This window comes from Hesperophylax consimilis, chromosome 4, assembly GCF_061612785.1.
Source record: "Hesperophylax consimilis isolate HC1 chromosome 4, BYU_Hcon_1.0, whole genome shotgun sequence".
Lineage (NCBI taxonomy): Eukaryota > Metazoa > Arthropoda > Insecta > Trichoptera > Limnephilidae > Hesperophylax > Hesperophylax consimilis.
In genome coordinates this window covers 26,460,440-26,532,195 of record NC_142839.1, presented here as the reverse complement: position 1 = coordinate 26,532,195, position 71,756 = coordinate 26,460,440, and the positions used below count along the sequence as shown (strand labels likewise).

The window sequence follows — 71,756 nt, the reverse complement described above, 5'->3', positions numbered from 1 at the left end:
AGGAATATTAATCCGACCATAAAATTAACGATTTTTTTCGCTGTCATCCGAGATAGCTAGAATCACAGTAAACGAAAAGTATTTAATTTTAAGGGTAAGTACAAATCTGCTGTAATCGGATAGAACTGCAATCGTAGTTAACGTAAAAGTCGTTAATAATTTTAAGGTTAAGGATAATTAATCTTATCCTTAAGTCGAACAGGAATTTCTCCACTGAAATCATAGTTAACCTAAAAGTTTTTATTAATTTTTATGTAGTAGATAATTATTCTTATCCTTAAGTAGAAAAGTAATCTCTCCCCTGAAATCATAGTTAACGTAAAAGATGTTATTAATTTTAATGTTGTAGATAAATATTCTTACCCTTACGTAGAACCGGAATATTTCCCCTGGATAAATGAAGGAAATCGTCAATTCGAACTCGAAGTCATTCAACGAATAAATTATTGTTATAATGAGGTCCCGTCTTATAGTTGGCGCCTGAAACTAGGCAATATACATTGCAGGTAAGCACCGCTATATGAATACCAATTTCTACAAAGGTGCTTTTTCTTAGGAAGACGAATCGTCATTTTATTAATCTTTCATCATATACACTGGTTACGCCATTTACATACTACACGTCTCATTTACACATACATGCAAGACCGCTGTACTTGGAGGTAATATTGTTGTATTTTTCCGTAATCCCAAAAACCTACTCTCGTCACATGTCTACTTCTCTCGCAAACCGCGCGCGCCTCAATTTAGTCAAACTACTGAACAACGCAGTTCGCCGCCTACTTCGGAGCTCCGAAGAATCAAACTACGGCTTACCCAGCGGCGTAGCTACCTAGGGGCTACGCGGGGCAGTGCCCCGGGGCCCTCAAGCTCAGGGGGCCCTCGAATCTTTACCAGAAATCTGATCGAACTGAACTTTTGGAAATTTCTCCCATTTTCAAAATAAATATGACAGGTTGCAACTAGCAATCCCACTTTAATCATGACAACTCAGTTGAGAGAAATTCAAAAGTTATGCATAGAGAATTCCCCTAAATTCTTTCTGTAGGTTGGCAGTGTTGTCAATTTGACATATGTGCGTCATTCCCCAACGACACTTGTAGCGTATTAAAATATGGATAAAAAGAAGAAACCAAGTGGTGCATTTAAACGCAAACAACGCCAAGAAAGAGAAGATAGTAAACAAAAATTGCCCGAAATTGACAAGTCTTTTAGTCAGCCTTCTGCAAGTACATCTGGCCAAAATATTTCTATTGATAGTGACTCAAATAATGTGGTAACTGCAGTGTTGGTTGAGAAGCCTACTGAAGAAGATTCGACAATTATTGCAGTTGGAGATACCTCCGCCGCCGATCATGTGAACGTTTATGATGTTTGCATGACACACATAAGAGCGGAGGGTTTGGAGGAACCACAGACCTCAAATCTTCTTATGACTTGGGAAACTTCACTAACAAAATATTAAGTGATAACGAAAAATGTCAAATTCTTGATATGGGGCCTTTACAGCCTTCAGGACCTTTTCCAACAGACATCAACCAGAACAATAGGTGTTTTTCAAAATCGTACTACTTTTCGTGTTCTAAATATGGGCCAATCGTTTTTGGTTGTGTTATTCCAAAATACTAGACGCTGCCTATTGTCAACCCTGCTGGTTATTTGCTTCACAAAGGAATAATGTTTGGTGTACGGTAATTCGAGATTGGAAGCATTTATCAGAATGTTGATAGTTGTTCGAGTGGCCATTCGGAAGCATGTGCTGTGTATGAATTTTGGAAAAAAAAAAAGATAATAATACTATCGACAAGGAACTTGAAAATGAAATTCGCAAAGAAGCATCATTTGTTCTTCAAAGGTTATGCGATATCATACTTACCCTAGCAAAGAGTTCTTTGGCTTTGAGAGGATATCTAGAAGACTTAAGTCAGAAAGGATACCACGGAAATTTTCTCTCCTTTGTAGAGCTTGTCGCCCGATATGATCACATTTTGCGGCAAGTTTTGGGCCCAAAGATAATAATTATTATTTCTAAGTTTTTTTATCGTTTTATTTTGTCTATTAACTGTTTAACTTGACTTGACTTTTTTGAAATTGTGTTTTTTTTATGTTATGTGCAACAATTCAAAATGAAATGATTGAGAGCTTGGGGACCAAACTCGAAACCCATCTATTCAATTCAATTCAATTCAATTAGTTTATTCCTTTAAAAACATTACAAAATTACATTTTATTTCGTTTTTAAGTACATTTGTAAAATGGTATTACATAATAAGTAAACGGTGTATAAACTATACCAGCATCAATAGAGCTTGCCTTTTAAAGGCAGCTTCACCGATGCTAAATATGTCGATATCCGAATTAATTCTGTTCAACAGCAAGACTGCTCTCCCCACCGGCATGACCTGCAGGCAAGTTGGTCCTGCAGGCCGGGAGATAAAACAGTCTATGCTGTCGGTGACGGAGATAACCATCAGGAACATAGAGACTAATACTCTCCATGATAGTCGGATTTACTAACCATCCACGAATCAGTTTGAAGAAGTGTGATACAATATGCACATCTCTTCTGACCCGTAGATGGTTCATACCGAGCATGCCCAAGAGAAAGTCAGTAGGATAGAGCCACGGGTAGTAGCCATACTCCCTCAGGTAGAGGAATCTCAGAAATTTCTTCTGCACTCTCTCCAACATAAGGGAATACTTCACCTGATGTGGGCTCCAAACCACCGACCCACTCTCAAGCCTACTCCTAACCAACGCAATGTATAGCACTTGGAGAACCCGGGTGTCTCTAAAATTCATCGCAGTGCGTAGGACGAAGCCCAGCATTTTCAGTGAAGCACTACACGTCATTTCGATATGAGTATGAAATGTCAGCCTACTATCAAACATGATGCCAAGATCTTTCATAGTGGAGACACGTTTTAAACTTCGGGCATTCATGGTATACCGGTAAAACCAAGTATGACGTGCCCTTGTGAAAGAAAGAATGAAACATTTAGAAACATTGAATTCGATCCGATTCCGTTTACTCCAGTCAACAATTCTATTAATGTCCGATTGGAGTCGAATGCAGTCTTCTAAAGTTTTAATTTCCAAGAATAGTTTTAGGTCATCAGCAAAAAGAAGTGACCTGGAATGCAGAATATTTTCTGTAATATCGTTAATAAAAATTAGAAAGAGGAGCGGTCCTAAATTAGAGCCCTGTGGAACGCCTGAGAGTACAAGGAATAATTTTGACATGAATATTCCATGAGATACAAATTGCTTTCTTCCAGTAAAATAGCTTGCAAAGAATATGAGAAACCGTAAAGAAAAACCTATAGTTGACAATTTATTCAATAATATGTCATGGTTTACGGTATCAAATGCCTTCGAGAAATCATTATATGAGCAATCTACTTGGTAGCCCTTATCTAAAGATTTGGAAACATAATCTGTGAGTACCAGTAGGTTAGTATCTGTTGATCGACCTTTTCTAAACCCATGCTGTTCCGATATTAAGAAAGGCTCTACTTGAAACAGCACATGTTTATGAATTATCGATTCGAATAACTTAGCCGGGGCGGAAAGTATTGCCACTGGCCTGAAATTTTCGACAGATGTCTTTGATCCACTTTTGAAAATGGGACAAATTTTTGAGACTTTCCAGGAATCAGGAAATACACCAGTATCTAAAGATAGGTTGAATATAAAACTTAGTGGCATTTTTAAAAATTCAACACATCCTTTAAAAAAAAATACTGGAAGAAAGTCTGGCCCAAGTGAATGTGTATGCTTCATGTTATTAATTGAAGATTTAACATCTGATTCGTCTATATGACTTATATCAATGTTTTGGGCTCCCTTCACATTCATCTTGGAAGCAGAAATGGGATTTAGTAATGGAAGCTCGTTACTGTACACTGATTGGAAATGAGTTGCAAATGCATTGGCTACATCCGCTCCTCTAACTTCCCGATCACCATGCATCATGATGTCTGTTATACCACCATCTTTGCGCAGTGATTTTACGTAGTCCCAAAATGCCTTGGGATCATGCTTGATATCACTCTCTATTGAGTCGACATACGTTCGGAATGCTATATGAACATTTCTTCTAACAACTGCTCTGAGGTTACTGAACATTTCATACTCATTTTGGTCACCAGTAGCTTTCCATTTTTTGTGGTGAGCATGTTTTATCTCAATGCTCCTGATGGTATCTCTAGTGAACCACTTCGGATATCTACGTCCACCTCTGTTGGGAGGTTTCCTAGGGAAGCAAGCGTCAAATACATTATAAATACATGAATAAAAATGGTGTAGCGCCTCATTAACGGTATCGAATTTAGAAAGTTCATGCCAATCCAATTGGCTCATCATCTGATAAAGTTTGACAAAATCACCCCTACCAAAAATCCATCCCCGCAAAGTGCCGTCTGTAGTTTTAGGTAATTTGGTAGTCTTCGGAGGCTTTTTACAAGAATACCGGAACTCTAATGCGGGGTGATATTTGTCCTCATATACGAGGGGAGAATCGCTATGTATGACATTTAATTCAATGTTACACAAAACTAGATCTAACATCCTTAACTCAGAATTGGGAATACCATTATTCTGGGTGAGCCCAAACACTTCGCATAAAAAATTGAGGTCATTTTCAACATCCTTGCCGCTACGCGCTGAATGGATGTTGAAATCTCCCAAAACAATAATATTCCTTCCTCCGAGAAGATCCACGTTTTCGTGAAACTTATCGAAGAATAGTTGATATGTTTCCAGAGTTGATACCGGTGGAAAATATATTACACATATAAAAGTAACAGACAAATCGATTGTAATTTTTATCCACAAGTCTTCGATGTCAGCTTCCAGATCAGGCATGTGTTCGGCCTTAAACTTAGTTTTGACAGCCAAAAGGCAGCCTCCGCCTTGTCTGTGGCCACTACCACTATCTCTGTCCTTTCTGTACACTTGAAAACTGTCATCGAATAACTCCTGGTTGCACACACTGGAGTTCAGCCAAGTCTCAGTGAGCCCTATTACATCGTAATTGTTTACCAAAACGTTAGAATAAAATAGAGAACATTTAGTTTTTAGTCCCCTCACGTTTTGGTAAAAGAAATGAAAACTATTGTACTGTCAACTATGTTTAATATTTGGTAGCCGTGGTGTAATTACCTTATTGACCTAGAACATCTATTAGATCTACTAGAACAAATTAGAGCGTCACCGTTTTTTGCCATCATAATGCATACGACACAGGACATATCGAAGGTAGATCAGCTAAGCATTGTTGTGAGGTATGCAGTAATAACCAGATCGGAAAATGGACAGCCAATTGATATAGAAGTAAAATAAGTGTTTCTAGGCTATGATGTGCCAGTGTGATGAGTGGTGTGTATAATGTGTGGGGCAAGGCTATGATGGAGCCAGTGTGATGAGTGGTGTGTATAATGTGTGGGGCAAGGTTATGATGAAGCCAGTGTGATGAGTGGTGTGTATAATGTGTGGGGCAAGGCTATGATGGAGCCAGTGTGATGAGTGGTGTGTATAATGTGTGGGGCAAGGATATGATGGAGCCAGTGTGATGAGTGGTGTGTATAATGTGTGGGGCAAGGATATGATGGAGCCAGTGTGATGAGTGGTGTGTATAATGGTGTACAAAAACATATTAAGGATATCCAGCCTAACGCAGAGTACGTGCCACTCATTATTTAAATTTGGTGATAAATTATGCCGTTAGCAGTTGTGTGGAAATACAGATTTTTTTTGCAACGTTGCAAGATTTGTATAACTTTTTCGGAAACAGCATCAAACGTTGGGATCTACTGTCAAAATGCACTGGCGAATGGGACACCACTCTAAAATAACTAAATCCGACTAGATGGTCCAGTAGTTTCAATACGATATCTGCAATAAAACTTCGTTATTTTGATATTATCAAAGCATTATCAGAAATAGTTCTAAAGAGTCCTAATAAAGATGAGCGTAGTGAAGCAGAAAGTATTAAAACAAAAATGCTAAATTTCGAGTTCGTGTTGCTTTGCGAATTCATGCACAGTGTATTGAACGACATCAATTATGCATCCAAAACTTTACAAAAATGCGACATCAATTTGGGCGAGGCGAGTAAAGTTTTAGCAGAGACCAAAGCAAAGTTACAAATTTATAGAAATGATTTCGAATTATTCAAGTGCAAAGCCAGTGAAACTGCAAAAAAATATGGTATTGATACCCATTTTCAAGAAAAAAGGCAATGAAAAGTTAAAAAACATTTTGATGAATTAGCTGCTGATCACCGATTTCCAAACCGAGAAAAAATATTTAAAATTGCGATTTTCAATAATGTACTAGACACAGTAATATCTCAATTAGATACACGTTTTATTGGTATGAGTGCGGTCTGTCATATATTCGATTTTCTAACACCAACATTGTTATTACATGTTGATGAAGCAACTTTATTACAAAAGTGTGACGAATTCATATTCAGATATAATAGGCCCTAGTTTTTTACTTCAATTTATTAATATTTACCATCTAGTTTTACCTCAACTAACTCAAGCATGGACTGTTCACCAATTATGTAAGGAAATAATGGGCAAATATGGAGTGCTAGAATGCGACCTAACGGAAGTATTTACAGCAATGTTATTATTCTTTACGATTCCTGTCACTTCTGCAGAAGCTGAAAGGTCATTTAGCAAATTAAAAATAATAAAAAAAATATTTAAGAAATAAGATGGGCCAAACACATTTATCGCTAATAGCAATTGAAAACAAAACCGCATCAAGCCTGGATTTAAACGAAGTCATTGATACTTTTGCGAAAACTAAAGCTAGGAAAAAATTGTAAATATAATTGTTATTAAGTCAGTTGGTAGGCCCGACCTTTATATAATAAACCCTTGAATCTTCTCTATTTCGTTTTACTAGCCACAAAGTATTTATTGTAATTTATGTTGTTACTGTTTAATATTTTTATAACCTGCCCTGCAGTCTGCAGTGCACAAAAAAGAGCTTAAGTAGCTTAGCATTTTTAAAGTGTTTGTATATTTCATATTTTTATTTGATAAAACTTAATCAGTTTCATTGCAGTGGGGCCCCATTTTTTAATTTGCCCCAGGGCCCTTGGTTACCTAGCTACGCCACTGGGCTTACCGCTCGAATTATTGAGACGCGATAAAACGTATGAAATTGTTGTGTTATTACACAAGTGAACCAATAATCCGCTATATATCATCAAAATCAATCCTCCGAGAAGAGAATTGTGCTACAGATACTTCTGATTGGTGCAGTAGTATTGTTCACACACAAACTTTCACTATGAAAAAGTCCTTCGATTTACAGATAATTATATCAAATTACACACCTCCATAACTAGTGATGGGTTGGGTTATTCGCTTTACATGATGTTTGACTGCTTTCAGGGCCTCGATTCTGGACGAAGTCATTCCGCTCGAACAACGAATGGTTCGAGTGGAATGACGTTTGGCACATATGTAAGTGTGTACCTTCGACTAACCTCGAGAATAAGAATGTCGAACAAAGGACGTAGTTTCGACGGCGATTGCGAGCGGCCTGAATTGGAGAATCGATTCTTTGGCCTGGTCGTCGTGGTTATGTTATAGTTGGTTATGTAATGAAAGATTAATTAAATCTTTTTAGTTTAACCTCGTTGGGTTTTAAGAACAAAATAAGCTTACCACTCTGCCATGGAGGTTAGAAAGGTTTTTTTAATGTATTAGCGTGATTATTCATTTAATTTATCTACATAGAATGTTATTTCTAAATTACAGTTTTCAGTGTATGAGGGTGTTGGTAGGTAACAATACAATACACAATAAAAAATAATTCTTGACAGGCCAAGATGCCACACAAAACGTATGTAACCAAGTGGGTCTTCCGACGACCCCATACATTACACTGTCTATCGTTACACTGTGTTATGGGCTTTTAAACTATAGAAATCCCAATTATTCAATTATTAATGGTAACTTTTGTATTTGCGCAGAAATACGTAAAATACTAAAATGATATGTCAAGTATTTAAGCTAATATAAGGAGGATAGTAATTTTTGGGTACTACCTACTCCCCCACTTGGCTGCGGGATAGTTGACAAAAGCTCTGATTTATTACCTACACAAATAGCGTGTTTTGCTCGTGGCTTGGCGTTTTTTTGATCTGTGATATTATTTATCATACAACAATCTACATAAATAATATAATCATTGGTACAGTTTGAATCGAGCAATGTTTTGAGCTTTTAAATAATAAACTTGAAAAACTATTTACTCACATATAATATTTCTATAAAGCAGAAGGAGGAGCAACTAGAAAGTTTTGGAAATGTTTCATATACCTACGTACCTAAGTAGTTTTATGTGTGATAACTCTGTATAAATACAAATCGTTAAGATGAACGGCTAAGCGACCTTTTTACAAAACTTAAATTTGGATTTGAGGCCAAAATACTTGACCAAACAGAATAACTATTTTTTAATCAAAAGTTATGGCAAATATTTGTACTGATATGTACTATTTAATTTGTTTGTGTTTTAAATTATAAAATTTTCTTTGCCACTAAAGAAATTTGACAATTATTTGTGATTTTATGATAATTATTAAAAAAAATAATCTTTCCCAACCTACCGTGAAAAATTAAAGATACATAAAAATTTAAAAAAAAAAACATCGTAAAGAAGCGTTTTTTGGGTACAAATTTGAAATTTATGTACCACAAATTTCTGTTCCAACGTAAAACGGTCGTTGTCAATTTAAATTTAAGCCCACCCAAATGCTTTTTAAAAATTTATATTCTTATTTATTTTATATTTCAATACATTTAAAATCGGTTTTTTTAATGGTCCATATTTCATAATTTGACACACAAATAAATGAAGTAGCGCATACCCGTGCCGGTGGCTGGATAATGCATCAAAATGACAATTCAAAACATATTTAAAAAGTGATTTATAGTCATTAAAAGTAATGAAAAAAACTAACATATAAACCTAACCTATCTTACTTATTTAATCTAGTTTTTGTTTCATCACTTTTCATGACTTTATATCACTTTTTAAAGGTGTGATGAGTTATCACGGAAGCATGTGTATTAATAATACAAATGTGTATTATTATTGTAACCATGAAAATGTAATGTTTTGGATTTCTAAACTTAGGATCCCTTTAGAATTTTTAATTTTTTTAAAACTATTATACATTTTTCAATACCAACATTTCAATTATATCTCTACATATTCAATTAATCTCTTCTATGTTTTCGAAATTCGACATATTCCATTATTATTGTTTACACATATGTTTGACCTATATGCTCCATTCAAATGCATGTTCTCGGTGAATTGAATATATATTATCAAAATGTTAGAGGTCTGCGAACCAAGACTCATGTATTTCTTTCCAGCGTTCTTAATGCCAATTATGACGTGATCTGCTTGACTGAGACTTGGCTTCTGCCAAGTATATTTGACTCGGAATTATTTGATAACCGTTATGTAGTGTATCTTTGTGATCGCGACTATGTGCGGTTGGGACAGGCGCTCGGCGGTGGATCACTGATTGCAGTGCGCCGCGAACTGCCAACGTGCCCCTCAACCTCGCTCCCTCCTGTCCAACGCCCAGAAATAGCGACAGCAACTCTTGCACTAGGCCCTAGTGGGCATGTTTCTAAACTACGTATATACTGTTCATACTTCGTGCAGGGCGCGGAGCAGATTAAATCTTTAAGTGACTTTTTTGAATTTATATCTGCGTTGTATACAAATTTCCCCAATGATGAATTCCTTCTATTAGGAGACTTAAATATATCACATGCCCCATGGCTTCTGCCTTTGACCGCAGACGGTGATCTATTACTTAACGGATCCTCAATCGATGCACTTACTTCAACTCTCTCTGATTTCTTAGACTTTACTGGCTTCCGTCAATTCAACAACCAGCTTTATATAAACGAACGTATTCTCGACCTGGTAATCTCGAGTAACGTGTGCACGGTAAGTGGGTGCAACACTCCACTAGTGCCAGAAGATGCACAACACCGCTCCTTAGAGTTGGCGCTGCGCATATCCCTCGAGCCTTCCCTCCAAGCCCCGCGCTCGCGCACGGTCCGCTCCTATCACCGCGCTGACTATGTACTGATTAATAGCGCCTTGGTAGCCGTTGACTGGACAACGACCTTAAACAGCAGTAATGTAGACTCACTCACAGCGCGTTTCTATTCCGAATTAAATAAGGTAATTGACGCACACGTACCATCCAGAACAGTTAACATAGACTTTAGATATCCTCCGTGGTACAGCTCTGCCTTAAAAAAAGTAATTGAAGAAAAACTTAAATTTCATAAAAAATACAAAATTTATAACCGTTACTCAGACTATCATACTTTCTCTCTTCTTCGAGAACGACAAAAGTGCATGCAGAAAGTATTCTATGACAATTTCATTAATATGGCCGAATCTAATATTAATACCGATCCCAAACATTTCTGGACATTTGTTAAATCTAAGCAAAAAAGCTCTGAACTACCTAACAATATGTATCTTAACTCTCAGCATGTATCGGGTGGGGAAGCTATAAGTAACTTATTCAATATACATTTCCAATCCTCCTTCGAATCCCCCACCCCGTGCACCTCGTCTACCACTCGAGTATATAATCCAAACACCTCAGTACTCAATCTTAGTAATGTTAATATGAACGCTGAATTAGTTTGTAAATATCTTAAATCATTAGACCCTACCAAAGGCAGTGGGCCTGATGGTATACACCCAGTGTTTTTAAAGAATTGCGCTAATGTTTTATGTTATCCGCTAAGTCAAATATTTAAAACCTCACTGTCTTCTGGCATTTTTCCGCAGCAATGGAAAAGCTCATATGTTGTACCTATATTAAAAAAGGAGACAAGCACAATATTGAAAATTACAGACCGATCTCTAAACTAAATGTAATGGGTAAGCTTTTTGAAAAAAATGTTTACGATAATATTTTTCCTTGTATACGGCCACACATTATTCCGAATCAACACGGCTTCATGACCAAAAAATCAACAGAAACTAACCTTTGTGAGTTTTTTGACACAGTCCTTGTTGCTATGGATAACGGATATCAAATAGATGTAGTGTACACAGACTATTCCGAAGCCTTTGATAAAATTAATTATTAATTATTTTCTCAATTAAAATGCTGTGGGAACACAGCATTTTAATTGAGAAAGTCGAAGCAATGGGGATACACGGTGACCTCCTTCGTTGGTTAGCCTCTTACCTCTACAATCGTACACAAGCTGTAACTGTTCAAGGGTTTTGCTCTAGTTTCGTGCCCGTAACCTCAGGAGTACCCCAGGGATCTCACCGTGGCCCCCTTTTATTTAATATTTTTATGAATGACGTTAGCAAAATTATTCGTAATTCTCAGCTATATTTATATGCTGATGACAAAAAGATAGTCAAAATCATAAAGTCTGAGATGGATTGCATAGAACTCCAGCATGACCTTGACTCTCTGATGAATGAATATTGTTTAAAAAATCACCTTCTTTTGAATGCAGACAAATGCAGCGTCATATCTTACTCTCAAAAGAAACACACAATATTATATCCCTACAAAATGAAAAACAAACTCTTAAACAGGGTAAATGTGATTAGAGATCTTGGAGTCCTAATGCACAGTAAGCTTCTTTTTCAATCTCATATCGAGCATATTACGTCGAAGGCTTTGAAAATGCTGGGATTTATACTTAGAGTATGTTCAATTTTCAAAAATCCACAAACATTTAAGATTCTCTACATATCTTACGTCCGAAGCCACCTAGAGTATGCATCAACAGTGTGGAACCCTCATAGTTCTACATATAAATCAAACATAGAAAGAGTTCAGAAAAAGTTTTTGAAATATGTCTCTTATCGCATGCAAAATGATGAAAACAATGTGTCCATGAACCTTAAAACTCTTGATCAACGCCGAGATATCAGAGACCTAGTAATGCTATATAAGATAATCCACTATTTTATTGATAGCACATACCTTTTACAAAATATTCATTTCAGATGTCCATTAAGAGTAACTCGATCTCCGGACACATTTTATATTCCCAAGAGCAATACTAATTATCTTGAAAATGTATTTATAAGAAGAAGCTGTAGCGCCTTTAATAGATTATGCACAAATATCGATGTGTTCAATACGAGCCTCGCAGGATTCATAGCATTCCTAAGAGAGTAGCGTTCGATCGTTGCGGGAAACTTAGTAGTGTTAATGTGTGTATTGTTTTTGTATGGGTTGAATCTGTAGTTTTTTATTTTTATTTTTTTGGAGATTTTCTTTTTCTACTAGTTAGTATTTATATTGTATTGTATTATTTATATTCATATGTTTTTCTACCTATATATAAAATGAATCTTCTGTGGAAACTTTACTGGTTTATGCAACTTGGTAAAAATGATTTGTATTAAAATATATTTGTATAACTGTTTGTTTCCCAAATAAAATAAAATAAAATAAATCAGTAGTTACTAGATATTTGCTATACCTTTTGTAACTGTGTTATTTTTCTGCCATAGAGTTAGTTTGAACCTTCGGTTCAAATAACTTGAACACATCCAAAAAAGACACAATTATATTTCAGCATTATGGGAAACTATGAATGATTAGTAGGTTCACTGCAATGGGCCGTTTTTCGTTGAATTTCTTTCCTCAACTTACACAACTAAGTAAAAAGGTTTAAAATTAACGAGCTACCGAATGAATCCTGAATCCCGCATTAATGAATTCCGATACCTACGCAGAACACCTCCCAACTGGGTGGCGATATGTATATTTACACCGTACAGACAGGGGGCTCTTGGGAGGTGTAACACAAAAAAAATAAAAAATAAATATTTTATTGAAAACGATGAATTAAACATTTGTTTGAATACTCAATTTTTAAAGTACATTTTATTATGAGTTTTTAATTGGCGGTGAACTTGGTTTAGAAATAATGACATCACTGATGGTTATCTGTCGACAACATGGAATACGGTCTATACCGTGCTGTTATGTTAGGTTAATCGATAATGTCATATAATTTAAGTGCAAAAGTGCACGCCATTACAGTTTTACCCAGTGGTATGAACAAATTTCCCTGACAAAGGGTTTCCAACAAAAAAACTTCCAATACGAATACATACTGTAAGTAAGGAAATCATTTTTTCCGTCAAGCAAATAATGCATCTACGAGGATATATTCCTAAATTTGCCATACATTTATACAGTAATATATATTATTGTATTTTACGGTGAATCGTACACGGAAAAAAATGAGTTCGGCTTTTTATCAAGATACTGTTAAAATAAAATGTTCATAATATATATAAAAACTTGTTCACGCAGGTGGCCTTGCAGATGCGAAAATATTACTACTTGTAAGGACACGTGTTCCGATTTCCTCATAACATATTCATGCTTTACTGGTAGTTTGTTATGAAAATTTTCAAATCAATCGTTATAGGCCTTCAGTCCCGTTTTTAATTGGAAAACTAATAAGTTGACCAGATTTTTAATAAATTAATAATATTTCATATCAGTAAGTTTTCTCCGTGATACGTACGTCAACGATTAAATTTCAGATTGCCTGCCAACAGGCGTCAGTACTAGAAGATGGTAAAGGTGTTGCGGAATTTGCCCACCAACAGGAGTTACCAAAAATATTTTTCCAACAACCAATTTAAACTCATGATGAAAGAGAAGGGGTCCTTATTGGCCCGGAGCTCTGTATGCCAGTTATATAAAAGACCAACAGGAGTTGTTCAACCATGGTTCGTTATGAACAGGATCTCAGGATCAACAAACTTGGCTGGACGACAGGCGGAATCCTTTGCCCTTTGCCACGGATTGGAACAAATGGTTCAGGAACCTAAAAGGATTCCTGATGTCTAGACTCACCGCTTCAACCTGTTAGACCACTGTGCCACACGGATATAGGATAGAGGTAACAGCGCCTTTGCGATCGTCCGACCATTGCCTGGTGACGACATCAATCCCTGTTAACTTCGAATCGCATAACGAGACGCTGAAGAGAAAAGTGTGGCACTACTGGTAAGCAGATTGGTTTGGTGTGCGGGCACATTTCAATTTTTCCCGTGGTCAGCTGTTTTTCAGACTTCGGATCCTTCCAGATGTCCCAAGGAAATTGGCTTCATACACTCCTCTGTTAAAGAAACTGGTGTGGGCTCAAAGCCGTGGTTCAGTCGACAATGCTCAAAAACAGTTCGACGATAAAAAGTCGGAAAACAGATCGGGGTATAACAAAAGAGCAAATCAAAGCGAGAGAATCATAAATGGTCAAAATTCGTGCACGACCTGCACAGATCAGCAAAAAGCTGGCTTCCTGCCCGCTTGGCAGCAATGCGTTCTGGTCGCTTGCAGGCTCAATAGATCGCAATTTCCGCAAATTCAGTCTACCATCTCTTACCTGACCTGACGGCTCACTAGCAAACACCGCAACTGGAAAGACCAATTTATTAGGTAAAAAAAAAAGTTGGTTTTTTCAATATTTTTACGACATATACGGTAATATATTTTCTTCCTAGATCTTAAAGAATTTCATCATATTCTAATCACTGCACTAAAGATTCTTTAATTCATTTTTAAGGTTTTTTTTATATGGAACGAAGGGTTTCCGGAAATCCTTAATAACTTGCTAGATGACAGCACTGCATAAAGCTAAGCTTTTTCGTGAAATCATGAATGCAATATTGATTTATTCAAGTTTAATAGAACCTTGTACTTCAGTATAACAACGCCTCTATTTGTGTTTGTACGTGTTTGCAATAACACAAAATTAAACAAAACATTAAAAGTGGACTATGAAAGTACAAGCTGTTTTTTTAGTTTTATTGATTAATGCTGTAAGGGTTTTCTTTCTGTGAAACATCAATAATAATTATTCATTTGAATATAAATGTTATTTATTAACCTTAGGTATTTTAAATCGTTCCCTATTTAAATTGTCTCTAGTTGTTCGTACCGTTATTTTTACAAATAAAAAATAGCTTACTTGAAATCGTTGTAGAAAGTTTATTCGTCAACATAATGAAAATGGCGTTATTATTGTAATTTTTTTTAATTCGCAAAAAAATCTGTGAAAATACCGCATAATGAGTTCGCCAAACGACTTTACAACGAATAGTGATGTGGACGAACTAGCTCTGACCAGTGGCGGAAGATTCAGGTCGCTGGAACAGTTCCACGTGGAGAAGAGAATAGGTCGCGGCCAGTTCTCCGAGGTGTACAGGGCCGTGTGCCTGGAGGACAACAGGCCAGTCGCCATCAAGAAGGTGCACTTCTATGACATGGTGGATGCAGCGGCAAGAATTGACTGTTTGAAGGAAATTAACTTATTACAGGTAATAACAAACATTCCTCTAACCATTTCAACACCAGAGCTCTTCCTCAGAAACATAAAAAAAATTTAATATCTCTTGAATTTGCTTCGTATTTTGCGTATCGCTTGTGGGGAATAATCCGCACGGCGCACGTATGTTTTTCTACTAGTATGCAATCCTTGTTCCATTAACACCGAAAACATAAGTTCCTCTCGTCCTTCAATGGGTTTTGTAACTTATCGGGATTGCTCTAGCAAGAAATAAAAATAAAATTCCAAATTTCGGCTTTTTTGCTATTGAGATCCATTACTATCTTTGTATGTTTATTAATAATATACTGACACCAAATACAGACTCAACTGAACAAAAAAAACAGTTATAATTATTTCAGAAAAAACACTATTCAATATATTTATAATTGCTTTATACTATCTATACTACTAAATTTTAATCTTATGTAAATAAAATCCTCAGCACGGGAGATCCCAGTGAGGATGATTATTAGTATTATCTTCATATTTATGCATGTTACAGTGTGATTTTTTTAAAATTGTTTAATTCTTTGTATGATAGTTTTTTTTTTCCTTTTTTTTTCAAAATAGGCCTTTTAGACCTGAAATTTTCTGAAATCTCACTTAATAAACAAATAAAAAAATCCACACACAAAAATTTTTAAAATATATATTTTTAGAGTGTTATCAGGCATAAAACATGGTCTATATATGGAAACAAAAATGCTGTGCTGAAAGGGTTAAATCCCGAACAGAGTTGCTCTACGGATGTTAAAATTAGCTACACCTACTACCGGCTTCGCCCGTGGTGGAAACGCAGTTGTGATCTGTAAGAATCTATAAGTATAAAGTTTAAATTTTTTTTTTTTTTTATAGTGAATACCTCACAAGAGTCCCAACTGCTCCCGTCTGGAGCCAGTGAGACTATGGCATCCCCAATTGGGGGATGTTGTGAGGCTGAAGGTAAGTGGGGAAGGGAAAGAGGAAGGTGGGGAAGTACCTGGCTATTCAGATCTAGTCACTAAACACGGCTAAAGCCATTTGGAGCAACGTTTCAATTCTGAATGGTGGTCTTACACCAGGGCGATACTGGTAGTATCTTCCACTCTGGAACGTGCCGCAAATATACTATATATTATTTTAATTAATTAATTGTGAAATAACACAAATTAATCAAATAAAATTTATTTGCGCACGTTGGGTTCGAACCCGCGACCTTCGGAATGGCAGTCCAATGCGTTACCACTGGACTATGCCGGCCGTCGATGATAGAAATAGATGATAGAGATAGAGATAAAATAGAAAAGGCAATGTGTTTCACTTGGGCTTATTTGCTTTTAATTAAAATTCAAAGTGTGATAAAAATAAATATCTCAACAGGTGTCGCACAGGGGTCAATTTTAGGGCCAACCCTTTATATTATATATGTTTCAATTATGAGTAGATTTTTTTCCTTCGTTAAACATTTCGTGTATGCAGACGATACGGCACTCATCACACGAAGACCTGATTACTGCAATGAACCTTATGCAGCTTGATTTCAATGCCCTACTGAAATGGTCTAATGACGCGGTCCTCATAGTAAATGCTAAAAAACCTAAACTTATGCACATAAGATCTCCAGACGCCAGATATAATGAAACGCATTCGCTACATATACACACATTTGACTGCATACATAAAAATGTTACACAGCCCTGTTGCTGTGGAAGAATTGAATTTGTCGAAAAATATGTATATCTAGGTGTAACCATTGACTGCTACATGAAATGGGATGTACACATTACTAATGTTTGTAAACATTTACGGGCTAAAGTAAGTAGGATTTATAAAATAAAATACCTCGTGCCTACAAGTACCTTAAAATTAATCTAATCATCTCTGGCCGAATCCACTATCCGATATGGAATTACGTCTTGGGGACATTCACGTAAAACAAATATAAGATATAATACAAACGTTAAAAAACTCCATTATTAAATTATTAATCCATAAATACACAAATGCAAACAGAAGTCACATCAAAATAATGTATAAGTCTTTGAATGTTTTACATATTAGAGGATTATTGTTTTATAATATAATAAGTAAACAAATTATATCGTCGGATTCCTTGTATAAGGAAAGAGTCTACCATAAACATAACACAAGATTCACTCAAAATGATGGATTAGTGGTTCCAAAATGTACCAATAAGTATAGAGAAATAACTCTAAACTACATTGTGCCCAAGATATCTAATAATCAACCAATGGCAATCAAAAATAATACCTTATGTACTACTAAAGTCAAATATAATCTAAGAAAATGGCTATTGGACATACAAGTATAGCTAATTGGAATTCACAATGGAACTTAAAAATATATAGTAAATTGTACCTGCCCATGTATTCTAAATATGGATATTTATTTATTTATTATTTATTAACGCCCTATCGGGCTTTTACATAGTAAGTTGACAGTATATGTATTTAAGTGTAACATGTACATAAATAAAATAGCTAAATATAATTTACTCATAAGGTATTTAGAAAATAATATGGTTTAGTAAATCAAAGTATGAAAACAAGATCTTTTTTTTAAGCTAATAAATATTACAAGTTAATAACTAGCAAAAAGGTCTAAAATTAGTTGCCTTTTGAAACTCTCAAAGTTATTAACACCAAATATGTCGATAAGTTTACAATATTTGTTTGCAAGGTGATGAATTCTTGGAATTGGTGAGTACAAAGAGTAGTTAGTATTGAGGTTATTGTTACATTTAAAAGTGTCTATGCTTCGAGTTTGTCTGGCAGGTACATTCATATAAATTAATTCCAATAATTCAGGGCTGTCAATGAGAGATTTGATAATTTTGAATAAAAATAATATATCAGTTAGAACTCTTCTATCCGATAGTTTGAGAAGTCTGGTTTCGGTACGTAAGTTATTATAATTTATAAATTCGATGGGAATATTCATTTTAAAATTGATGTACCGAAGAAATTTATTTTGTACCTTTTCTAAGGCTTGAGAATGGACTTTGTAGAACGGTGACCATACTGTTGAATTATATTCTATTTTACTTCGTACTAATGAGCAATATAAATGTTTTAAAGTTAACACATTTTTAAACTTTGCCCCCATTCTCAAAATAAAACCGAGCATTCTCATTGCATCGCTAGTAGTTTCATCGATGTGTAAGTTAAACTGTAGACTTTCGTGGAATAAGATACCGAGATCTAGAATCTGTGAAACTCGAAGAAGATTAGCGCCATTAATGAAATAAGAAAAATGAAGAGGATTTTTACCTTTGTAAAAACTAATAATCTGGCATTTACTAATATTTAGTTGCAAATCATTTTCTGAACACCAAGCAAATAGTTTATTCAGATTCGACTGCAAAATAGCGCGATCATTATCATCTTTAATTATTCTGTAGATCTTCAAATCATCGGCAAATAACAGAACTTTGACTTTGCTAAAAATATTTACTATGTCATTGATGAACAAACAAAATAATATTGGGCCCAGATGAGATCCCTGCGGTACTCCACTTGATGCCGCAAATTTGTAAGAAGTGAATGAATCAACCTTTACCGCTAAGTACCTTCCCAACAGATAACTCTTAAACCATTCAAACATGCTCCCTCTCACTCCCAACAATTTTAATTTACGTATTAAGATTCTGTGGTTTACTTTATCAAATGCTTTACTGAAGTCAGTATATATGGAGTCAGTTTGATATATATTCTTTGGATGTGACTGTTTCAATTGTACTTGTCTGATATATAACGTTTATACTACCACTATTTTTTTATTTTTCTATTCTGTTATATTAACTTACTCCCTTTTAGTTAAAATTTGAGAAATAAAACGAATGAGTCGTTATCTACTAAAGCAGGCCTATGACAATCGTCCTCTTCCTTCTTACATGTCTCCTATTTGAAAACGAAAATAAGAGAATATACTAGAACGATGAAGTCACCTACAACCTCTCTCTGGGACTAATCTGAAAATTGAATATTTTAAATTCAAAAATTCAATGAAATGGCTAAAATACGAAATGGAGAGTGAAAATAACTTTCTATTGGTATGGTTTTAATATCAATGGGTGAATACTTTATTTAACAACAATAAGAAACAATTTTAATCTCGGCGCACTTTTCTACAGCAACTGTCCCATGTAAACATCATCAGCTACCTCGGCTCCTTCGTGTCATCCTCCCGCCTGCACATAGTCCTGGAGCTGGCCGAGGCCGGGGACCTGGCCCGCCTGCTGCGGCACTCGCGCAAGCGGAGGCGGCTGCTACTGGAGCAGACCATCTGGAAGTACTTTGTGCAGGTCTGCTCGGCTATCGAGCACATGCACTCCAAAAGGATTTTGCATAGAGGTGAGAAAAAGAGGGCTACATAAATGGGGTATATTCATATAATATGAATACTGCTAAAAATGTGTGGAAGATTTAAGGTTTATTTTTCTCATTATGATTATCGTACTAAAAATATGTATTTTTAATATTTTCATTCATAACTATTGATTTAAAAAACGATCTGATCCGCACATTCCAAAATGGTTCCAACTGGCTACAACGTCATTATGACATAGAAAACGCCAATGGCTGTCACCGACGTTACCCCGCGTGACGTAACGCTGCCATATTCACGAATAAAAATAAGCAAGTCGTTTTCGCGGCAAATCCAAAAAATTGTCAATAGTAAATATTAGTCGTCAACATAAAAATAAAATTAAAATATCTTCTGTCTCGTAACTTTTTTCGAGAATTACAAAAAACTGTGAAAATTACACATACAAAATGTATGTTATGTAGACATCAAGCCAGCGAACGTGTTCATCACCGCCTCAGGGGTCGTCAAGTTGGGTGACCTGGGCCTTGGCCGTTTCTTCAGTCACAAGACCCTGGCAGCGCATTCGCTGGTGGGCACGCCCTACTACATGAGCCCCGAGCGCGTGCGCGAACAGGGGTACAACTTCCGCTCGGACATCTGGTCGTTGGGGTGCCTCCTCTACGAAGTAAGATTAAATACGCATTTCATTTCATTCATTCACACGCTAACATTGCACTTCACACCATTAATTATTGTAGCAGGGGTATAACTGCAGCTAGGACATCAGGTCGTTGGGGTGCCTCCTCTACAAAGTAAGATCAAATACGCATTTCAGTCATTCATTCACACGCTAACATTACACTCCAAACCATTAATTATTGTAGCAGAAGAAATTATTTTAGAACAGAAACCTCCGGTACGAAGAATGATCATATACGCATTTCACTAATTCATTCACTCAATAACATTACACTCCAAATCCATTAACTGTAGCAGGGATATAAATTGAGAAAAAGAGCAAGGCTGCAAAATATCAGACTATTCAGATCTCTTCACTAAACATTATAAATGGTGGCATCTCATCAGGACAGATTACTTAGGTACGGAGATGCCGGTATCTTCCACTAACGAAGGAGGTGCAAACTTATTTTGACCCCTGGGTTCAAAGCCAACGAGCAAACCGTTCCGCCACGAGGTCTTTGCTCGCGCATTGGGAAGAAAATAATCATAGGTACATTATACTGGAACATAGTGGAACTCTTCACTTAGTCCGTGAAGAATGTGGTGTATCATCTATCTATATAAATGTGCTATTCCACAGGCTTAATTATAAAAAAAATACAGCATCTAATTTGCCAATTAACCGAGCTCTTCATACTCTAAATAATATTTGTCTTAACTGTAACAACATTTTTTCGGATTCACTGTTGCCCAAATTCAAACGTGGCAACATGTCAATAATTTAAAGTGTTCAATGCGCATACATACAGACACACACACAAACACCCACACATACATTACACACATCACACACACACCTATATATTACACACGTCACATGGTAATTAAGGAATAAACATACCACTTAGCAGACATTACAAGGAAACATATCATAGGTACTCAAAATGAAGTATCTTATTCCTGTATATTGTTTCATCTCTGTAAATCATGTACTGTTTGTTTCTATAATATAAAATAAAATAAATAAAAATGCTAATTTTCATTTGTTCAAAATGTTAAATCTCTGAAAGTTTTTCACCGATTGCTTTGAAATTTTGAAGATACAACGTTGTATTTGAATACACATGTGACAGGTAAAAAAATGACAACGTAATGTGTTGGACATTGGACGTTGCTTTTTTTTAAAAAACAGCACCATCCAAGCTATTGTTTTTCTATCTGCACAGACAGACAGCAACGCGTGGCTGAGTACAGCTAGTATAATAATAAAGTATTGTTTTACTCAGATTTTGTATCCTCTTTTTTCCAGCTTGCTGCATTGCAGAATCCATTCTACGGAGACAAAATGAACTTGTTTACTCTGATTCAGAAAATTGAACGGTGTGAATATGAGCCGCTTCCAACGTACGCCTTCTCTGAAAAGGTAAAAAATTACCTTCCTTTTATTTAATCATTTTTTATTTTAAGCTACACTCAATTTCATTAACTAATTATACGAACCTTTTGACAAGTTATTTATGATCCTATGAACCGGATATGGTTCAACATTGAAAAATATGATTATATTGTCTTCATCATTTCCTGGTGTTTCTTTCAGTATCGCGATCTGGTGGATGTGTGCATCCGAGCGGAGCCGATGGAAAGGCCTAGCATCTCTTACGTGTGCTCCGTGGCGAGAAGAATGCACGCCTTTTGGTCTGGCACTGACTACTCTGTACCGTCAACAAGTAGTAGCAGCAACGATTCCAGACCAACCATATCTAAACCGTATTCTTTTTCCAAATAATGTTTTTCTACTGACACACAATCATAAAATCTATATGATACTACCGAACACATTCCGCTACCGACCGGGTTCCTCAGGGTTCCCAATGGGGACCAACACTATTAATAATATAAAAAATGTTCATAATTTCACTTACGTGATCATAGGTTATCACTAGGTTTTAAGATTTGCAAATGAGTTCATATCATTTAAGACAACATTTGGAGGGAATGATTTAAGATTACTTACAAGTGTAACACTGATAGTATATAAAATGAATAGCGTAATGTTGAAAAGCAATCAAAACACAAATACATATTGGAAAAAAGCACTTGTAAACTACTATTTATAACACCAAATCTTTAAAGCTCTCAATATAATCCTAGATTTTTGTGCCACCTAATTATTTTAAAAAAACACCCATATTTTGAGAAAAACTTGTAAATATTTTTCTAACAAATTTACAACAACAACAAAAAACATACGGGTTTTGGTTTAGGTACACATTATATTCAAATGCACTTTATTGATGTATTCTTGAAAATAACTATTAATAAATGTATTTTATAAAAATTAATATTTTTATAATTAATTTTTTCGTACTCATTTCATACAAATTGTTTTACTACACTAATATTTAAAAAATAAGTATTTACAAGAGAAATAAATCTTTCAAGTATCAAATTTTTTATGAATCTCCCCTTCCAGAATCTCCCCAACTTCCACATTTCCTAGATTCAAGGCATTACGATTAACTAATAGCTCTCTTAAAATATCATTTCTCTCTTTCTGAATCTCATTATTTTCTTGCATGCATTGTGCTATTTTATTCAGGGTGTCTGTTTTCTCTCTTTGCACTTCGAGCCATTGTTGGTTGAGATATAGCGGTTCAGTTTCATCCATCAAATATTCTTCTGAAGGATTGTTTGGTGTGTTTTCTTCCAGAAAGTCAGAATTTTCTAATCCCTCAGACCAATAGTCACCCGAGGTGTCTATGTCTATATCTTCAGCACTGAATTCTAGAGGCACTTGATTTCTTTTTGATTTTGATTCTGTTAGTGGCGGATTTTCAGAGTGTGAATTTTTTGGAAAAAGTAAATGTTTTCCGAAAATTTTTTCACATATATCAAAGAATTCCCATTTGACTGACGACCGACGTGAAGATTTATTTCTGTTATTTTGTAGTAGTATTGTTTTGTATCTTCTCTTTATGTTCCTTATTTTGCGGTCTAAGGTGCTTTCAGAAATAGATTCAAATCCTTGGGATTTGAATGCTTGTTTTATTTCCCGCCAGAGAGGTCTCTTCTTGACTCCAGGATTGTGAAAGTCCTTCTTAAGCTTCAGATACATTGTCAGCAATAATTTAGTTGTAGGAGATGTCCAGCGGAAGGAACAGTCATCGCTATCTGAAATTAAAACAACAATCATAAAATCTATCGTTCTCACTGATTTCAATGCACATTTCTGGAGATTTTTAAAAAACATTAACACCACCCGGGAGGTTCTGGGGAAAAGTCATTTCCCTCATGGCCCACGTATTCTTTGGTGATGATGTGTGGGGAGCTTTTTAGGGTAAAAGTTGTGATAAGGAAAGGGGTATGAAGGGTGGGTATTAATCCGGGGGTCAATGCGTCCAGAAGTAACGGATGTATGAATCCATCCCTCCCGCTGCGGTGCAAAACGATGGATTGAGAGAGACCAGTTGGAAAGGTCAAAGGGTCTCTATTAACCAGTCTCTCCCGATCCTGCCCGCCATACAGTTGGTGACTGTTGGTGTTGATGACCCGGACAGATCTCACCCCATAAACCCGGATATCCCTTCTAAGTCACCGAACTTAGCGAACCACTTAGGATGACCTATGGAGGATGTGTCGGTTATTCCCGGTTATTGGTTACCAGTTATACCCGGTTACCGGTTATACCCGGTAATCCCCGGGCGGCGGGACCCATACCTGCCTACCAAATTAGAGAAGTGTTACAAAAAGATTTTTGTTCATTTAATAGGTTAAATAGAGTGGGTCACAATCTATAAAAAATTCCCATATACACTATACATACATCAGCATACAAAAGCGTTACAGAAGACAACAGGTATCTATCTACCTCTGTAGTGGATCATATTTCATCTGTACATTAATAAATACGTTTTCAAGACCACTGGCTTTCTATAACAATGGTTATAGAGTTACTCTATAACCATTTTAACCAATGAATAAATATATGACAATTTTATGTCCGTTACAGAGCAGTAAGGTGAGGTTTTTCAAAGCCGAGGCAAAGGTGGAGGGTTCTAAATCCAGCGTAAGCCAATAATATATTTTTTTTAAGTTTGTAAATGATGCTTGCAAGTTTTTAAACAATATTGTTATTACCTTGATTTTGTGTCTTGTCCGCGGATCGCGAGTTAACATTTTTCCTAATATATTCTACGAAGTAGTCTAAATCTGTAAACAAAATATGAAATTAGCATGACCAATATGACACAACATACAACATGACAAAATAATAACAAATAAATTAGGTAGGTACGGTCGAAATGACAACTTACCAGACTGCAAAAACTCATGGACTTCTGATGTTTCTGTGATATTATAATAAATTCCACCATATTCATAAACATGCTTAAACACAACCTCGTCATTTTCTTCGGACTTCTTTGGCATTTTAACCCATAAAAACCACTTTCAAACACCGGCAACAAACAAATGACACATAAATAAATGACAGCTGACAGCAGTCGCTACTCGCTACCATAAATAAACTACTATCTCGCTACCTCGCTACTAGAGGAATTTAGCGGAGCACATGCGCAGCAGTCTGGAGCGATCGGAGCGATTTGCGGACGCTACTTGAAACAGTTCGACCATGAACGCAATGTTGAAATGGCGCGGGAAAAAATATTATTCTTTTGAAAGTAATTATAATATGGTAATATAAAAATATTTATTTACCAATATATTTTTTAAAGATATTTTGTAAAATGGAAACAGATGTGACAATTTTTTTATAATACTCGTTAAACATCATTATTAAAATAAAATCAATTTTATTGTTTAAAAAATAGAGTTACGAATTAAATAAAAGACAATACCTTTTAATGCATATTTCTTGTTCACAGAGATTGCGTCGTGTTGGGAATGAAACTTGCTCTGACGACATATTTATTTGTTATAAGTTATAACATTGCTTCCCCTAAAATATATATTTTTAATAAAACCTACAAATATGGGATAAACTATAAAATATGGGTGGATTCATTGGATTTGAACCACTGTATGCAGTTTTATCAATATTCAGATGTATTTTTTTTTGAATGAAGAGAGTTTTCAGGAAGAGAGAACAATACATCATGACACTGTCTTAGATAGTCATCAGAAATATAGGGCAAGCGCTCCAAAATAGCTCAATTCTCTATAGAGCCTCACAGCAATCTAAAAAAGTGGGTAGCGGCATACCAATCTCTCTTGAACTGCAAGAAGTGAAATACGAATACGTGCAGCAAAAGGTTTGTTGGACAGAGCCTCGGATAATAATGAGGGTAAGTACCAGTTTTATTTCTCACAATGTAGTGTTATCAAAACATATCTACAGTTAAAAAGACTTGACTATAGAATGATAAAGTAAAAAGCGAGCGTTACGAGATACAATCTGAGAACTGTTAATATTTTACATTTTTTAAGAGACATAATGTGACACATCAACACATAATCTGCATAGGCCACTCCCAAATAAGCGTTGATTTGTAACACGTGTCTGTGTCTGGGGAGACCTTCATTCGGCAGTGGATCGAGTATGGCTGATTATGCACTGATGACACAAGCATTACGTAAAATCCTTCCACGCAACTTGCAATCAAGACACGTAAATTTACAATAAAACGAAGAAGGTTTAATTAACTGTTATATAAAATTGTTATTCTCATTTAAATACAACTTACCATCTGATTATGTCCAACATTGTACAGAAGGTCGTGTACGTGTACCTTCTGGAAGTGTAAATTCGTGAATAATAATGTTACATAACTTTTTAATCAGGCATAATCAGCCAACGTTGAGTCCGGGGTTTGGAGGCTTGTATATAAAACGAAGAATTCCAGTATTTTACCAGAATTTCTTTAAAAAAGGCGAAACTAAGGAGGTAACTTAGTTCGTTTCATTCTATTCGTTTCTGACCTGTTTGATCTATAATCTGTTATTATTTCAGTTTTGAAGAACGACTTGCCCATAATGATATATTAACAGAACTTGAATAGAATCTTCATAGAACTTGAAAATCAACTTTGAAATTTGATGAATTGTTGAAATTCTGTGAAATAACCCGTCCTTAATATTTTTTTTCTATTTCTCTTATATTTGACTTTGAGAAAGTTAGGAAATTCTACAAGCCTAAGCCAGGTATACTGGAATTTGTTGTAGAAAAGGGTGATATTACATAGAACCCCTTACCTTACTAAACAACGCCAGATCCATTAGCAAAAGCTGCTAGTTCAAGCAGGTCAGAAACGAGTAGAATGGAACCAACGGGCGAAATGAATTCGGTATCTTTCTTGCTAGTTTTGTCGGGATAGTCAGTCAGCGAGTGTAATTTGAAAAGTTTTAGCGTCTCTCAGTGAACATTTTTTCTTGAAAATAAATCGTGGTTATTCAGAGAAAAATGAGTAATGCCGTTTTATTAAAAATCTCTTCAAATTGTTGGTAATCCTCATGGAGGAAAGACGGGATCCCTTCCTTTTTCCGCCATAATCCTGTTGAAAACGGGACTGCGAGTCGCTTCATCATAAAGTGTGCATAATAATAGCATAATAGCAAATTCATAATAATATCGGAATACGTGGTATGGACACAAAGGAAAGTTTTTCATGACGATCGAAGTAAATAAAAATAACTCTACAGTGAAAGGGAAGAAGTTAAATTCTGCTGCAGTGGTATGGTTAACCTACAGCCGTGCGATATATTATGGAAATTATTGTAATATTATAATCATTATCTGTTTTCAACATGTAAATCATGTTTATCAATCATATATTTATGATTCGTGCAAATCAGATACGTATTAGGTACATAACATAATGTTGCGTATAAACGGGACATAATTTCTGCGAGCTGAGCCGCGAATTATGGGAGAGGAACAAAGCAACCGCAAACAGTTGCTTTGTTCCGTTCCCGTCATTCGTGGCTCGGCTCGCGGAAATTTTGTCCTGTTTATACGCACTCTTACGTACAAGCAAACGCATGAAATTTGAAAAACCGTACATAGGTATAACCAGAACCTGGAACATGACGCGAAACCGTAACCTTTGAACTGTGTCGGGTTCTAAGGGTAGATTCTAGTTTGTTGCTGACATGATTGTAATGCTAATGGAAGGGTATGTAGGCGACACAATAACGACGTAAGTGAAGAAGGCGTCTACACAAATATATGGCGCACGGCCCGGCGTTTTCGACAGACCGACGATCGAATTTGCTCTGGTAAGCCTATAAAATCGATCTTTCCGCGGGTTTCAGATGAATTAAATCTGATATTTGTGTTACTAAATTCTCAGATGTTTCTAAATGATTACTTCGGGAAAAATAAAATCTGGGGCTTACCGCTAATTTTATACATGTAAAATGATTTATAAATTTTTCAAACCGCTGTACGGAAAATATTTTTAAGGTTGGGTACTGTTTTTATTCATCTTAAATATAAATAACTTACATCCGTGGGTATCGGTCTGAAAAGAGGATATTATGGTTACGAATTCGTCGTAATTAATTAGATGTGAACCGCCAAACGAAACTGATTGATCTCTGTTTCATCTGTTGGTGGTGGGCTTATTTCGTATGAGGGTTTTTTCTACAACAAACGGTCGCGTGTTCATTTAATATTTGAAGGTTGTTGAAGCGTTGCTGAAAAGTTTTTGACTTTGTGGCAAGTCTGAGTAGCAAGATTTCGCCAACTTTAATTTATAATTTTCCCTTCAATCGCCTAATATTGATGAAGGAAACTATACTGATTCAAGAAACTTTTTGCTCTTACTTCAGAGAATTTTTTTGCAAAAATACCACAGTGTTAATCTACAAATAAAGATGGGCAAGGTCCAAGATGGCCGACCACGCATCGAAGGGATGGTCCAAAATGGCCGCCCACGCACTGAAGGGATGGTCCGAAATGGCCGCCCACGCACTGAAGGGATGGTCCAAAATGGCCGCCCACGCACTGAAGGGATGATCCGAGATGGCCGCCCACGCACCGAAGGGATGGTTTAAGATGGCCGCCCACGCACCGAAGGGATGGTTTAAGATGGCCGCCCACGCACCGAAGGAATGGTCCAAAATGGCCGCCCACGCACCGAAGGGATGGTTTAAGATGGCCGCCCACGCACCGTAGGGATGGGGCACTCAGTCAATTGTGTGTTCATAATCGATAGGATTTTAGACTAAAAATGGGTTGATTCCCAAAATGTAAACAATTCATCAAATTTAAAAGTTCAAAGTAGAACTGAGAGACCGGTCGGTGGCCGAGTTGACATCGCGTTTGGGTCCCACCCAGGCGTAGTGTGTTCAATTCCTCGGCTGGCTAAGTCCTCCATCACAACACAAGCAACATTTACAGCTTACTGTGGTGGTAGTAGGAGATTTTGTCATGTTATTCGTAACCCGGGAATGTTTGTTTTTCTTTTACAATAAAAAAAAAAAAAAATTCACAGAACTTTAATTTTCTGTGAAAATTCGATTCAAGTTCTGTTATTATTTTATCATAGGCCGTTTGTTTTACAGTACTTGGATAATAACTTAATCAGTATCAAAAAACCCCTTCTAACATTGTATTTAGTTAGTAGATTTGAATAAAAATATACTTTCCAAACATACAATAAATAATAACACAAGAAGTGCCTTGTCGGCGGGTTTCTACGTATAATCTAGGCTAATATTTCCAATTGAGGCTTAAATTTCCAACGCAAAACCGTTTACCATATATATAGATAGATACCAATGATGTCAGGCGAGTCTAAGTGAGACGGAGCAACAAAAAATAATAATTAAAAAAAAAATAATTGAAAAATTCCACAATAAATAACCAATTAAAGTATATTATTATATAACATTATTACTACTTGTACCCGTACTTGTCTATAGCAGGGTCGGTGAACCCCCCCGACCTAGACGCAAAAGTCAAATATGTGCAAGTATTTATTAGATTCACACGTTTTCCAAGGTAAGTATATTTTTCCAATGAATTCGAATATTAACTCCGGTTATGAGAGCGTTTTGTCGTTTTTCCGGTTTAACTTCTTTTTTTCTTATTCTTTAATAAAATGGTAAGAAGAGCTTCACAGCAACTCACCTCGATAAGTTCAGCCATTATTTTGTTTTCTGTCAATATATATGTCAGTGGCGTATATACAGAGAAAAAATACTAGGGTAGACCAAGGCTATTCGGATAATTTTTTATGTTTTCTTGAAAAAAATAAAAACATTTGCATTTTCGAAAAAAAAATTATTTAATATTAAGCATTTGACATTTTTATATGTTTTAATTTTAATGATCATAACATAAAGTAACTTAAAAAAACATATGACTATTACTGTACACCTCTCCACCGATCCGAATCACCACATATATATGCGGTGATTCGGATCAGTGGTGGGGCTACTCGGATCAAACCCTAAAAAATAGTTAAGTATGAAAGAAAAACAAAAACCAAAAATAGGTTTAATAACCCATTACTTATATGAAAGTATCATGACACTTATTACACTCTTATTGGCTTACACACCGCACAAATAAAAACTTTATTAAACACTTTCTTGTCGTAACATTTTTTGTGGCACCATTCTTTGCAAGAAGGACATTGAATCCAATCTTCCTTTTGTAGGATGTTTGTACATCCTCTTCATTGCAATAAATGCAAAACCACTTTCTTAAAGCCCCAGCCGATGAAGAAGCTGTTATGGAAGATTTTTTAACTTTAAGTCCCGGGATACCTTTTCCTTTGAACTGTAATTTTGAGCGGTTTTTGGTGGCATTTCAATCATCAATTCATCCTTTTTACTTTTACCCTTATACAGGACAAATGGAGGTATGAATGATCCAACTGCATTCATATAAGCCAAAACAGTTATATTTTGACCTCGCTCGACAATTGTCATTGATACCACTTCACGACTTCTCTTTTCAGCAATAATATGCGGTGGACGATTATTTAGGGGCATGCCGGTTTCGTCCATATTATAAATGCATTCTGGCCTTCCTTGTAATTGACAGTCACCTTTTCCAGTGTGTCATAAAAATTTGAAATTTTGTCTGGATCCATTCAGTTAATCCTTGCTCGAGATAGTCCTTCTGGTCTTCTTATGGAGAGGTATGGATGACGCGTAAGAAAACGATGAAACCAATCATGACCTGCCATTCCAACATCTGAAATAAACCTTCGTCGAGCTTGATTACCAAGACGATTACAATAATCAAAAGCGTATTTCCTGACCATTTTTGGAGTAATGCCGAATCCACGTTTAAATAAATAAACCAACCTTTCCGCAAACTGTTTTTCAGATTCAATATCTATTGCAGGTCTTGCTCCTAGATTAGAGATGATCCCGGTGATTGAATTCGTATGTCTTGTAATGTCGTGTATGGGATTCCGTAGCTCACAGCAGCACTACGTAATCCCATTTCACCGGATTTTACTTTCCTAATGGCTTCACCCATTGCAATTTTCGACCATAATTGATTAGTTGTCTTTTTCACATAATTGCGCACCATCTGTTTCAAACAAAAATATAAAACAATTAACGCATCGAATTTTAAAAGCACTAAAATATGATCCAAATAGCCCCCCACCGTCGGTCCGTTTAACCTCACATTTATCAATATGATATTTACTCAAAATAAAGTACAAAAACATGTAAAATGCAATGTATTGCGCTTTAATTCTGTTTACTGTGCATTTGATTGATAAATATATAACATATGAACATGACTAAATAGCTTACCTTTTCAGAAAAAACATTAAGAACGCAGAGAACAATATTACATCAGGCATTTATTTGAGACGTAACTTGTACGATATTCACACATATCGATTTTTAGCAGTCAACCCACGCAATCTGTAATATCGGTAATTTTACTATTATGGCATCCGGTAGATGGGGAAGCTATGTCTAAATTCTTTCATTGTCATTTGGTTACAATAGACGAGATATATCCATATTGCTTAGCTTGATCCGAATAACTCACCTGATCCGAATAGCCTCGGTCTACCCTATTGCTAATTTATCAAGAATTTCTTCAAATTACTAGTAATCTGGTTAAAAACTGAATTGTGGGCCCTTATTGAATAAATTGATAGGTTTCCTAATAAAATTGTGGTCAAATACGAATGTATTATCAAGATGTCGGAACACGTGTTCATAAAAATCCTAACATTTCCGCATTTCAACATTGTATATTATCAAAGTAAATCCAGGTGTATTAACAAGTGTTCCGATAAATTGGTAATTTACAAGGTTAAGTTTATTAGGAAACAGCTTGCAATTATTAACTGGATTACCAATAATTTTAAGGGATTTTTAATAAATTAGCAATATTCATTTTTATCTGTGGAAAACCAGAAAGTATGCGTCTACTTTTCTTTTTTCCAGAATTCTGAAAAAAATATATCTATTTGCAGAAATTTCTTAATACCGAAATTTTCTCTTTTTGGAAAATGTCATATTTATAATATTCACCCGTGTTCTCATTCTAATGTTCGCTGATGATATGAAGATATTTAGAATTATTGACAATATCGAGGACTGTCTAACACTTCAATCTAATATTAATAGCTTTAACGATTGGTGTCTTAAAAACAAATTAACACTTAATGTAAAAAAATGTCAACTTATGAGATTCCACAGAAAAAAAACCTATTGTTGTTCACCTACTTTCTCAATAATCACACCTTATTATCTGTTGATGAAATAAGAGACCTTGGTATAACCTTTGACACTATTAAAATTCATTAAACATATTAATAATATAACCAGTAAAGCAATGCAAATGTTAGGATTTGTCTTACGGATTTCAAAGGATTTTAAAAATTTAAAAACTGTCAAATTACTTTACACTTTAAAATAATTATTAATACACATTAAAATAATTTTATCTACCTACAGACTTGACGTTTCATCCTTGCTCATACTAATTTAAAGAAATAAACGCAAATAAAGCTATATTTAAGCAGTAAAAAAGTGCAGAATACATTGATTTCACGATCGTGTGTTGTTTGTGTGTTTTCAAACTTTAAAAAAGTGAATCTGTGCTCTATTTCATTGTTTGTGAAAAAAGGACAATAAGACACAACAATTTAGTGAATTAAACAATTAACAAACAGTGAAACATAACGAAATTTAAAGTTTATCCTAAATATCTAGAACCTATTAAGGTTTTTATTAAAAAACGGTGTTTTTTACTTTAAAAAAAATATGAATCCACATCAATTCATGGATTCTGCGAAGAAGGCAATTGATGATTTATTGAATTGTGTTCAAGATAAAGTGAATAAATTTAATAAAGAACAAATTAACTTAATTACAACAAAAACAAGTGCTATATTTAACTGGATGGGACATCTAACTCTTCAGTTATCTGAAGCAAAGGGAAAAATAGTCGAATCAACATTTGGATACGGCAAAGTAGCTGAAAACCAAAATAAAACATTGGAAAGTGATTACAAATTAATAGTTTCATCGAACAATGCTGACGAATCTTCAGAAAATATACAAAATAAAATCAGGAAGAAAATTAACTTAAGTAAGATTGGTGCAAAAGTGATTGGTGTTAATGCGATATCTAAAAATAGAATACTTATAAAATGTTCGACAAAGTACGATGCGGAAAAAATGAGTAAAGCTATTGGAGACGAGTTCAAAGACATCAGCGCTACAGAAATTAAAAAGAAAAGACCAACTATAATACTTAAGGGCATTGCTAATGACTATAATAAGGATGATATTATACAAGATATAATCGAACAGAATGAAGATATCAAGGATGTGATGATAGATAAACCAGAAATTGAGATGACGTTAAAAAAGATCTTGAAAAACAAATATAATAACACATCTAATTACATAATAGAAGTTAGTACTGAAATAAGAAGAAGGCTAGTATATACCGGTAAAATCTATGTGGGATACCAGAGAATACAAGTAGAGGATGCCCATCCTCTAGTGCAATGCTATCACTGCCTGGGCTTTGGACATACTTCTGTCAGGTGTCTTCATAAAGAAAAGGACAAACCATTGTGTACACACTGCTGGTGATCATTCATACAAAGATTGTGCTAACAAAGATAAAGAACCTAAATGTAAAAATTGTGATAAAAAAAATAAAAAAATGAACTGGAATATTGACATCAGGCATTCTGCAAACGATAAAACGAAATGTATTGTGTATAAAAAAATGAGCTTTTTAGCAAAAGAAAAAATAGAATATTGACTAGATATAAGATTAAACCTGTCTCAAAATAGATTTAGTGTTATTACATTTTATTACATAAATATCGTTATAAAAATTATAAAAAATCACAAATTAACTAACAAAAATAACATTATTATATTACATTATTTTTTTAATAGTAATATCATAACGTCACCTTCAAAAACATTTTTTTGTTTACTTAAACATGCATTTTTTCACTGTGTACTATATTTCATATTCATAATTATAAAAACAGCTTTTAAATTTTTTTTTAAATATGAAAAATATTCTGAAATAACACTAGATGTGAACATACAGTTTATTTTATATTTTTTAAGCCTTTATCAAAAATTACTTGTACCAATTAGCTTCAAATACAATCACTTTTATTTTGTTAAATATTTAACATTAAATTCTTCAATTTATACTCATAATATGTCTGTTAAACAAAACAAGAAAACAATTAATTACCATCACGAATTAAATGGCGCAGAATAATTTTTCTTATATAGATAATGATAATGAAATAGAAAGTAGTACAGTAAATAATTTAGAAGATTGGATAAAAAAACAAAACATAAATTCGTCTGATAATCTTGTTTGTATTCAATTAAATATTAGATCTATACAAAAATATTGGGATGTATTGCATATATATTTAATTAATTGTTTGAAGCATATTGACATTCTGATGCTATGTGAAACATCTATTCAAACTGAAAGTATGTGTATTTACAATATTCCTGGATATAATGCATATAACTACTGCAGGACTGATAAGTCAGGAGGAGGAATTATATTGTATATAAGAAACAAATTTGAATTTAGACTAAAAACATTAAAATCAATACATTTTGAAAATATATCAGGAAAGCTCATACTCCAGGACAAAACTAAAGTCAATATAATAGCTATCTATAGACCTCCTAATTTCAGTAAATCTTCATTTCTGACGGAATTATCATCATATCTTGAGACAATTAATAGTAAGGAAAATATTATCTTACTTGGAGATATAAATCTTAATTTGCTTGATGAACAAGATAATATTGTAACTTCGTATGAAAACTTACTTACTAACCATTATTTAACTAAATGCATCAATGTAGTAACCAGAGAAGCTGTATCAAATGGACAAATTACTCGCACGTGTATTGACCATATATTTGCCAAATTTAGAGGCAAGAAAATAACAGCTTGCGTCTGTGAAAATAATATTGCCGATCATTTTATCACTGCTATTAATATAAAATGTCATAAACGTCAGGTAGACTTTGCAAATAAGTATATTCAAATCATCTCACAAAAGGATATTGATAGACATATCAGAGATTATAACTGGAGTAAACTTATAGAGGATAAGGATTGTATTTCACTATATGAAAAAATAAAATCTTTATTTAATAAATTTTACAAGAGTAGTTCTAAAACGATAGTGCAAAACCCGAAAACACGACCTTATGCAATAAATGAATGGGTAAGCAGTGAATTATTATGTCAAATAAATAAAAGGGATAAACAATATAAAAAATGGAAAAGTACACCAACAAACAAAACATATGAAACAGAATACAAAAAATCACGAAACCTTGTCAATAAAATTATAAATAAAGATAAAACTAACTACTATAATAATAAATTTAAAAACTGTTTTAATGATACAAAAAAAACCTGGGATGTGATAAATAATATTTTAGGACGTAAACCCAAAAACGATTGTGATGAAACAATAACACGATATATGTTAAAAGATAGAACTGAGGATTCTGTGTCAAATGATTTTGTGAATTACTTCTCGGATAGCATCAGCAACATGTTACATAAATGCAATCACAAAGCTACTAATATTGTACTGGAAGAACTGCCTCACAGTTTATTTATACCAAGAGCTACTATAACTGATATTGAAAACATTGTTAAAAAAATGAAAAACTCTAAAAGCACAGGTATTGACAATATAAGAATGTTTGATTTAAAAAGAAATATAAAAACTCTTGGGCCAATAATTACTCATTTAATCAATACGATAATAAAGCAAGCAAAAATTCCACAAGAATTTAAATGTAGCATTACTAGACCAATATTTAAAGGTGGAAAACACATTGAACTGGGAAATTATAGGCCTATTAGTATACTACCTGCGTTAGAAAAAATTCTCGAAAAATTTTTATCAAATAAATTAAATAATTACATTGAAAAATTCGCTATCATAGATCCAAATCAATATGGCTTTCAAAGAAAAAAAAATACTGAAAAATTACTGCAAGATTTTTCCAATTACATAAATAATCAATTAAATAATAAATTACATGTTATTGTGTTATTTATCGATAACTCTAAAGCTTTTGACACAATTAACTCTAAAAAACTGCTAGAAACCTTAGAAAAAATTGGAATAAGAGGAAATGTGTTAAATTTATTTAAAGATTATCTTAGAAATAGAAAAATATGTACCAAAATAAATAATACTTTTAGTAAAACAAAGAATGTATCTGCAGGAGTTCCACAAGGTTCCATATTGGGACCTACACTATATATAATTTATGTAACTATAATGAAAAAACTTTTCTCTTTTGTTAAACATTTTGTATTTGCAGATGATACGGCATTGGTCATATCACATAAAGATCTAAAAATTGCAATTGAACTCATGCAAATTGACTTTAATCAACTTTGTAAATGGTCACATGATGCAGGACTATTAATAAATGCTAAAAAAACCAAAGTTATGCATATAAGATTACCTAATGCCAGATTTCAATTTAATCCTAATATTATTTCTCATAGTTTTAATTGCATCCATAAAAATATCCCGACTAATTGTAAATGTGAAAGCTTAGAATTAGTTACAGAATATGTCTATCTTGGTGTTACAGTAGATTGCTTTTTCAAATGGGACAAACATATTAAAAAAAACCTGTAAAAGACTCAGATCAATTGCTGGCAGAATGTACACATTAAATTTTTTCCTATCAATTGAAACACTTAAAATAATTTATATGTCAATGGCAGAATCTATTATAAGATATGGATTAACCATATGGGGAAATACTAGTATAACCAATCTGAAACAAGTCCAAGTTGTACAAAACGCAATTGTAAAATTACTAGTCGTCCCTAATATTTTTAAACAGAGACATAATACACCGTTGCTGTTTCAGAGTGCCAAAATTTTACCTGTTAAGGCTATACTATGGCAAAAAATCATAATTCAGTATATATTTACCCCGCAGCATAAAGAAAAATTAGAACATAAATACAGTACTAGATTCACGCGCAATGACGGGTTAATAGTTCCGAAATTTAATAATAAATACGGACAGAGAACGTTTGAATACAACATACCGAAGATATTTAATTTATTACCTGACACTATAAAGCAATGTAAATCTATGAATAAGGTTAAATATATGGTGAAAAATTGGCTATCGGAAAAAAAATATTTATTTTAATATGTATGAAATATTGTATGAAAAAATTGTTAATTCTGTAGATATAAGATGTAAATTATAACTTTAAAAAATGTATTTGAAACTAACTTTAAGCACCTGTTGACAAGCCAATTCAATCGGCTTAGCAGGACTTGTTTTTTGATATTATGTATTAACTATTTATTCAATAAAAAAAAAAAAAAAAAAAATAAAAAAAAAATAAAAAAAAAATAAAAATAAAAAAAACTTCACTTGTTAGAAGCCAACTAGAATTTAACACCACCATTTGGAGTCCTTACTACAGTGTACATGAGAATTCCCTTGAGCGAGTCCAACATAAATTTTTACGTTAAGATATTAATTTTAAATTGGGAATATTCATCGAAAACATTAATTACCCCTCTCTTTTACTATTATTGGGACTCGATACATTAAAAGAAAGAAGAATTGGTTTTGACCTATTTTATTTATTTAAAATCGTTACCAACCTGTTGAACTCCTCTGAACTTCTTTCGTTAATATGTTTCCGTGTACCTAGTCGATCAGTTCGTTTCAAATTACCCTATCATTGCAACAATACAGGATCTAACGCTGAACTCAATTCTATAATGAATCGCCTACATGTACTTGGTAATAAATATGTTTTGGATGAATCTATAAACATTGCTAGTTTATCCTCATACAAACACCACATTAAAACTGTATGTCAGCGCTTCTCTGATTGACTATAACCAAATACAGTTTTAGGCTGGCCGCATACATACGTTTTTCGTATTCGATTTCCGAATTCGTTTTCCGTATTCGGACATCCGAATGCACGGAATCAGTAGAAAATACATTAACTGCCGCACACGTTCGTTTTAGTTCCGAACGGAACAAATTCCTTACGCACGTTCCGAATGCGAGCCGGCGGAGAAACCGAATGGAAAAAACCTAATGACGTCATGTGGAACGCAGCTATTGCATACAGTTTGTTTGTGCCGACGCAAACGTACGGAAATTTCCGTTCGTAATACAGTGTTGCCAACGGATCTTGACCTAATATCGCCGTTTCTCATACATAAGGTAGCGTAAAGTAGCCGAATTTGCTGTTGGGTGGGATATGTTTAAAATTGATGAATTTCGTGGGGGGGGGGTGGCTAGAGAATTTCGAGAAAATATAAAATTTGTCCCCAGAAAAATAAATTTCATGGGGGAGGGGGGGGGGGCTAGAGAATTTCGGGACATGTTTAAAATTGATGTTTTTGAAGTAGCTTAATTGGCGACCAGTCGCCTTTTTGATTTTTTCGGCGCCGATTCTCGCTCTGAGTAGCCTAAATGGCGATATATCGCCCTTGTAGCGCCCTCTAGCGGATAGAGTTGTTGATATTGCCACTATTTCACAGGAGTTGGACGTATTATTAATATTATATGGTATTTGCTTATGGCTTGTGGCCCAGTAAGTCGGTATTGCAGATTTATCTTTTGCATTTACTACCTTTACGTTGAATGTCATCTTCTTATCTGTCAAATGACTCACGAGTACTAATTATAGGGTAATTAATTTACAAATATAAACTGTAATTTGACATCTTAATGAAAAGACAGCCGAATGGCGCGTAAACTTACAAACAATAACAAACTACTGTGGGTCAAGTCAGTCATCAACTTTAGTGACGTCGGGGTTGCGGAATTTGTTGTGATATTATTAATGTGCCTTATGTTCCTTATTACGTAAGAATATTTTAAAAGCATTTTTAAACAAAGTAAATGTTATTGATAAAAATGATAATGGATAAAATATACAGAAAAGTGGGACACTGTTAAAATGCATTAATTTCCATTTCCGGAATCTAAAATAATTCTTATTACTATCTAACTGATACAAAGTGCTTTACCGTGTCCCACTTTTCTGTAAATTTACTATGATAATTTGTATAGTAGTTCAATGTGATATCGGCGGCGAAGCGATAAATATCGAGCGTCTGCTGAAACCATGTACCGCTAGCTGTATACGGGAAGTACCTGCAGTACTCAAATACAAATATACGGATCGGTGGACTCTCAGTATACCACATCGTTATAGCACTCGGTTTTGTGGATTCCTTACCAACCCGTGGGACGACGGCCTTTACGCTTTCATTGTTTGGATTAAGATAGGTACAAGTACTGACTGGCTGGGGAACATTGATAGATGTTGGGAAATATTTTAATTCTTACCTGTGGATACTCAGGTTAAACTTCTTAATGAGTACTTGATTAGATGGATGAGGTCTCAAAGCGTTGTTGATAATCACTTGCTGTTCATCTGTCAACTCCGGTAATGGAACTTCTTCAGGCTCTTCACTCTCATCCGTCAAATCCAAAATGTAGGAATTGATATCCTGTTGCTTATTCTTGAGCCAGAACTCACGGTTGAAATTCGATTGTGTTGTTGACACAATAATGCAATCTTTCTCTTTTTGTTTCTTTCCTATATAAATGTTTTGGTACTTCCTGTTCAAGTTGTCCACCCATTCGTAATTGATGTGCGGCATCTCTTGGAGAGACTGGCTTAAGGAATTGATTCGTTCAATACGGACAGAATATGAAGTGGAAGAATCATCAGCTGACACCACTTGGACACCACAGGATCGGAATCAGATAAAACCACGGTGGCAGACGGCTCATCCAGTGATTCTTTCTCCACAGTTCCATTCTTTAGTTTATGTTCGAGATCTTGCTTATTGCTTCCTAATCCAGAAGCTTTACTTAAATTAGTAATCAAATCTATTATTCTCTTGTGACTTTCCGACATATCAACCAAGGACTTAAATCTACCCTTTAAGAAGCTAGAATTAGAGAGCCTAATCAATAATAATATGTGTATATTTGCTATCTACAGGTCACCCTCTTTCCAAAATATTGACCCCTTCCTGAATTCATTACAATCAATCATAAATAATTGAAAAAAAAACTAGAAAGACAAATCATTATAGGAGATATTAACATTAATACCATCCCGGATTACCACCGTCAAACAAACGATTATCTTTGTCTGCTTGCGGAAAATGGTTTCACTCAGACAATTAACAGCATTACTCGTGAACAGGGCCTGAGTAAATCCTGTATAGATCATATCAATGTGAATGAAAATAATTTTATCGACTCTTTTGTTATGCACACTACTATTTCAGACCATTACACTACAGCGATTTGCCTCAAAGACAAGCCCCATACCTCTACTAAAATTAAATTCGTTTCTCAAACAAACTTCAATAATCTACTTGACGAATTGAGTTTAGACAAATGGAAAAAAAGTTCTTGACCAAACAGACACTGATGCAGCAATGAATGAATTTGTTACCAAACTAAATGAGTATATTTCAAAACACACAAGCAATAAACCCATATCAAATAAACTAATAAAACTAACGCCATGGATCTCCCGGGGACTAGTCAAATCGATTCACAAAAGAAACCAACTGCATGAAAAGGCGAAAACGTACCCAGGGAATTTGTTATTGCAAGTGTATTATAAAAAGTATAGGAATTTGTGTAACAATTTAATTAAGTCAGCGAAAGAAACTTTTTATAAAAAACTCATTTACGAAAACAACTGTTCTCCAAAACGTTTTTGGGAATCGTTTCGTCAAATAACCAAATCTAAAATTAACAAATCTTCAGAAATTAAATCTCTATACATCAACAACTCAAACTCTCAAGTCCCAAAAAATATGGCAAATTATGCCAATAATTATTTCACATCTGTGGGAGATACACTTGCGAAAAAAATTCTCGATAAATGTATGACAACAGAAACCGATCTAGCCAATTTATCTATCCCTAATCTCAGTCACAAAATAGAATTAATCCAAACATCACCAAATGAAGTCATGAAGATAATTGACGACCTTAAATCTTCAAAAGCGTGTGGTCCAGATAAGATTTCATCAAATCTGCTAAAAATCATTAAATCATGCATAGCCATACCCATTGCTTTCATTTCTAATCTAAACTTTAAAGCGGGTAAATTCCCTAAATCACCAAATCTGGTAAATAATTGGCTTCTGATCTTGGGGAGAGCTGAATGCGAAAATATGCTAATTAACAGTCATTAAACTTGCTTTTCTTAAATTTTGTTTTCGAACTACCCTGTATTTTATTTTATATATGTATTACATTAAATTTATTTGTTTACCATTGTAAATTCAAAATCTGCTTAAAACCTTTCTTTACATCTTTTTATTTTATTTTTCTTTGTTTTAGTTTCTCAACTCTCTTTTAGATTTTTTTTATATATATTGATTCTCTAGAGCATTAATTCAACAAAATCAAAACAAAATTTCATGGAATGGAGAAAAAGCAGACATGTTTTTAAATATTAATTTGTTTTTTAATCTTTTATCTATTTCTACACTTCCTTTCAATTTCTTTTCTTTTTTATATATTTTTGATTCTCTGGCGCATTAATTTCACCAAATCAAAAGTAAGATTTCACGGAATGGTTGAAAAGCTTACATGTTTCTGTTTTTTTATATTTATATATACATATACTTTTTTTCTTTTTTGCATATTTTTTAATTCCCTATTTTTATTTTTTTGCTTATTTTTATTCTCTATTTTCTTTTAATTTCCTTTCTTTCTTTTATCTATTTTTGATTCTCTAGCTTATTAATTTCATCTAAATAAAAAGTAAAATTTCAATTTGATAAACTCACATGTCAATAATTTTTTACTATATTGCTATTTTTGAATTATCATATTTGAATATTCTTGTCTATTCTCTACGTTTATATTATTTAAAATATATAGTTAGCAACTTCTTGTATCAACCAAGAAAACTTTTCAAATTATTTATAAAGTGCAATAATTAAGTAAAAGTCAATACACTAGACAAAACAAGAATCGCATTTAATAAATCTGCCTATTTCTGATGAATGACTGTCCTAAAACAGGTTAATCTCCTAGTTGGACAGCCAAAGATCACTGTAATATGTAATATGTAATGTTTTTTAAAAATTAATAAAATAAATAAAAATTCTTCATAACGCTTTTTATCATCAAGTCTATTGAACTTCTGAATGACCCTGGTGGTGCTCGGTAGGTTCAGAGATGACATCCTCTTGGTATTTGTCTTCCCATGGCTACTTCTTCCATTATTCTGAGATTTCCAAAAGGGAGTAAATAAGTTGAGTCTCATGGCTTTACTGAGAGAAAGGGGAGTTTTAAACCGACCAGTCTGTTTGCTTTCTTTTGCTTCCTGTCTGGAAGTCTGCAGATTGTTTTTATTTTAATATTTATTATTATGGTTTCGTTAAATCGAACGCATCTATTAAAAATGTGCGTCAAACTTTTACACAAAACAAAAAACATCAAAACAAAGGAAAAAAAAACTATTAACACGATGTAAAAATTCATTTTTACAATGATGAAATGGGCGGTTGGGGTAAGTACTGATAATATGTGACGTTGCAATGATAGTGCTATCTCATATTTATTTTACGTCAAATTAATAATATTCCTATTATCAATTAAACGGTGAAAAAATATTTATTGTTTAATTTTTTGATAAGAATGTCGAATTAAGCAAATTTAAAAAATATATGCAGAAAGATTGCGAGAAAATGTGTTTGTGCAAAATACATTGAAGTGTGTTGACGTCATCATCATTTTTAACAATGGGGTAGGTAGATTGATGCATGGCTTCACAAGGATTAGATACTGGCTTCGGTTACTGGGCAATCTACTCGTGTGGAGAGTCATTTAAGATGAGACAATACCCTAAAATAACGTCGCAACCTTAACGACGCGACGTAAGAGAAGAAGCCGTGCACGCACAATATGCAACGCCCAACCCTGTGTATTGGACTGACCTTGGGTTGAATTTGCCATAACAAATGTTTAAAATAAAGTAGGAATCTTAACGACATAAGAGATGAAGTCGTGTAAAAACAATATTTGACGCGCGGCCCGGTGTAATGGACGGATCTATGGTCGAATTTGCCTTAGAATTGTGATGTTTGGATACTCACATAAAATAAACGAGACAAACATACTCCAAAAATTTTTTTGTTTAGAATATGAGGAGATTTATGGACAGACAGGCCTGGAGTAAACAGATTCCCACGGGAAAGGAGAGACCGGAGCGACAGTCGAGTTTGGAACTTGGGTGGATTGACAGCCCCGAGAAAGGGATACAAATCAGAAGTGTTGTTTGAAATTGCAGTTAATTATTGAATTCAAATGGTATTAGAGAATATTGCGGAATATTGAATTAAAGTGAAAGATTATTGATCCGGTGTTTGTGTGAAGTGAAAGTGATTCGACTCAGTGGGAAAACAATTAATAATAATGACAATAATAATAATTGGATAATTTGTAGAGCGCCGTTTTGTAAAAACCCACCTCAGGGGCGCCAGGTGTTGTGCAATCGCGATTGTGTTATAAAGTTGTGTTGATTTAAATGTGTAGTTCAAACTAAATTACTTGTCTTAAAAACATGAAAATAATAATAATAATGATCGCGTTTTTAAAACAGAGTGACCGTATATAAAGGCAGCAAGTTTTAATCGGGCTAGGTTATTGATTTGGCGAGATGGCATTCTATCCACGGAGACCGAAAAACCAGAGAATCAAATAGATTATTAACTGTGGGTTCGAATCCTAACAGATTAGGGAGGTACAATTTTATTTACAGGAATATTTAATTACCCTTTTATAAGCGTAGGGAGGAGGTCGAAAATTAAAGTGATTTAGCTATATAGTGTAACCAGGTAAGCTTCACGCTGAGAATGAGAGGTGCCTAACTGGGTGAGTTTTTTATATTATTTATTAAATTCCATAGGACCCCCTTTAAAAGACGGATACAACTAAGTTTACGACACCTGCCGCCCAAATAATGTTATCATTAAAAGGAATACCCTAGACGGATTGTCAATCAGCTGTGAGTGAGAGACAGGCCAATGACTTTTCATATATAGGCCGAGAGGCGCGGAGTACAGTCAGTCAAAGGGGAAGTTTTGCTAGCGTATGCCGTCCCAAATTGAAAGCGTTCGGATGCAACCAGACGGAACAAAATGAAAACTTTTCTTCTGTTATTTGACTTTTCTAATTTAATACTTTTCATCTATTGTTTGACTTTCTAAGTTACGAATTGGGATGCACAAAAACAAATCTAAAGTCGGAAGAGGGAGATGGTAATCTCCGAAATAAAACTACCAACCGAACAACTTTTCTCAACAGGTACCTTTCGAGAGGTAGGCAGCCTCTTTAAATTAAATGCAAAAATCAAACCAATTATCCGTTTATACCTTACCTGAGAGGATAGGTATTCAGTAGGAGTTACCCATACCTAATACACGAGGATGCTAGTAACCTCATAAAATAAATACTGGAACCAAATATTAAAATACAGACAGTCCTCATCCCAAATTTGGCATATCGAGTAGACCTTACATATATCTCACATGATAATTGGCTGAATGGGTAGGCACACAACCTATCGTTAATAAGCGGGCAAAATGTCGACAAGATCGTCGTGTGTTATATATGTATTGACCTAGAAAGGGATGTAAATCCCCGACGACGTGGGAGTTACAATGTTTTCTAGAGGTGGCTCGTAACTTAGGACCTTACGTGTCACACTTTCGCGACTAGATTCGTGACAAGGGATGTCATGGCTTTCCCCTTCTACACTCAGTAAAGTAGGTTATCCTGGAGGTGTTTGAGATTGGGGCAATTCTGAAATTGGTGATGAGACCTGGTTTTCTTTATTCTGGCGTGAAGGTTGCCGATTTGGAACAAGGGGAGACCCGGCCGGTTGTGATATCCAGACACGCAGATATCGATCGCCTTGCTCAAATTATCATCCATCAGTTTTGTTTGGTAAGCGGAGGAGCCAATCTTAACTTGAAAAAAATTCATTTCCTTTCCTCTCCTTCCCCTCCCAAAATATATACATGGATGGCGCCGACAACTAACACCATAAATTTATCGTATGTATATCACATATATAAAATCTAACACTTTATTATATTCACATTACCCTACGATAGGTAGAATCGAGTAGCTAGGGGGGGGTGAGCAGGCGACTTAGAAGATAAGGTTTATAAAATGGTTTTGAAAAACAGCGGTAATGGATTCAACTCACTCTATCTCAAAAGAACCAAGGGATACCACACAAAACATAAATAACTAGGTTTCTAAACCGAGAAACAAAAACCCAACACAACGTTCGGTGAAGCCTTTTTATACTGAACCGTCACGTGAAATGAGTACGTTCAAGGTCGTACGTCACGTAGACAAACTAGGATGTACACACTTGAAGGGGTGTGTAATAAAGAAAAGACGGCAGGGAGGACCTTCCTACCCCGGATATATATATAACCAAAGCCTTATGGAAAAGTTACCTACGGGACTTTGGGAAAATGTATAGTAGAAAGAAGAGAAGGAAAAGTTTGAAGTAGAAAGGGCAGATCATTACAGAATTAATGAAATCTGGTGCTTACCGCTAATTTTATAGTTGAAAAACTTTCAAACCGTTCCACATGAAATATTTTAATGGTAAGGTACTGTTTTTATTAATCTTGAATATAAATAACTTACATTTGTAGGGATCGCTCTAAAAAATTATGTATTATCGAATTCGGGCAAACCCCCCTTATTGGAGTCTTGTGTCCCCTTAATTGCGTAGTTTATAAGAGAGAAGGTCAAGGTTTTTATATGAATACTTCACATAGTTTTTTATTTACATATATTTGTTAAAATGTAATTGTTGGGTTTTGTAATAGAATGTGTGTTTGTTGGGTTAGCTGGAAGAAATAGGATGTAACCTATAAGCTATACCCTTTGTACTCTGTATTTTTGTGCAATAAATGTTTTTGAATTTTGAATCATTGCGCGTCGTTCGCATTCAGCTATTTCCAAAATCGTAAATAGCTACGTTCATTCTTATCTAGAACACAGTATAATGTATCAAGTTACTAAACAAATTGCATCATTTTAAACGTGACAGATGAATCGCGTAAATTACCGCCAGCTTTATCTATTTTATAAACAGTTACAGAAGTCAGATTATTATACCCGTGTTACAAAAATCCAAGTAAGGATTTAAACACTAGAAGAAGAAAATGAGTACCTTTAAATTGCGAAGGAACACCTAATTCTATAATAACTCGTCGAAGATAAATACACTCGTGGCTTGTTTATTGAGATTTCTTGCCCTTTCTTGGATCCTCTTGGCTTGAACAGTCAAGACGAGCCACGAAGAGCCAAGAAAAGCCAAGAAGAGCTAAGAAGAGCCAAGAAAAGCCAAGAAGAGCCAAGAATGGGCGAGAGAATGTAAGAAGATGCAAAAAAGTCAAGGCGAGCCAAGATGAACCAGGAAGAACCATGAAAAACCAAGAAGAGCTAATAGGAGATAAGAAGAAAAAAGACATAAACAAAAAAAAACAGCGCTAAATCAAATCCTTTCTTACTTCCCTTCCTAAATTCCAATATTGACTTATTTGGTTGCCTGTATACGAGTCGATTGAACTTCAACCTCCTTCCCATCCATAGAGCATGTGTTCCAAGTCCTAACAAATCAATGCCCCCTAGTTTATACAAGGACAGGAGTGCTCCTGACTGTGGTGGTACAATCGTCTCGTGTCGTACTATTTATTTATTGTTCTTCAAAAGTACTAGCCGGTTAAACTGAAATTAGTAATTTACTTATGCATACTAAAACGCTAATTATAAACACAAATAATTATTATATAAATAATCTTAAATAATACTATATCTACATGCTAAATTAATATTATAACAACTATTGATTGATATAATCACCCAGTACAAAGTATCTCTGCTTAGAAGCTACGTAGCCACAAAGCTGTTGCTGGTACAGGTAAATTTATACATGTATTAGTGGGTTTAACCAAAACATCCTAGATCACATAACAGTGGGTAGGTATGTGTTCATCCGATTATATAACTGCATAAATTTATAAATCAAGAAATATCTCAGCATTTTCTGATTGTAGTATAATTTAATTTAATTAAATAATCAATATCTCATTGGTAAAATTGTTTCGATACTCTTATCTGTTAACCTGTCCTTAGCTGCATAAACATTTGAAGATAAGCGTAAACTAGGGTTATTGTGAACTATTTTTAAATATTTCTTTATTTATTTTATAAATAATAAAAAATTACATTTTTGGTGACTTATTTGGTGTATTATGATAGTCGCACATGATTCAAGTAAGAATAACAACTATACAACATAACGGAATAGGAAAATGTTAAAGTAAAAAAAAAATCACATAGACGCCATATTAGAAATAAAGATACAACTAAATAAATGATAGAATTAAAACTTATTTTTAAAAACAGCGTTAGGAACTCATGCATTCCTTAAAGACGGCTCACCCCCTTTCAAATAGCCAATGTTGAACATTAAGGACGGGTGGTTTCGGAGAATTTGAACAATTCATCAAATTTCAACGTTTCTTTTTAAGTTCTGTGAAAGATTTTTTCAAGTTCTGTTTTTATTTCAGTTTTCTCAAGCAACTAGCCTACAATGATATAATAACAGAAATTGAATAGGACTTTCACAGAACCCAAAAATGAACGTTGAAATTTGATGAATTGTTCAAATTCTCCGAAACAACCCGTCCTTATTGTTCGTGTTTAAAGCTTTGAATATTTAGGAGCAGTGAACCAGAATTGTCGTGGAGCGAATGTGGTTCTAGTTTAAGGGAACACCATCCCAGATTTGATGAAAAGCGGGTGTGCTCTTGATGTTGTGGAGACACCGGCAGGTTATTTTTTCCGTATGTAGCACAAGCTTGTCTTAGTAAATAACTGGCGAATATCTAAGACCCTAATTTTAGCAAATAGTTCGTTTGAGGGGTGAGTAGGTTGACATTTAAATAGAATTATCAAAATTAGTTTTTGTACTGTAATAAAATAAAATAACTGGATTGAAAATAGATTCAGCACAGCCACCCCATTCCACAATGCCATATGTTGCTAAGGGTTGAAAAAGGGCAAAATAGACGCTTCTTAGAGTCTCCAAGTCTAAATTGGACCTAAGAGAGCAGAATATATGGCAGAGCTTATAGAGTCTTATTATTGTTTCATTTATATAAGCTTCCTGGCGTAGTTGGTCTTATATGATTATTTCCACATATTTAACTTCCTTCGATGAGTTTAGGGTGGAACATGCGCAATGGATATTAGGTGAGATTTCATGAGTGTTTAGATTGAGTGAACACGAGTGAGTGATTGGCTTAGGACAGTTAGGACAGCTGGACAACTATTGGAAGCATTATATTTGCGCATAGAAAATCTCATGTATTGAGTTTTGTCGATATTAAGTGTGAGGAGGTTTGTGTCTAGCCAATTCTTTACTTTTATTAGGCCATTATTAGTTTTATGAGTTATTTATTGGCATGATTCATTTTCAAATAATATTAATACTGTATCATCTGCTAATGATAATATCTTACCTCCAATATCCATAGTACACAGTGTGTTGATGTATATAATAAATAAAAGTGGGCCTAGTACACTACCTTGAGGTACCCCGTAGGACATAGATTATGTTTCGCTCATATGTCTTTTATCAGAGTGGATGAGAGTTTGTTGCTGTTCGTAAGATAGTTTTCAAACCATTAATAGGCTACTCCTGTTATTCCGATCTGTTGGAGCTTTTTAAGCAATAAGGGATGGGAGACTGCATCAAATGCTTTTGCTAGATCGAGAAAAAATAGTAAGTGGTTTGCGACCAATGTCAAGATTATGAGAGACGAATTTAGTGAGAGTGGCTATTGCATCTGAAGTACTCCTACCTTTTCGGAAGCCGTATTGATTTTCCGATAATATCTTGTTATCCTCAAGAAACTTATATAGTCTATGCTTCACCGCCTTTACTATAATTTTAAATATTGTGCTAAGTAGGGATATCGGTCGGTAGTTTTTTACAGATAATTTGTCATCTGCTTTGAAGATTGGGATTATTGTGGCCTGTTTTACAGAACTAGGAAATAAACCAGTTTTGAAGCTTAGTTCAATTATATGTTTAAGAGGAGAAGCAATACATTTTTGGATGTTTTTGAATTTTTTTGCTGAAATATGATCTTTCCTGGTAGAGTTACTGTTTTTAAGAGATGAGATTATTTCCATAATTTCTATTTCAGAGGTGGGAATGAAATGAAATGGATTATAGCTGGGAGTTGGCAGAATGGATTATAGTTGGTACGTCGTTTGCAAAGTCTTTCTTCTACACTTTGTTTATATCTAAAATATTATTTATATTTCCGATTATATATTAATATTAATATTTTACACACGCGCCCCAGCACTTCCGCCGGTGTCGGTTTCAACCAGGTTTCGCTTGTACACAAATGAGTATTGCTAATTTATTGAAAAGTTTTTACTAAAAGTTTATCGGGAACCGACTTCAAATTCGTTTTTAACCGGATTATGAATAATTTGAAGACATTCTTAATAAATTAGCATTATCCAATATTAGTAATTTTTCTCCGTGTAACGGCAAAATTTACGCTAATGAAGAATTTATACTTTTCACAAAAATTTTCCCAACAATTGCTTTTTTTATGTTTGCACAAAATATCCCCACGCTATCACAGCGACAAAAATAGGCTAGTAAGCAATAATTAATTTATGTATATATAGGCACACCGCCGCCATATAGCCATCTTCTCTCGAACAGTGCACACATCACTTCTGAGATGAATCTTGGCTGTCCTTCACAAACTCTATATAAGCTCATCAAACGTTTGATCCATTGGGCACTTTTGACTTACAATAAAAAGACAGTGTATTTAGAGAACAATTTAACGTAAAATTAACAAAAACAGTGACTTTGTGTTCATCTTTAGAGGTTTTTTGGAATAATCATTACCAAAATTGTAAGTATTTTTCCATAATTTTAATAAACATTTTTTTGTAAAAGTTACCTTATTATTAAATAATGCCTTAAAAAATATCAAACCGAAGTTAAATTCAGCACATGTGTGGTGTAGTTACCTTTAAAATAATGTTTATTTTTTAAGTTTTGCCAGTTTATTTGTTTTCCCTGTCAATGATAATAATAATGGTTGGTTAGTTTTTAATGCGTTTTTGAAAAATGTGACCTCATGGGTGCGTAATAAAGCTTGAAAATATCTTTACTAAAACAGATTTGAGCAACATTACATTTAAAAATACTAACGCTTTACACAGATAACAGATTATATTTAAATATTGATATAATTTAAAGTACCTAATTACGATATTAAAATTGTGATAAATATAATATACTATTACTAAAAAGATTAGGAATTGCTACATGTATTAAAAAATTCATAAATTTTATCATAGAACGATTTTTTTAAATTCGTTATAGGTTTAAAAAGTATGCTTCTGTACACGCGGGAAACTGGTTTATTTTAAAGGCGTATCGCTGATAGATCCGTTATAACCTCAGCATCTTTCACCTAAACAACGCGTGTAACAAAAAGAAAGGTTACTACTGCTACTTTCTATCCGTAAAACTATTAATGATATTCCTATACTTTTAAATTACTGAATAATTTTATAGACTGTTCTCAAATTTAAAAAATGGGTTGTTCACAGAATTTGAAAAATTCATCAAATTTCAACGTTGAAAAACTTGAAAATTAACTTTGAAATTTTAAGAATTGTTCAAATTCTCTGAAACAGCCCGTCCAAAGTGCCATGTCCCTGTTAAATCAACTCGATTTCATCATATTTTTCCACTGCGACAACCATAGCACTAACTATTCATATTACCCCTTACTCCCCATTAGCGCGATTTCACCGAACTGCCAATAAACCTATCTACTTATGACTGGGAGGAAAAAGCAAAAATAATTAGTTGTTTATATAATTGATATGTTTCTGTATTATTTTTGCAAAATATAGCTGACATATTGCGTCTATATTATGTTTGTAAAATGACAAGTATTTATTGTTTTATTTTGTATTTTCCGATTTTATGTCCGGGTTAAATCTTCCCCATAGGAAAAACTAAACCCTTCAACACACTTTTCCACAAATGATCATCTAGTCAATCAACACTATGCAAGTGCATTATATAAGCAAAATAAATACAAAACAATGCAAGAACTTAATAAAATAAATACAAAACAATAATATTATTATTAACTGTTTTTATAAATCTGATAATAATAATTATAATATCTCTTTCAGCGCGGGTGTAAACTGTGCACCCTAAAGTTTAAGTTTAGACTTACGGAATTCAATAATATTATTGATTAAAATTAAATTAAAATTAAAATGGAGTTCTACAAATTAAACTTGATAACAATAAATAAAAGTATCTATTGTACTGATGTGTATTATATGTGTGTACTGATATGTTATTTATGTGTGATTTTGTAAATTTTCGTCATGTATTATGTTTGTAAAATCCTTATGGGCGTGAAATAATTAAAATAATAAATAAGGGTCAATCTTTATCACGGAGCTCTCAGCGGCGGGACCATGGGTACTTCTGGTTTCTCATTTGTTTGGTCTATGAAGGGCCCCAAAAACATGCGACCAAAACCATTGCCTTGGATGCAATGTTGTTTATTGTCAATAACTGCAAACTACTAATATTTATACTACGACGAACTGACCTTTGCAAAATTGCATTTGATGGGTAGCCACTTAAATCAATTTTATAATATTATTGATTATTAATGAATATATATTTATAATTAAAATTATTTTAGCCTATGATTATGATGTATTAATTAGGATAACTATTTAAAAATTATTTAGATGGTGGGTCAGAGGATTCATGATCAATCTGAGGCTCCGATCAGCCAAGTGGTTTGCTCAGTAACGCAACATGAAATAGTAAAATAATTTGAACGGAGCTTTCACAGAACTTCATTTTTAACTTTGAAATTTTAATAACTGTTCAAATTCTATTAAACAACCCGTTCAAACAGAAAATAATTCTTTTTTTCAACTTTTTGGCGAAAATAACCTACTATGAACTAACAACTTGATTTTTAACGAGTCTTTTGCGTGATAATTTTATTTCGGTCCATCCATGTACAAATATTTTTTTAAACTTCTTAATCGTTTTTCACGGCCAAAAGTGTAATAATGATTTATTTTTGGGGTATTATGCCGTGTTGCGCTTCCTCCTTCTTTGGCCAACCTTTCTGACAGCTTTACAGTGTCCATCATCAGGGCAGATGTGTGATATGTGCAGAGATGTGCTTTATTTCAAATAAATCCATTTCAAATGGAATCCAATCCATTGCAAAATGCAAAATGGGTATTTTCCATTTTTCATTTTAAATGCTTTTCTAAAAACCATTTTGCATTTTGCATTTTAAATGCTTTTCTCAATGCATTTTCCATTTTAAATGCTTTTTTGCAACATTCTTCCTCTACTATCCCCACTCATCTTTTTTTCATAAGCCCCAAATATCAGTCGGTCCTCAACCTCGCTATGAGAGATAATTTACATTTGTCAAGTTGCTCCCTGGTAGGAGCCCTGGCAATTGAGTGTTACCATTACAAAAAATACTGATTCAAATAGGTACTGAACATGGGGCCATGACGCTGTAATATTAAATGTTAGATAGCAGTTTCTATGTTTTTACGTTGGCAACATTAGTCCCGCGCAAATTTTTCGTGGTTTCATAATCTGTAGTCGTGGTGTTTATGGATTTACCATCATGTAATATGTTTGTTTTACATTGATGTCCATTATTAAATGACAAAATTGTTTAAAAATTCTATAATTATTTTAATTGTTTGACCTGAGAAACCATTTTGCATTTTCAATGCATTTTGAAAATAGGTATTTTGCATTTGAAATGCTTTTCTAAAACCCATTTTGCATTTTGCATTTTCAAATGGAAAAGTTTTGACCCATTTCCATTTTGTATTTCAAATGGTTTTGGGTACCCATTTTGCACATCTCTGGATGTGTGGCACACATCTCAGATCTGCTCTGATGATGTATCCTGTAATGCTGTCCGAAACGTTGGCTAAAGAAGGAGTATTATTAAAATGGTGTTTATTTTCGTTTGCTCACTCATACTTCATACATATATTTTTTTCAATAGAGCCCACGTGGTCACAGCTGTCAGATATTTGTCAAAGGTACGTAACCGAAATTGAGTGTTTGTCGTTGATTTTTTTAATATAAATTTAATCAGTATTATCGGCACATTACAATAAATCATTGTTTACAATTTGGTTAAAAACGTGCGCTAGCTGAGAAGGACAATTGCATGGTCAGCATTAAAAAAAACACGTAACTCTTTTTTATTTTTGTAGCATTTTCATATTCTCAGAAAAATCTTTCCACAACAATTTTTCTAAGCCAATTGATAACCTATGGGTAAGGCATTAAGAGGAAGCTAAAAGCCAAATATGTGTATATTCTTGGTATACTTTATATTGCAGGTAATAGGCATTAAAATCGCTAGATAAACGGAGTCTAGAAACGTTCGATTTCAAGCAAAAAACTGGTTTTTATTTATTATTTTATTTTTGTAAATAATTTTATAAGAAAACAAAAAAGTTAATCAAGTGAAACTGTCACAGATAATCTTAGCTATAATACTGTATTTTTTAAAATTTAATTCTTTTACGCTTCCCTACATTTATATTGAAAATATATTTATTTGTTTATTTGTATTCTACTCAGGCGAAACGATAGGAAAACCTTCAATTTATCTAAAGCATATTTTTGGTATTAATAATGTACACCAATTCGTTATAAAGATTAATCAAAATAGTGATTTAGCTTTAAGCTTCGCCTTAAGTGGTTTCAAAAACATGCACATTTATCTTCTTCCAGTTTTGTCATTTATTTCGAACGGGAGATAACTAAAGCGAGAAAACAGAGAGTAGATCATTGATGTATTATATTTAGATGAGAGATGAAACGAAAAAATTGGTTCCGCTTTTTTACCTCCAACTGACTTCCAACTGACCTCCAACTCTCCCAACGCTCTGACTAAAACTAACGAATCCTTTCAATGCACAACGCTTATCGCGTTCTAATAGCGAAGCAGGTTGCGACGAGATATTAATAAGAATTTTCACTTACTTCATTTTGAGTACAAATTTTCAATTTTTAACTCGTTAATTCTACTTGATTGCGAATACACACTGCTAATAGACCTGTTGATCATGTACTAATACTAATACTAACGTATGTTGACAAATTTTCGTCAAACAAATGTTTGAGTATTGGAGAGTTGAGCGCAGAAATAGAAAGATTTATGCTTGCCATTCGGGATAGAGTCATTAATACTAAAAATTATAGGAAGCATATAATCAAAGATACAAATCAAATTGATGATTTATGTAGAAAATGTTTGGCTTTTCCGGAAACTATAGAACATATTATATCGGGATGTTCTATATTAGCACCGTCCGAGTATACATTTAGGCACAATCAAGTTTTAAAAATAAGTCACCAAAGTTTGGTAATTAAACATAACTTGATTGACTGCCGTAATGTAGTACCATATTATGAATACGAACCAAATTCATTTTTAGAAAACGAATTTTATAAAATATATTATGATAAAACTATACTAAGGACGGGTTGTTTCGGAGAATTTGAACAATTCATCAAATTTCAACGTTCATTTTCAAGCTCTGTGAAAGATTTTTTTAAGTTCTGTTTTTATTTCAGTTCTTTCAAGCAACTAGCCTATAATGATATAATAACACAACTTGAATAGAACTTTCACAGAACCCGGAAATGAACGTTGAAATTTGATGAATTGTTCAAATTCTCCGAAGCAACCCGTCCTAACAGACCGAACGATTAGTCATAATAGACCCGATATAGTTTTACATGACAAAATTAAAAAAAAATAACTTATATCATTGATGTCGCTATTCCAAATTCCTGTAATATTCAAAAATCTGTTAATGAAAAAATACACAGATTTATGAAATGAGATAAAAAGAATTTGGCATTCTCAGACTATAAAAATATTACCATTCGTTATTTCTGCTACTGGCATTATACCTAGCTCTTTTATTCAAAATTTAGGCGTATTAGATCTATCAAAAAATTTATTTCTTAAGATGCAAAAATCAGTCATTTTAAATACATGTAGGATTACGAAAGATTTTTTAAATATTTATGCAAGGGATCTGTAGGATTTATAGGCCCTGTTAGGAGTTCTACCGAGCCGAACCCTCTGATATGAAAATATCTGGAGTCGGTGAATTATTTTCCCATTTGATCTCTGGTGAGTTGACGTGTTGTTCTTGTATTGTTTTGTATTTATTTTGCTTATATAATGCACTTGAATAATGTTGATTGATGATTGATTGATGATCATTTGTGGAAAAGTGTGTGGAAGGGTTTAGTTTTTCCTATGGGAAAGATTTAACCAGGATATAAAATCGGAAGTTATAAAAAAAAATCAATACTAATACTAATCGTGCAGTGGAATTAGTGGAATGGTAATCATTGTATTACTACCTAAAAGCGAATAAGGTTAGGTTAGGTTAGGTAAAATTACAATATTCAATTAACCTTCTTCTTCTTCTCGGCTTCTTCTAGCTTTGTCTATTATACGATATGACACGATGGATTACATTACACAATATAGTTAGCTAGTATGAGTGTTAACTGATTAATTATTCCAATGGCATTCATACCTGGAAGGATTGATTTGGTTACGTAAATACCGGTTATTCACTGCGTATCATGTTAATTTTAGTTTTTTTTAAAGAGGACAAACATTCCCGGGTTACGAATAACCTGAAATATTCTAAAATCTTCTACTACCACCAGAGTAAGCAAAAAATGTTGTGTCGTGTGGAGGTCTTAGCCAGCCGTGGAATTTAACGCACGACGCCTGGGTGGGACCCAAATGCGATGCCAACTCAGCTGCTGATCGGTCATTTATTATTCATTTTTACTACGCATAATAATTTTTTATGGTAAATAACTTATGGTTGACCCGCGCACAATATACAGGTTGTAACAATAGTTAAGAGGAAGCTACAAGCCAAAAATGTGTATATTCTTGGTACCTTATACTGAAGGTAATAGGCATTAAATCGTTTGATAAACGGAGTCTAGAAGCGTTCGATTTGAAGCAAAAAACTGTTTTTTTTATTTTTTTTCTAAATAATTTTCTAAGAAAGCAAAAAAGTTAATCAACTGAAACTGTCACAGATAAGCTTAGCTATAATAATGTATTGTTTTTAAGTTTTTTTCCTTTATGCCTTCATACATTTCTATTGAAAAAAAAAAACACTTTTAGTAGTTTACATTTATATTTTTTATTTAGTAATTTATTATTTTATTTGTGTTCTACTCAAGCGAAGCGATAGGAAAACCTTCAATTTATCTAAAGAATATTTTTTGGTATTCATAATATACACCAATTCATTATGAAGATTAATCAAAATAGTGATTTGGCATTAAGCTTCGCCTTAAGGATTTCAACCAACGATTCATGAGAATTTTTGGAGGGAAAAACTTAGATGTCATTTTCCGTCCGATGATATTTTTTTCAATTAAAAACAAATATATATTTATTCATCACACGTCACCACTGTGTAGTTGGATACAGCCTGGCGGGTCACGTGATAAATACTTCGTCTCGTTCCAGCAGCACGGTAACATATGAGACAGACCGCATATCACGTGATCCGTCACGGCGTGTAGTAGTGTGGTAGAAAAACATGTTTGGTTTGTGTCGCTGATCATCGAATTGATTGTCAATAAAATGTGACAGAATTCCCAACCTTTGTTTGCATTTAGATTAAGCTCGTCGTCTCATGGGTCAGAAAGGAATTGAAATAAACAGAAAGCTGTAATACCCTGCGCAGTAAAGACCCACAATGGACTCCACTGCAGACTTTTACTTAGTTGCATTTCAAGACATGGTATGTAAGAGTATTGACCTTTCAAGAATCTCATTTAGAAAAAGATTATTTATTTATTTATTACACGCCCTAGTGGGATTGCGATATATATTATTATGACACAGCAGAGATATGTTAATACGTATGCACAATTTAATATGCATTTGTTTTGTTTGCATACAATAAATTGATGTGTACAAGATACATAATACATTGAATACATTATATATAATGTAACAATAAATTTAATGTCATGTCGATATTTAATGACGTGAAATGTGGTTCCTGAAACAGAACACCAATTAATTAAATTAAACTAATACAAAATATTACAGGGTCGACTTAAAATAGCTCGGGTATCCACTGTTATTGAGAAACTAATTAAGTAGTTAAATAAAGAGAAACGGTTGGGATAATTTAATGTTCGAGTATAATTCCATACACACAAAGAGGGCGCTTGCAATAAGTAATTGACTCACAAGATACAAATATCTTGTTTTGAATGTAAACCCATACTGGGCCTCCTGTGTGGGTTTAATGTTTTAAAAATTGAATAAGCATACATTTTCATGCTTTAAAAAAATATCAAAAATGTAATAATTAGAGATGTTCCGACTAGTCGGCGACTAGTCGGTAAAGCCGACTATCCGGCCACTATTGTAGTCGTCGATTAGTCGGCGACTAATCGGCAAAGAGCGCCGACTATCCGGCTTCTTACTTTGTATGTATTTCTCAATAATATGAATGCGGGGAACTACATGAAATAAAAACCTTGATTATATATTATTTTTTTTATTTTATAATCAGTCTTATACATTAAAAAATGTAAAGCAATCTTTCCTTTGGTAATCAGTTTTTAAAATTACTTGCTTGTAAAGAAAACATAATTATGACATTTATTGAACAAAATTAGTACCTATCCTAATTAACATAAAATAACAACATAATATCTTCTTATCTTCAATGAACATTTATAAGTATTTCTTATTATTAAAATAAAAAGTAGATTTTTTAAATTAACAAACTCAGTTATATGTATTAAAGCAAGATTGTATGTACAATATGCACAGTAATATATGTATATAAAAATCCAAAAATTCTAAACATGAACTGTTTGATAAAAACAAAAAAAAAATGAAAAAAAACATATTTCTTATAACCATACCTACATAATCTAATCAAATCAAAGTCACAATTGTGACAACCAAAAATATCATAATCTCCTTATATTTTTTATAACTTACTTATATTTTTTAATTAAGGGTAAATTATGATGTAAGAAGACTAAAGCTTCTGCTTTAAACCGAAATCGGCTTAGCCGACTAGTCGGTCTTATTACAACCGACTAATCGGCTAGTCAACTAGTCGGCGAAAGTCATAATCGGCACATCTCTAGTAATAATATTTCTGGCTTAGCAGCAAAAGTTAACATTTTCCACTAGGCATGGTCGATAAGTCTATTAAACTAAAAATATGTTGACATGTATAGTGGAATGTGATATGTTACTGTGCTTATTGAAATAATGGATATAATAATAACAAGAATATAATGTATTCTATAATTACAACATTGAAATAAAATAAAAAACAATAATTTTGTGCATTGATTCACACAGAATAGTATATAATACATATGTAATATGTTATGTACAGTTATCCAAAAGGAGCACAATTGGATGCATCATTTATCCATAGTCCACGCTACTAAAAGATGTAAGCCTTTTATTTTTAATAACCTTTTTTGTAAGCCTTTTATTTATTAACGCAAAAGCAGCTTCCATGAAGTCAAAGGTCTCATCAAATGGTTGATCGCTGCGTTCAGACATTGGGTAGACATTGCTGGAGGATTTTTAAAATGTAAGATTATATTCTGTAATCAATGCGATTTAATCGTATTCTAGAACTTCATCAACAGGTTAATGTTTAGGATAACAAAATGACGTCGTTTTTTTGCGAAAACTTTGGGTACACTTTTAGGAAAGCATTTACAATTCAGCATCCTCCAATGCCATTATAATATAGTCCTTTTCAAACGTTCATTTCGTCGCCCGTGCAAACAATTCTAAACATTATTTTAAAAAGAATTAATAATAATATTATCGAATGTAAAAGAAATTCATAAAATTGAAATTCTAAACATCTCGATCCGGCATATAAAAATATTCAGAAATAATAACTCACTGTTTGTCACAGAGCTATTTGATCACAGACACATAATATATTATAAGGATTTATGAATGTCCGTGAATTTCACTAAAGCAACAACCGGTATTGTATTTTCTAGTTTTTGGTCAAATACTTAGAGATTTTTTTAAAGTTTCAACTGGGTTCAGTTGGGTACACTAAATTATTTAGTAGTCTTGATATATTATTAGTTCTAAACAATGGTTTGTATCGTTGGTAGATGTTAGAGTGGGATGCTGAGGTTATTCAGCCAATTTAAGTAATTGGTGACCAGATCTAAATAGATTTCTTGGGGAAATGAAACGAAAAATAAATTACAACCACGAGATACACGGACATGGGACGAAAAATCCAAAACGAATTAGATTACCCAAAAGGAAGAAATCGAGCACCCAGAAATTTGTATTATAAAATCCCATATGAAATTACTGAGATTAAAAATATTTCAGATTCATTTTATAACAAGAATTAAGAAAGTATGTTGAAAGTATATTGACCTCAAATGATATTTTTGTTTGTGATATATTAATAATTATTATCACACACGACGTTGTGAGGAGCTAACTTAGGATTTATGAATAAATTGCGGAATCCGTAGTCCCACTAGTGTCGGTCACTTGGGATGCTTGTGGGTATCCGGAGTCATATGAAGATATAAAGCATCAAGAGTCACTTGATTAAGCACAAATGTTTCTTTGGGAAACTTGTGAAGGGTAGGTATATACTCTTACCTACAATGTGTTATGCAGTTTAATCCAGTAGTTAATAGTTTTATGCAATTCCCTTGGGAAACAAGCCCCCGCATTTCCCCACTATCACTACTATACCTACCCATTAACGTTGAACACAATGTAAGTAAGTTGGCAGTTAGCAGTAGGAAGTATGTTCAGAAATATTATTTATTATTAGAAATATTATTTAAGAAATTTGTCATTTTTAAGTTGAATCAAAATTAATAGTTTACATTTTTGACTTGTATACCTAAATCATTTACTTATAGTACAGAGTGACACGTGGGTATAAGTCAAATGTATCAGTGCTGAAAACAGAAAACATAGGCCATGCATAAAACTTATGATACGTCCATTATAGCCGGCAGACCGCCGGCTACCACTGACAACCGCCCATCGTGGAACGGTGACCGAAATTCTTTATCCTTTCGCTCACTACCGTATCACTCGGCAAGTTAACAACGCACGCAGACATACGTATATTATATTAACGATTTTTTTCCCAGATTTATCTGCAATTTTTTTTCTGTTCCTTGGTTAAATAATACTTATTTTAATATGTTTTTTTAATTATTTTATCTGTTAAAAAAATCTGTAAAAATCGTCAATTGTTAAATTGCGTCGACTGCGTTTCCAAAGTGGTCATATTGGCTAACCTGTGCAGAGGAAGTAGATGCCTGTACTCGGACTTTAAAGCTCGATAAGGCGGCAGGCCCAGACGGAATACCCCCTAATACAATTGCTTATATCTCAAAAATCATAAGTCATCCACTGAGTTATATATATAATCTAAGCATTTCTACTGGTTGTTTCCCCCATTCCTGGAAACTCACGCGTGTGAGCCCAATTTTCAAAGCTGGAGACAAGGCTGATATTAAGAATTACAGACCTGTTGCCATTCTGTCAACTATACCCAAAATATTTGAAATGATTATTTATAAGAAATTACATCACCAAATTATGCCGTTTCTAGGAGAAAACCAACACGGTTTCATGCCAAGAAAATCCACGGTATCAAATTTGTTAACATTTTCGCGATTGGTGGCCGTCGGACTGGACTCGAGACACCAAACCGATGTAGTGTATACGGATTTTGCCAAGGCTTTTGATCGAGTTGATCATGATATTTTATTACTTACAATGTTTAAACTTGGCTTCGATCAACTGACACTTATCTTCTTCGCGTCATATCTAAAATCCAGAAGACAATATGTATCAATAAATGGACAGGAATCTAAACAATTCCCCGCCTTGTCAGGTATTCCCCAAGGGTCAAACCTTGGTCCTCTGTTGTTCCTAATACTTATAGACGACATCCAGGTCTGTGTAAAATATAGCAGATGTCTTTTATTTGCGGATGATCTCAAACTTTTGATGGAAATAATATTTTACGAAGACTGCTTAAAAATGTAATCTGACCTTGATGCTATAGCAGAATGGTCAGATAAAAACAAACTAGAATTTAATATTAAAAAATGCGTAACAATGACATATACCCGCTCTCAGAAGCCCGTAGTTTTTGATTACACCATTAAAGAGAAAAAATTATGCCGAGTCAATAGCTATAAAGATCTCGGTATCGTCTTTGATCCCAAACTAACATTCTCGGACCACATATCACGACTTACTACAGCATGCTACAAACTCCTGGGATTTATCACCAGAACATGTAAACAATTTCACGACCCAGATGCAATGATAGCCATGTTTGATGGCGTCATACGAAGTAAGCTGGAGTATGCTAGTGGTGTGTGGACTCCGCACCAAACTAAGTATATTAATATGCTGGAACAAATCCAGAAAAAATTCCTCAGGTATGTCTATATGCGGATGCGTGGAACTTATCCAAGGTTCATGCACCATGTGGACTTACTTGAGGCAACAAATAGATTTAGCTTGGAAACTAGACGTCATGCAAATCTTGCAATACTTAGTTTTAACATAATTCATAACTATATTGATAGCCCGTTCCTCTTGGAATGATATGGTTTATACGTGCCCGAAAACTTCAGCCGTAGTCGTCGACACGACTTATTCAAAATACCATATGGCATAAAAGATATTCTAGCACAACATAGCATGACAAGAGGAATGGTGCTATTGAATGAAATCTCAGAAGCACTAGATATATATAATTCTTCTTTAAATAGCCTAAAGTTTTTTTTGTATAATAATTATCTTCATAGGTGTTAAGATTGTCAAATTGAGAATTGTACAGTAATTGGATAATCTATCTGTTGTGCAATAAATAAAAAAAAAAAAAAAAATTAAAAATAAAATTATTACAAATAATGTACAATTTGATTAAACTGCAGTTAATTCAATAAGTCTATGTCTTACGATATTAATAACATTCTGGAGAAGATCTTATTACTCTGACAATATCTACCATTTATTAAATTGTAGACAACACATTATAAATATATCTAAAGAATGGCATTTAATAGAAGAATTTGAATTCCTTACTGTCTTCGGTGTTTGCGTGTGCTCAATTATGTTATCATAACAATATGGATTATAATTACTCGCACGAAACTGATGAAATTTCAAACAAATAAAATAACATTATCACTCATGACATTCAACATGCGCTGACTGATTGTAAATACGTAATTAATTTTATTTGAAAATTATCGGAAAGTTGCATATTTTTCTTGTTTATGGAAGCATTTTATTCAAATTATGGTTAGACTTATGAGAAGGTTATTTTGTGTCCCTTTTGAACGTAAATTGATTTTAGTTCCTCTAATACATTGAAGCTATTTTCAATAATAAACTAAATTAGATACAAATGGAATAGTAGAAAATCTATTTGGCCGCCCCGAACGCGTTGATTGCGCCTGCTATACTCGTACGAAAAGACTGAAACATTTCATAGCCCTCGACATTGAATTATTATTGGTAATTGGATATTTACACTACTTTAAGTTTATTTTGCTGATTATGATTATCGTACTAAAAATATATACCTAATTTTAATATTTTCATTCATAATTATTGATAAAACCATCTAAATCCGCACATTCGCACTGTTCACATTGTGAACATAGGACAAGAAAGCGCAGCCTTTTGGTTCTTGTTCAATTCTGTCTTCTGTTTGGGGCAGATACGGTTCTTATGATTTGCCTTATCTGTTTTGCGCTTACGGTTGCCCCCGTTAGCTTTATAAAGAAGGACATAGCGCAACACGGCATAATACCCCAAAATAAATCACTATAAAAAGAAATACACATTTCAAATACAGAATTATTAAACACCCACTGAAGGCACCTACTTTATCGCTTGTGTGAATCGTTCTCACATTTTTTAAAACTATTTTTTAAAATAAAAGAAAATCCCATTTCTAGTTGTCATGTTAATAAGAGTTACACAGAGACAAACTACCGAAACTATTATTTTTAATTTTTCTCGTAACTTAACGCGATTCTTACTTAACTTTAAGCATCTTAGAATATAATGCTGATTAGTGGAATCCTAAACATTATGCCATTGTAAGTACACCGGCTAATCAGCATTATTGCAAACATGTAATAATGCTGAAATATGTAATCCAGCAGTGTCATTTACCCCAGGAGTTAGCAGTTGGCAGTGCTATAAAACTTACACATTGCAACATTCCTTACATAAAGATACAAATACAACAAAAAAAGTCAAGAAGAAAGAAATATAACTGAACAAAGATTATAAATTTAAGAATATAATATTATAATTACTTCAGTAATCAAAATATATTATCATTATTATTATCGCGTGTCATACACACTTTAAATAATTATATATGTAGTATCGGACAAAATACGAGTACATACGAACTTCAGAGAGCACCTTCCTCTTACCCATCACCTTCAGCCTCACAAGATACCCCAAGTGGGGATGCCATAGTCTCACTAGCTCCTGACGGTTAGGAGCAGTTGGGAGTTGGGACTTCGTTGTGCGGCGTTCACATTAAAAAATAAAACAGATTTATTTTTAAATATTTTCTGTAATTTTAAAAAAGCTAAAATATGGTCAACTTCGTTAGATATTTTTTTATATAGTTTTTTTTTTAAATTTTGTTGTCATCTCTTCTTTAAGTTTTCCTATTCTATTTCCTTTTTACCTACCCAATGACCTTTAAAAGACGCCTCCAACTTAACTACTTATCTCTTGAATCGCGGTTCCAGTTCTCTCGTATAACATAAAAAAGGTGACAAATACTTATCGTTAATTAGAACCGAAATCTTCCCTAAAGTCGTTAATTTTAAGGTTGAGGACAATTACTTATCCTTTTAAGTAGAACCGAATTCGTCCCTAAAGTCGTTGATTTTAAGCTTGTGGACAATTACTTATCCTTAAGAACCGGAATCGTCCCAAAAGTCGTTAATTTTAAGGTTGATGATAATTCCGTATCCTTAAGTAGATCTTAAGTTAAGTATCCTCGTTTTTGTGTAAGTCGGCTCGTATGTGGAACGAGCTACCGGCATCTGTTTTTCCTCCCTCCTATAATCCGAGCCTCTTCAAGGCCCGCATTAACAAATCCCTTCCTACAGCCCCTACCTTATTCCGCCTCACAACGCCGCCCAACCGGGTGGTGACATAGTTCCCCTGTCACATAAAAAAAAAGAACCAGAATTGTCCCTAAAGTCGTTAATTTTAAGATTGATGATAATTCCTTATCCTTAAGTAGAACTAGAATTGTCGATAAAGTCGTCAATTTTAAGGTTGAGGACAATTCTTTATCCATAAGTAGAACCAGAAATGTTTCTAGAGTCGTTGATTTGAAAATTGAGGATAATTCCTTACCCTTAAATAGAACCAGAATAGTTCTTAATGTTAAGAATAAAAGCACAATTCCTTATCTTTAGAACCGTAATTGACCCTCAGGCGTCTCTGTCTTATTCTTTCATAAATAGGTTGTTAATTAGCTCTATTATACATTTTGATTTCTATTCCATAACTTTTGGGTTTTCGAATTTCGTGAATTCTCTGTTAATTAATCTCGTGCAGAGTTTATTCGTGCATAGGTTGAGCGTATTATGGTACGTGTACATTTACAAACTGAGCCACGAATTACGGGAAAGGAACGAAGCAACCGCGAGCGGCGTTTCGGGCCATTTGAGGTTACTTCTTTCCCATAAGTTGTGATTCAGTTCGGCAGTTCGGCTCGCATACGTAGCATTACCATTACCATAGTATACACAAGCCGAAAACAAGTTTAAATTTATACCTAAAAACTTTAAATTTAAAATTTAAATACCATTGGAGAATGTTTTTTTAATGCCACACGAAAAATCTCGCGCGAGTGAAAAAAACTCTATGACTGAGAGTAGTCATGTGATTATTACAGCTAGAAAAAGTTTTTATCAGGTGAGAATGCTGATTTGAATTCGTTACGCAACGTTTTATAGCATTTCGTTGGTTGGGATATCTTAAACAGGCTAATAGTATAATATCGTTGATAGAATTCCATTCAAAGTAAGAAATTATTCAAAAAATATTTATTCATCAGTTTGCCTTCTCTGTTTTGAAGTAAAAGTATCTACCCATACGACGTGTGTGTACTGTGTACATCGCTAAAATATAACTTATGGAGAATGCCAATCGGATCTTATTACCTGTCGCTAGAAAACCGCAGTTCATTGGCGTATAATAAATCAAATAAAATAGATTACTTTGACTTTAATTATTTGGTACCAAGAAGAATCGGTACCAAGAAGATTCGGTACCAGCTACGTGCACCAAATCTGTATGCCATTATTTAAATATATACTGGGTTTTCCAATAAGAGGTGTTATTTTGAATAGCCCGCTATTTCGGTAGATATTACTTTTGAAGCTGTCATTATTTGACATTTGACAAGTAGAAACTACGCCATTAATAAAAATGGAACGATACATGCTTCAACAACGCATTGAAATTATTAAAATTCACTTGAGTGAATCAAATGCAAATCATCTTGAGTGATGAGGCCCATTTCCACCTCGGTGGCTTCATCAACAAGCAAACTTGTCGCATCTGGGGCTCGGAAAACCCAAGATTTATTGTTGAAAAGCCTCTCTATCCTCAACGTGTGACTGTTTGGTGCGGTTTATGGTCCGGCGGAGTCATTGGACTTTACTTTTTCGAAAATGAGGCTGGAGCAACAGTTACGGTGAATGGATTGCGCTATCGAGAGATGATTAATGATTTTTTTATGGCCGGAATTGGATGGTATTGATCTGGAAAACGTTTGCTTTCAACGAGACGGCGCTGCATACCACACAAGCAACTAAACCATCGATCTTTTACGATTGAATATCAAAATAACACCTCTTATTGGAAAACCCTGTACTTGCACACGTTCCGCTCACGGTCTAAGCTTTTCAGTTGATAAATTAATATTTACGTCTGTAGGTACCTAAATTCCTAGGTAGGTACCAGGCTTTTAACACTTACTAAAGTCTATCCTCTCTAACTCTATTCTCCTAACCTACCCTGCGAGTAAACGGTTGATCGATGGTTAGTTATTAGTTAGAATTTAGAACTATTTAAATTTTAAAATGATATGGTCCAAATCATTAATGGTCATTTTGGATAAATGCGTACGGGAAAAATTCCGTAAATTTTTAACTTCTAAATAATACATTTAATTAATTCATTGTAAAAACTTCCTTCTAGTGAATGGGAGACGGAACTTCTCATCTAGTATAATGTGTATATCGGAAGATGAAAAATCTTTATTTCAATGAATTAATGAAGTAATTTGAATGCATGCCATATATTAATTTACTCCAACTGACTTATTTTAATTGGATGGATAGACAGGTAGGGGGTAGGACCTACTGACCTTCTTTTTTAATTACAATTTTCGTCATTTTATAAAAATCTTGTCGGTTGGCTATGGTAAGAAAAACCATTACAAACAGAAGAATGAGACTTACACAGTCTAGTTAGTAAAAAATATCTAGGCCTAAATATTAACAAACATCTGACCTTTAAATGTGCAGAGCACATACTGTCAACACCAAGGTTCTTAGAAAATATATTGCATAATATATTCTAGTAACATTGGGCCAACACCAGAGGCTACCCGCCAATTTCCCAACATCGCGCAAGGAAACGGATTGTTTCTCCCCTATCGCCGCATATGCCAGGACTTTAAACGTGGATAGGCATACGGTCAACACCAAGGTTTTTAGAAAATATATAGTATATTCTAGTAACATTGGGTCAACGAACGTAAGAAAAGAGATTGTTTTCCCCCTATCGCCGCACTCGTCAGTACCCAATTCTTTTCATTATACAAAGCTACTTTTTTTAATCAATCTAGAATCTAGACCTGTATTGTCCCTACAAAGCGTTAGGTATAAAGGCGTGTTACTAATTGCATTATCAGCTCATCTCTTGTTGTTATCCTTCTGTCTCCACGAGAGATACAATCTAACAGCCAATTTTGACTTGTTTGTATTAACTTTAAACAAAGTTCAATTTGAGTATTTATTTTAAAGATCCAATTAAACATCATTTCGCCGCCCTTGGTCTTGCCGGCAATTGACACTAATACGGTTTCATTTCACTATAGCCCAATGCGTCGAGTCTGACAAAGCCGACTGTAGAGTTGATGAGGGAGGGGGGGACATTTGAAACTACCAGAACCTTCTGTCTTCTGTATTAAGTATTAACAGTTATTCAGTATCCCTTCGACAGTTTCCAGCGGCGGATAGTGAGGCACCAGACCACTCAGGGCCCTCCAGTACTAGCCAACCAACCACCCTAAACCGTAGATACTCCAATAACACTAATAAAACTATCTGTGCTTCCGATACCCTAATATCCAAGCCGTAACTAGGATATGTTGGTAGCCATCTCGGAATTATAATATTACTCATTGGGTCAAGTATTTTAAGCACCTACTAAGTATTTTTGGTGTATCGATGTTCCTAAGTTGTTTTTTTAAATTAATGTAATTCAATATGTATTTTTAACTTTAAAAAGCTTATGTTTGAGTCATTCTAGTCCCTTATAATATTAATATTGTTTTCTTATTAATTTTGTAAGTTTCTTACGATTCTCTCGCTATTTTATTTGAATTTTTTTCAACTCCCTAATAATCGTCAGCGTTTACGAGTATTTACACATATTTTGTCATTGGTTCCCGTTTTTATCGTTAAAAAAGCTTTACCTCGATGTTTATGGTTTATTTTTAAAACGTAAAGTTTTCTTGTCTTTCAATTTTTTGCGCAAAACCTTGTAGCAATTTAAAAACGAACGTCCAGCATGCTTGATCAAGCAACTACCTACTTATCAAGCTTAATAATTTAACTTGTCGAAAGATCTCACAGTCCTATTCCATCCTATTTCCTCGTTTTTCTATTAATTTACGATACGTAATACCTAAGCCATCTATTCCGAAATTCAAGTACGCACTAGCTACCTACTACCTTTCCCCAAACTAAACACTATAACCTGCAACCAACCCCTCTATCAGGCACTATCTACTAACTACCAAACCCCAAATCATACAATATAACTTACTACCAATATCCAAATTAAAGTCTATATACCTACCACCAACTCTATATCTGGCACAATTTACCTACTGCCAAACTCTAACCAATATCAATTTAGGCACTAATATTTATCCACTTTATACTTACTACCAACCTCCAAACTGGTCACTTTCTACTTAACACCAATCTACTTCCTCTTCCTTGTTCCTCTATAAACCTTAACTAAAAATGGCGTCAGTACAGGCGGCGTCTCACGCGCCGGGAGGGCCTCAGATAGTCGGGGGCCCCGGGCTGCTGTCCCTCGCGGTGGCCGCGCTGAGGTTCAGTCCCTGGACCTCCGCGCCCCCGCCGCCGGTGCCCCAAGAGAGGACCATAGCCCTGGAGGAGGTGTCTTGGCACGACCACGCCGGAGACTGCTGGATCGTCCTTTACGACAGAGTCTACGACATTACTACACTGCTAGATAAGGTGAGAATTATTATATTGTTACCTTTTTTATGCGAATACCGCACAAGAGTTCCAACTGCTCCCAACCGTCTGGAGCCAGTGAGACTATGGCATCCCCAATTGGGGTATGTTATGAGGCTGAAAGTAGAGGGGATGGGGAAGGAGATGGGGAAGAGGATGGTGAGGGAGTAACCGGCTTGTCAGATCTGGTCACCAAACACGGCTAGAGCCATTTCAATTCTGAATGGTGGTCTTACACCAGGGCAGGTATCTTTCACTTTGGAACGTGCCGCAGGTATAAATTGTAAAATAACAAAAATTAATCACATAAGATTTGAACCCGCAACCTTCGGCCTGCTAGTTGAGAGCCTTACCCCACGACCACGGAGTCCATCGAAATTACCTACTTTGACTTTGATACAGGGGCGTCGCCAGCTTCCAAGCAAGGGGGCGGCAACAAAAACTTTGTGTAGAGCTTACGGAGAAGGAACAAGGAAGTAATCAGAATTAACCAAAAATATATTTACATATGCGCTGACGTATACCCGGCATTGATCTGGGTTATGTTAAGGGGTCTATGGGCATACTAAGTTTAGGGGCCCCCTTTTGAAAGCCGTAAACCTACAGAAAAAAAAAGACTTTTTTCTATAATTTTATTAAAGGGGTTCGTACAAGACAGTTTACGCCACCTAATCGTGATTTTCAGATGTATGAGCATGTTTATAAGTTTAAAATAATCTAAAAAGATTCCATACCTTAACATTTGAAATGGATAAAATGAAAAATTCGAAAATAATTTTATTTATTTTATATACTATATATAAAATAAATAAATTACAAACAATACAAAACAAAACTAACCATTGTCTGTCCAACTGGGAAGGATTCCCGTTTCAGGACGGCCAAATTGTGTATTTATTAGATAATATTCTTACAATGGAATGGCGATGCTGTCAAAACAAATTTTGAGAACAAAGTTGATTGCATTCGAAGTGACAGGATGGTTTCTTTTTCCTTGAAAGAATCGCAAAGATGTAATTTATTACCAGGATAACATTAGTAATTGCATTCAGAACAGATGAATGATTTCTTTCGGGACATCACAAGTCTGAGATTCTTTCCAGAGTATTTTGGAGAACATTTACAATTGTATAGTTAGAATTTCCACATTTATAAATCAGTATATGACATATGAATCCTATAGTAATATATTTTTAGAATTTCTTGGGTGATAGAAATTACACATTACTAGACCAGAATATGTGCCATATGAATTTCCAATTTTAAAATTTCGAATCGTTATTTATTAAATGGCTAGTCATTACTATACAGTACCTAATCGAAATAAAACCGCGCAAAAGATTCGAAAATTTAAATTTAAATAATAACAACAATGAAGATCAAGTATTAGGAACAAAAATAACCATTTTTAATTGAAATAAAGACAATTGAGAATTGCGAATAACATTAGTGTCGGAAGGTCAATTTTCTAATGAATCTTGTAATTTTCAGCACCCAGGGGGCTCTGATGTCCTTCTGGAGTACGCCGGGAGGGACGCGACTGTAGCCTTCAGGGGCACGGGGCACAGCGCCGGGGCAGCCACCCTACTGCGCCCCGCACTGCTGGGGCAACTGCCCCCGCATGAGTGCATCTACCGCAAGAACGGGGGCATTACCCTAAGCGGAATGCCAGACTGAAAATCTTACTTAATATTATCCATATTTATTGAATGGGATTTTATCCGAATATAATCAGCATTATTTTATAATTTTATATAACATGTTTGTAAATAATAAAGACAGATTTGAAGGAATCGTGGTTTTATTATGACGATGTTGTAATAATGAAGCATCACTCAGAATGCAATTTCACCAAAACTGAGAAATTGCTAAATTACTAGATTGAACATGTATATAGTATATAGGTACATTTGCTATTTATGCTTTATTGCGTTATACACAAAAGTACAAGCAGAAAATTGGTCAAATTTGAACAAAAAATTCCAACTTCATTCTCGATTTACATGAAAACGAAAGCTCAAATCAAAAAAGTTACACCACAAGATTGACTCCAAATGTGATGTAGATTCACCAGTTTCCCGCTTTTACTACGAGTTTCCGGACCCCATGTATGTACGCGAATACCATAGATAATAGATACAATGGGAGATATGGCATGAAAGCACGCCGACTTTAGCCGAACTACGACCAAAATGCACAGACTATCAAAGCAGCGGCGCGGGGAGCAATGAAATTTATGCATTTGGTGTGCAGGATTAAAAAAAGGTCAAATGATGCGATTTACAATAGTATGGGTGAACAATGTTGGCAACACTTTTGTGGGAGCGTTTTCATGCTAATAATGGTTTATGACCCATCTCACTTGTTTCTATTATCCATCTCACCAAAACTGTTAAATTGCTCAAATAAACTGGATTGAACGAGTTATAATACAAATGTTTTGTTTGCATTATAATATGTAAGTGGACAAGTTAGTATTTATTAGTATATATTATTATTTATAAAATAAATAATTTTTATGAATAAATATAAATTAACCAGTTTGCCTGTCAGTAATATTTATGCCGTTATTTCATCTAATCTGCATTTTGTTTGGTTTTGCATGGCGGTAGTGCATGCCAAGTTGCTGAGCAACGATTAAACTAATTAACCTAATGCTAATTAGAATTACTGATTATCTACAAAAAAATATGATAAAATGAATTTATATTATAAAACGATAAATTATGAACTATTTTCTCAGAATATTTAACACTTCTTTTCTGAAATAGTTAGCAAGGTTATATCTGGAGTTACTCTTCCCAACTTTTCAAGGGGCGGTCTGCTAGACGTTTTCCAGTGGAATCGCAGTGTCTTATTAGTATATGACCAATCCACCTCGGGTAATGTTAAGCAAACTTCGTGAAAATATAAAAATCCCAGAAGGTCAGAAACAATTTTTCAGAATTTCATCTCCTGGTTAAATAAATTTAAAAATGGTCACCTTATACATACCCAACTGAACGACCGCTCAATCATGGAGT

General features: G+C 34.1%; 3 protein-coding genes across 5 annotated transcripts; 2 read left to right on the top strand and 1 right to left on the bottom strand.

Moving 5' to 3' along the window:
• Nucleotides 1–15,144: 15,144 nt before the first annotated feature.
• On the top strand, nt 15,145–22,179 carry LOC149424473 (serine/threonine-protein kinase Nek7-like). The gene is made up of 5 exons (XM_089631068.1): nt 15,145–15,393; nt 19,537–19,756; nt 20,195–20,397; nt 21,703–21,816; nt 21,991–22,179. Exons 1-5 carry the CDS (start codon nt 15,145–15,147, stop codon nt 22,177–22,179), a joined length of 975 nt encoding a protein of 324 aa, XP_089487194.1.
• A 475-nt stretch (nt 22,180–22,654) lies between these two features.
• Nucleotides 22,655–24,919, bottom strand: LOC149424472 (uncharacterized). The gene is made up of 3 exons (XM_089631376.1): nt 24,707–24,919; nt 24,531–24,602; nt 22,655–23,564 (listed from the first exon to the last, which is right to left on the bottom strand). Exons 1-3 carry the CDS (start codon nt 24,819–24,821, stop codon nt 22,831–22,833), a joined length of 921 nt encoding a protein of 306 aa, XP_089487502.1. The 5' UTR covers nt 24,822–24,919; the 3' UTR covers nt 22,655–22,830.
• A 697-nt stretch (nt 24,920–25,616) lies between these two features.
• Nucleotides 25,617–70,517, top strand: LOC149424471 (cytochrome b5). Of its 3 annotated transcripts, none has more exons than XM_089651611.1 (3): nt 25,617–25,696; nt 68,509–68,733; nt 70,225–70,517. In XM_089651611.1, the coding sequence occupies exons 1-3, from the start codon at nt 25,691–25,693 to the stop codon at nt 70,408–70,410; spliced, it is 417 nt and encodes a 138-aa protein (XP_089507737.1). In that variant the 5' UTR covers nt 25,617–25,690; the 3' UTR covers nt 70,411–70,517. The 3 variants fall into 3 exon arrangements, 2 of the variants coding, with proteins under 2 accessions (XP_089507737.1, XP_089507736.1); XM_089651610.1 differs by lacking the exon at nt 25,617–25,696 and adding an exon at nt 56,822–56,903; XR_016305790.1 differs by lacking the exons at nt 25,617–25,696; nt 70,225–70,517 and adding an exon at nt 49,703–49,909 and having other exon boundaries at nt 68,509–68,646.
• The last annotated feature ends 1,239 nt before the right edge of the window (nt 70,518–71,756 follow it).

Excerpts from the sequence above, each read along its gene's own strand:
- LOC149424473 (XM_089631068.1), top strand. The coding sequence starts at position 15,145 with ATGAGTTCGCCAAACGACTTTACAACGAATAGTGATGTGGACGAACTA. Across the intron at positions 15,394-19,536 it reads AGGAAATTAACTTATTACAG|CAACTGTCCCATGTAAACAT; the intron begins GTAATAACAAAC and ends ACTTTTCTACAG. Across the intron at positions 21,817-21,990 it reads CGTACGCCTTCTCTGAAAAG|TATCGCGATCTGGTGGATGT; the intron begins GTAAAAAATTAC and ends TGTTTCTTTCAG.
- LOC149424472 (XM_089631376.1), bottom strand. The coding sequence starts at position 24,821 with ATGCCAAAGAAGTCCGAAGAAAATGACGAGGTTGTGTTTAAGCATGTT. Across the intron at positions 24,603-24,706 it reads CCATGAGTTTTTGCAGTCTG|ATTTAGACTACTTCGTAGAA; the intron begins GTAAGTTGTCAT and ends TTTTGTTTACAG. Across the intron at positions 23,565-24,530 it reads GGACAAGACACAAAATCAAG|ATAGCGATGACTGTTCCTTC; the intron begins GTAATAACAATA and ends TTTTAATTTCAG.
- LOC149424471 (XM_089651610.1), top strand. The coding sequence starts at position 56,859 with ATGGACTCCACTGCAGACTTTTACTTAGTTGCATTTCAAGACATG. Across the intron at positions 56,904-68,508 it reads TAGTTGCATTTCAAGACATG|GCGGCGTCTCACGCGCCGGG; the intron begins GTATGTAAGAGT and ends GCGTCAGTACAG. Across the intron at positions 68,734-70,224 it reads TTACTACACTGCTAGATAAG|CACCCAGGGGGCTCTGATGT; the intron begins GTGAGAATTATT and ends TGTAATTTTCAG.